Consider the following 72,089-nt stretch of genomic DNA (forward strand, 5'->3'; position numbering starts at 1 on the left):
AACGAATTACGTATTTAACTAAATGTGAGGATCCAACTACTATTACATGACTGATTGACGATCGGGTGTCGTTAGCGATGAATTCAGGAAGAAAGTATACCGGGAAAATCGTGGGACGATAACTTATCTTTAGACGCACACAAGATGGTGTTTCCTACACAATGCTCAAAACCGAGTTACACAGAATATGAAACCTTGAGGATCTAGAAAACATATGATTAGGACCCGTGGGAACCCAGGTCCAAACTTGTAAAGGTTGTTACTTAGACACCATATCTGTTAACTCAATCGAACACCATTAACCTGACATATATGCCATTTCAGTTAACAGAAAAGAAAGTACTTGAAATTCTTTTGTTAAAACCTTCACTTTTGCTTCTAGCCGAGTAGATGTTTGCATCTCTACTCCCCTTAAAGTAGTTGCATCGCTTTGATTTTCTTCGCTGAGAGCGAACACTCTTTTTCTTCGAATATTTAGTCGTTTCTCCATTTTGGCAAACACTCATTGTGTCATTACTTGAAAACTCACATATTACGCAAGCACCTTTTGCTACGCGTGCGGTTTCATTTCAAGCGCTTCATTGAAGCTTGAATATTATGTTGCTAAATCTAACTACTGGTCTGTGATTCGAATGGCCTACATTATTGTAACGGTTGACTCTGTGCTATCAAGTCAACACACTTTCTCGAAAACTTCTTTTGTTTCAAGATACATTCATGGTTTATTTTTGTAACCTTGCTGAGATTTCCTTTGTTGATATATACGTTTGTTGGTGAGTTACGTTGAAACTAAGTTCAATTGCTTGAACTTATCCATTTCGCATATTCAGTTTAAGACGTCATATGATGTATTGGGAGCATCATATTCAAACATTTTTGCAAAGATTCCTTCATTACGAGTCGTAGTAGATTCGGTTGGTCTACGACTCCACCAAATCGTTTGATTTGTTTCAATACCTTGCGGTGATATCTTCACAAAATTGAGCTTGCGCTAAGTTGGTTACTCACTTCATACACGGATTTAAATTATTTAGTTGCTCTAAATCCGTCTCGTTTATCACAATTAAAGCAGTCTCAACACGATTGTGTGTTAAGGCAATGGTACATAGGTTCATTTCATAAGCCCAATGTACCTCCTGAAGATACTTTCATTATCAATCGAATACCTTGCGGTACTTAATACTTTTCGCCTTCGATCAAAAAGAGTGGCTCTTTGATATTCTTTGTTCAACTGGAAACTTTACGACATTGTGTAAATCAAATCTTCAGGTTGTCTCGGTACACTTTCATTTGATTTCGGACACGGTGAACTTGTTCAGTCACCATTATTATTTCTCGTCATTTCGACATCTTGTGGTGTCATTGCAAATTTGCAGCTTGTGCTAATCATGGTCGATCGTTTTACACAAAACTACATATGCTTTTGTTTGAACTAAGTCATTTAAACATTCCTGATGCAACTACTAATCAAGACAATGATACACCAGATTCACTTGTATTTCATTCAGTGTATATTCATAATTCGAGAATGTCAACACACAAATCCTTATCATTCACCCATTTCAAAGTTGACAGGTCATCTTCATCTCCAAGTTGTTGATTTTGAGTTCATATAACGGATGCTATGGTTTGTGAAAATTTGCATACTACGACCAATCATTTGAGAATCCTATCGGACAAAACTCCTCTTCTGTGGAACCCCTGTTAACTGGATTACACTAGCCTATGTGTCGATACTTTGACACCAAATGCTAAAAGCACATACCTTTTAATTCGTGATATTATATATATTCTTGGACTCACTTGATGTGAAAAGGGCTTGATTCAATTTGGTGATTATCTACCTCGGTGCTATTCATATGCATACATACACAATGAAACCCTAAGGAGTTAAGGTAGCACAAATTTCGAGGACGAAATTTTCTTAACGGGGGGAGAATGTGACAACCCTCAATTTTGCATGCATCCGTACAATTAATTAACTTTAATTATGAGCTTAATGACTGTGCTTGATTACAACAGACATTTTAAACTGCTTACTAATTTATGTTACATACATACATGTGCATTCTTTACATACAATCACTCCATTTATTTCATACAGACTCTTAGTGACGAACCTGATGCACAAAGCACAGTTAGTACAGTGAGCGAATAACTCAGATACATGCTGAAAATGCCAGCACTTAGACGAATACTATTTTTAGGCCAGTATGGGCCAGGGATAAAACACTACACCAGTATGGAGTGTAGGGAAGTGAGGACTATAAGACTATGTCACTAGGTGATAGTTTGAGTGTCGGAAAGTGCCTAAAACGCAATTTAATTACAGAATTCCGCACTTTTAGTAACAATTCAGCTTTTAACACACTCAAATTATACAGAGTATTGACTAAATGGTCCTGGACACTTTCCTAAGTGTTGGAATTAATTTCGTTACAAAAAGATGTACCAAAGACGCTTTACGGGACAATTAAACGCTTTAACGGAACGATACGAAACCGAACAACCAGACATTACCCGAGACATGAAAATATTGTCACTCATTTTAAATTATTTTTAGTCACAAAAATCACCACACACTATAGAAACATGACATACACCCACTATTCTAGAAATACCCTTAACCTCCTAGTTATTTACCCATTAATTATCAAATGTTACGAATTACCCCCCCCCCTCACCAATTTTTGGCCCACATGGGGGACCCACCATAATCATCACCATATCCCTAGTAAATATTCCTTTTGAAGGTGATTGGGAGGTGCTCTTGCCAAGATATATCAATGATGTTAAATAGGTTGGGCTAGAGATCACCTCTCATCATTTCATCCTCTCTACAAGTCACTCCACCATTTTCCCTTCACTCTCTCTCTCTCCCTCTTGGCTGATTATAGCAGCCACCATCACCATCACTTTCACATCTTCATCTTCTCCACTAACAAGTCCCATACAAAGCTTCAAAGAATCCATGGAGGTTGTAACTTGAAGGAACTTCAAGGAAGCTTTGTTCTAATCTTATCATCATTTTTTTCACCATCATCTTGTCCTAAGATTTCAACCCTAGCATTGTGCTAGTAGTAAGTCCATTCATACTCTTGTCTCACTTCGATTCTTGTTACGATTGTTGAATGTTGATCACACAAAAGCTTAAACAGCTTGCTGAGTTGGATTTCCAGCCAACTTCAACAGGCTGTAGTGGGGTCATTTTAAGTCGAAAAACGGAATTTCTAAAGCCTAAAATGAGTATTTTGGAGTAACTAAACAAATGGCACTGGAATCATAATTTTTCGAGACCGTTTACTATTTTTAAAAGGTTATTTTTGGACAGCAGCTCAAGCTGCATTTTTATTGCAGAAAAAGTATGACATTTTCGGAGTCACAACTTAAAACCTGAATAAAATTAACTCATGAAATTTTTACAGTAGATGGACACCGTTGTCAGGACGACCCTCCAACTGTAATTTCATCAAACGGACTTACGGTTGATTTTTAGTGAATATTTCCGTAAACTGCGATCAGAAGGTAACAAATCTGATTGCAGTTGAGAAAATAATTTTTAATAAAATATGGGTAACGAATTGGACTTTGATATTTTTACACAATAAATTTTGGAACATATATCATATTTTGTAAAAATTTGGTAATTTTTAGAAAAGGTTAACTATTTTATAAAAATCCTCGAAAACAGTCCGGTTTCGAGTTATAAAGCTGAAATGAAGTATGCAACGTTTTGTTTGTCGATATGTCGGTTTGGTGACTGAAAATGAACTATTGGTTTTATATAAAAGAAGATGATATGCTATTAAAGCATGGACACCTCTATTTACAGAGGATACTCTGCCGAAATTTTCCGAAAATCCTAACACTTAGTAAATATTTTCGGGACAAGTGTTACTAGTATATTATAGACTATGTTTTTCAAGCATAAAACTCGCCATAATTTTTAAAACGAAATACGAAATATCGGGGGTTGGTTTTATACAAGAATATGGTTAAATATGTATTCTCTAAAATGGGACTTAAAAATATAATCCAATGTGAACAGACACATGTGAAATATCCCATCCTTGGGAAGGAAATACGATTACACAAGCATGAGAAGTATTATTACTAAAATATTAAAGACACTTTAAAACGTAACTCAAAGGCACTAATCAATACTAGGTCAAGGCACGACCCGTTCGTCTAATAGACATTAGACCATTGTAGGTAGTCGTGTTTGCTGAGGAGATTTGGGTTACGAGTACCGAAGACGCAATACGATGAGTTCATGTCCCCCTTTTCTCTTAACCGTTTTCAGTTTTATACTTCGGGGGTGAAATACATGTTACAATTATTACAGACATTTACAGACTTTTACAGACATTTACAGACTTTTACAGACATTACAGACATTTACAGACATTTTTATACATGGTATGATTAGCTAAGGAATTTACTGTTAAATCACGTGAATGGATAGGATATTATCGTAAGACCATTAATCCTTGTATAAGGACCGAGAGGCATGAGTGATAGATCTATTGGGTGTTGCGAGCCCCACACATGGGCCAGCGTGTGGCTGCATGTGGTGACTATGTCGTTCCGCCGGAAGGACCGGTATGAAATACGCGTTACAGGTTTGAGTGCTTCCTAGACCATGTCACTTATTAATGTATTAGCTACACATTAATTGATCTGTTTTTTTTTCCTTATTGCTACATACCAAGGACATACATTTTTACAGACATATTTCACAATCTATATAGACACACATTAATGATTTATACAGACTCACATACGCATGAACTCGCTCAACTTTTGTTGATGTTTTCCAAACTACATGTATTTCAGGAAATTAAGTATGGATCTGGCGGGCGTTGAAATTTCAAGTCATGATTAAGTATAAAGATGTCATCCATGGTTTTTAGGTTTGGCCAGTGTGTCTTAATCCTGGACGAGACACGTCTTCCAAACTTGGATTACAACTATTATCTTTGACGAGTCCTTAACAAACTTTTACACAATTCATCTGGTTTGTAAAACTTAAATTTTGAAGTCTACATTTTAGACAATGTTGTTATGTTTTAAACTAATTTTATGGATGACAAATCTTTGGTATTATCATATAGATTGTTTGATATGGTTGAATGCAATGATAACAAGTAAGTCACCCCATAATCACGCTTCCGCAAAAGTCAGGGTGTGACACTTTGAGTGGTCTAGTCAAAGGTTTGATTCAGAATCTGGTTGAGAATGACATGTGATGATATAAGCTGAAAAGACTTCTTGGTGGTCTGGAGATCATTTATTGACTCAATTAAAAAGGACCCCAGTATGGTCAAATCACAATAATCACATGCTCGTTCATTGTTTTCCTCCCCTACACATTCTAAGATGCACTACGTGACTATGCAAGGAATTACGTAATTATGGATGCATACATAATTACGAAGTTCAGTGCACGAGAAACCGTGGTAAGACTTATTATGTGTAAGAACCGATAGTGACAACCATAACGAAATGTGAACAATGTAATAGAGGTACGGTGGACGCACCAATAACGCTTTATATACTTGTATATAAGAGACCCTCTCACATTGCAAGCATGATGTTAATTAAAGTTACTAGAAATTCAGGACTCTAACCAGTATCATTTGATCTTTTCAACTTCATGTTTCAAGCTCTCACAAGTTTCCTCCAAATAAATTTCGGGACGAAATTTCCTGAAGTAGGGGAGACTGTGACATCTGTGTCACTTCAGCCATCAAAAAAATACCAAACCAATGAAATATTGTATTTCATACTTGGGATTTGTATAAATATGTGTATCGTTTGTACATATTGATTCTTGTTCGATTTCGGGCTTTAAATCACTTTCGGGAAGGTTATACGCGATCTGATTCGTAAATATAACCAGTTTAATGGAACAAACACTCCGGAATAGTGACATAGGCTTAGCATACCTTAAATAACCCTTACATAACTTAGAAATAAGTTTTGGATGGTTTGGTATGCCGAAATCAAGTTTATTCGCTTACAGGGACTAAATTCGACAAACTGCGAAAGTATGCCAATCTGAACTGTAACGAACATTCCGGAACATGATCATAAGTTAAACACACCTTAAATATCCTTTACATAGCTTAGAAATAGGCTTTGAGGGGTTTGGTGTGCTAAAATAAACTTTATGCTCATTCAGGGACTAAAAGCGTCAAAAAGTGCATAAGTTTGCATTTTCGCGCATAACTTACGTTCTGAATACTTCCGGACATCCAAAAATTTATGTAAGCATTAAAATATTATGTTTTAATGTTTGGCATGAGAAAAATCCATTCGTCGCGCAATTTGGATCGTTTTTCGCGCTTATGCGCATTCCGTCGTAATTAAGCAAACATCGCGATCGTACGACCAAACGAACCGACATCTGAGATATTTTTAAGCATTTTTCAAGTCCCCTACACTTTAACTTCATCTTAGAGCCTTGAAATGAGGTTAACGGGGCTTAAACGTGCCAAAAATGGGCCAAAATGCATGTTTCTGAAGTGCAGGGACTAAAACTGTAATTTCTGAACTTTGACCCTCAGGCGGGGCGCGTAAGGATCCATGTAATCCATACGCGGGGCGCGTCAGCCTCCCAGATCAGCAAAATGTTGCAAACAGCTATTTGCAGCTGTTTAGCACCTCCAAACCACTTCCAAATGGGTTTTAAGCAATATATGGGCTGTTTTGGGACTCCCATGGTTTTATAAAACAAGGGGCCCATGTGTACGGCCAAGATCGAAGCACGTTTATCGAGGAACGATCCTAACGGTCTTGGTTTTCCTATAAATACCCAACCCCAACTTCATTCAAACCCACTTGATTATGAGATTTTCTCTAAGTTGGAGTTATAAACACTTCATGCCTGAGAAATACTCGGAAATCAATCTTGCGGGGACCTTCTGTAAGTATTCTTTCGCGTTTTTCGTTTGTTTTAGCGTTAAAGTCAAACTGTGTTTGACTTTCTGCATTGACCAGTTTATGGTCAATGCGAAGTTCGTTTGAACTTCATAACGTGAGCGTAATCACGATGGTTATAGTCCCTAGTGACTATACCTACTGATTACCACGTTATCTAGGCTCAGTGACGAGTCGTATTTTGTAACCAAACTACTGTAGGGTATTAAAACCGTTTGTTTTAATACCAAACCTGTTTTCTAACTTACTAAACATGTTCTAGCATGTTTAGCTCGTCGCTTTTAGAATTGTGCTTGTTTAGGGTCGTAAAGGTAAGCGATCTATTCAATCGCTTATACTTTCGAACCCGACCCATTTGGTCGATCTTTAGGATCCGACCAAACACTTTAGGTGACCATAGTTGTTTAGGGAATAACCTTCCGAGGTTATGCCTTATGGTCACGTCGTTTAAGTAGTTGTATGATAAGTAATTCTTATGCCTTAGGAAAATTACCAAAAGGCCCTTTTCACGCATAAATTCATTTTAAGCATATGTAACCTAAATTTTGACATCTAAACTCATTAGACAATAATATTAGACATGTTAAGGCATATATTACTTGTCATAGGACTAGTTAGGCGTTCCGAATGCGTTTTACGCAAACGACGCGTTAAAGTAGCGTAAGCTACCTAAACGGGTCGTAATGGGTCGTAAGCACTTAGGTTAAGTTTCATTTTAGTATATAGGCTTTGTTAAACCATATCATATGAGTTCCAATACTCATTTGGTTTACGAAACCTCATACTATCCAATCCCCCGATTTAGGTCCGGTTATTTATGTAGTTATCTATATAGGGTGCCGTTTCATTCCGTGATCGCTCTAGCTTTGCTTGGTTGTTGTTCAAGACTTCTAAGCTCCCTCAAGTGAGTACATAGTCCCCTCTTTTACTGTTTTTCAAACATTTTGGGGTGAAACACATGTGCCTACTTTTTACGTTCGCGCTTTCTTGTTTTCACATCATATGCTTGCTATGTTCTTTAGTACACTTATAGTAGATGATTTCATTACATCGTTTTGCTATGTATGTTAACTTAGCATGCTAGCACATTGATTTACATTACATTGTTTTGCTATATATGTTTACATGGCATATTAGCACATTGTTTTAAATGACTTTTCTGCTTTGTATGTTTACTTAGCATACTTAGTACATTGTTTTCACATAATTTGTTTACATTTGGTATGACATTTGGTTTGTATAAACGGTTCTTTACTACATTCATTAACATTAGCTACGCCGCTCGGTAGTAAGTAATGGTACCATAGGACTTGACAAATCCCGTTCCTGACATCCTAGGTTTGTTTGGGTGTAAGGAATGACTGAATCCGTGAACATTTTACTTTGATAACCTTTACTCTAAGGTTATCCTGCTGTCTCAAGGCTTGAATGTAATGCGTTATCTTACCACATAAATGTTTGTATCAATAAAATAAGTTTTCTACTTGGCAAAACATAACTTTTTGATTTATTCAAAATACTTTGTTTTGTTCCTTTTTACTTATGGTTAAGTATTCTCATTTTGTTACTTACCATACATGTCACACCCCGACCACATAGGACAACAAACCGTGGCGGAAACGTCGGGGAGTGTTGCAACAGAATAATTGTTTCACAACCATGATTTCAAAAATAGTTTCGTTTTATTGATAATATTAAACATTACAATGTCTTAACACATAGAACAAACAAGTTTTATATTGTCTATCATAGTTATTATGTCACTAAGGCCTTGTCCAGATCCTATGTGTCGCATGCATCCTAGTAGTCATTCAAGTATCAACACCTGAAACATATGTAAAAACTTAGTCAGCAAAGAAATGCTGGCGAGTACATAGGTTTTATAGGAGTATCGGATTCATGGCTCGTTTATGTTGCAGTACATCGTTAGACTACAAGAGTCAAAATACAAACCACGTTTTGAAAAGCGTATTGCAACATGAATAACCAACTCAAATCAAATTAGTTATAGTTTATAAAATCTCGAAGCCATGATTCTTAACCCAAAAACATTTGTTTTAGTAAAATAATTCGGAAAGATCTCGTAAAAACTCGTTAATAAAAATCGTATGGTTTATATCGTTTCAAAACCTCGTTGTGTGATATCGTTTCAAATCGTTTTCCTAAGTGAACTAAATAATGACACGCAATGAAATATGATAGATTCACTTATATATAAGAAGTACCAGCGGCGTATCTACCATGATTCTAGCATACTACACTCGTTCCATTATCTAATCACTACCCCCAAACCAATCGTTTATCCAAATCGTTTATCTCGTTTAAATCGTCTCAATTTGTTTAACTCGTCCCAAAATCGTATTCGTTTTAATAGTGAAACTACTTTTGGTCGTCTCGTTAACAACATTCAAACCTTCGTGACTCGTCTAACTCGTTTCTCGTTTCGTATTAACAAACCACCAAAGGGTAAGTTAACAATCATCAGATTCAGTCGTTACCCACGACCCCCACACATAACCATGGGTGTAGTGCAATAACGGGATTTGTCAGATCCTATGGTACCATAACCTAATACTGGTCGGCTTGATCAATGCTAATGAATGTCATTCGTTATGTAATTACAACCAACAAGTCGTGTACACCTTATCGAAATCGTTATTAGTTTAGTAAAATCCTTATAATCGTTTTTGAAACCATCGTTTAAACTTTGAAAACATTTGATACATATGAATCACCCCAAAACATTTAAAACAGTAAAATAGGGGAACTATGTACTCACATGTAGTGCAAAGTATCCTTGATCAAATAGAACTTCAACAAACTCGAGCAAACCAGAGAAATCAAGTAGCCCCTAGTAATCGAACCACTAGACAAACAATAGACGCCTAAATCGGAAGATCGGATAGAATGAGGTCTTGTAAACCAAATGAGTGTTGGAACTCATGTGATATGGTTTAACAAAGCCTACATCCTAAATCGGAACCTAACCTAAGTGCTTTCGACCCTATCGCGACCCATTAAGGTAGCTTACGCTACTTTAACGTGTCGTGCGCGCAAAAGCGCGTTCGAGACGTCTAACTAGTCCTATGACGAGTATTATATGCCCATACATGTTTAATTATGTTACATAATCAGTTACGTGTCAAAAATTTAAGTTACATATGCTTAATTACCAATTATGTATAAAAAGGGTATTTTGGTAATTTACCAAGGGCACATAAACTACTTATCATGCGACTAATCAAACCTAAGTGACCATAAGGTATACCCCGGAAGGTTATTCCCTATGCTACTATGGTCACAACACATGTTTGGTCGAATCCTAATGATCGACCAAACGGGTCGTGTTCGAAAGTCTAAGCGGGTGTTGAGTCCGCTTGACTTACGACTCTACACAAGCACTAAACTAAAAGTGACGAGCTAAACATGTCGAAACATGTTTAACAATGTTAGAAAACAGGTTTGGTATTAAACAAACGGTTTTAATACCCTAGAGTAGTTTGGTTATAAAATACGCGAGAAAACCTATTTTGGCCAAAACTACGACTCGTCACTGAGCCTAGATAACGTGGTAATCAGTAGGTATAGTCACTAGAAACTATAACCATCGTGATTACGCTCACGTTATGAAGTTCAAAAGAACTTCGCGTTGACCATAAACTGGTCAAAGCAGAAAGTCAAACGCAGTTTGACTTTAACGGTAGAAATGAATGAAAAGAATGAAAGAATACTTATTAAAGGTCCCCGCAAGCTATGATTTCTCAAGTATTCTCAGGTATGAAGTGGTTTAGCACTCCAACTTAGAGAAATCTCAAGAAATCAAGTTGGTTTTGCAAGTGAATGGTGAGGGGTATTTATAGGAATTCATGAACCGTTAGGATCGTTTCTCGAAGATTGAGCTTCGATCTGGATCGTACACATGTGGCCCATGGTTTTGGGATACTAGGGGTGGCCCAAAACCAGCTAACGGTATTGAAAAAGTTACAAAATAGACCCCCAAGTTCGACCCCATTGCTGAAAAATGCAGAAAATCAACTTTCTGTCCAGATGAGGTGCTCGCGTAGCGCTACGAGGAGAGCAGTTGGTGCTCGCGCAGCGCTAGCAAGTGCCAGCTTCAGAAAAGTTTCAAAAATTACAGTTTTGGTCCCTTCACATGTTTAAGGCCTTTTTCGATGCGTTTAAACCCCGTTAACCTCATTTCAAGGCTCTAAAATGAAGTTAAAGTATAGGGAACTCAAAAAAAATGCTCAAAAACATCTCGGATGTCGGTTCGTTTGATCGTACGGTTGCGTTGTTCGGTTAATTACGACGGAAGTCGTAACGAACGCAAAAACGATCCAAATTAAGCGACGAAAGGAATTTTATCATGCCAAACACTAAAACATAATATTTTAATGATTACATGAATTTTTGGATGTCCGGATATATTCAGAACGTAAGATATGCGCGAAAATGCAAATTTATGCATTTTTGACGCTTTTAGTCCCTGTTGATCAATAAAGTTTATTTTATCATACCGAACCCCTCAAAGCCTATTTCTAAGCTATGTAAAGGTTATTTAGGGTATGTTTAACTTATGATCAAGTTCCGTAATGTTCGTTACCATACGAATCGGTATAATTTCGCAATTTGACACAAATAGTCCTTGCGATCGAACAAATTTGTTTTCGACACACCAAACCATCCAAAACTTATTTCTGAGTTATGTGGAGGTTATTTAAGGTATGTTAAGCCTATTTTATTATTCCGGAGTGTTTTTTGCATTAAACTGGTTATATTTACGCATTAGTGCGCGTATATCCTTCCAGAAAGCGATTTAGAGCTTGAAATTGGAATCGAATTTAATTGTAAAGTTACCAAACACAAATACACACAAAACACATATAATAACACCAAAGCACATTGTTTTATTAATAATCAACATTGTTTTTCATCGAACAGAGATTACAGAGCACAGTTGTCACAGTCTCCCCTACTTCAGGAAATTTCGTCCCGAAATTTTAACTAGAGGAAGCTTGTGGAAACAAATGTGGATATTTGGTCATCATTTGATCCTTACGTTCCCAAGTAAATTCTGGGCCACGTTTGGACTCCCAACGAACTTTAATCAAATGAATCCGTTTGTCCTTCAACTGCTTGAATGTACGGTCCACTATCTCCACGGGTTTCTCGACAAAGTGCATTATTTCATTGATTTGAATCTCGTCGAGAGGTATGTGAAGATCAGCGTCAGCTAAACACTTTCGCAGATTGGACACGTGAAAAGTCGGATGAATGTTTCCAAGCTCTGGAGGTAGCTCTAGTCGGTAGGCAACCTTCCCAATTCTTTCCACAATCTTAAATGGTCCCACATATCGAGGTGCAAGTTTTCCTTTCTTTCCAAATCTCACGACTCCTTTCCAAGGTGAAACCTTGAGTAGGACACGGTCTCCGACTTGAAATTCTATGGGCTTGCGTCCTAAATCCGCATAACTCTTTTGACGGCTTCTAGCTGTCACCAGATTAGCGCGAATTTTCTTGATTTTGTCTGTTGTTTCCAGAACGAGCTCAGGTCCAGTAAGCTGAGCTTCACCGGTCTCGTTCCAACAGACAGGTGAGCGACATTTTCGACCGTAGAGAGCTTCGATTGGTGCCATTTTGATGCTAGCATGATAACTATTGTTGTAAGATAACTCGATCATTGGCAGATGAGAATCCCAATTACCACCAAAGTCTATCACGCATGCTCTAAGCATATCCTCCAAAGTTTGAATCGTCCTTTCTGATTGACCATCTGTTTGGGGATGATAAGCAGTGCTTAGATTTAGTTTGGTTCCCATAGCAGTTTGCATGGTTTTCCAGAAATGAGATGAAAATCGAGCAGCATCACGATCGGAAATGATATCCAAAGGAACACCATGTCGTGAAATAATCTCATCAACATAAACCTTTGCAAGTTTATCAGCAGATAGGTCCTCGCGAATTGGGAGAAAATGAGCTGACTTCGTTAATCGATCGATAACAACCCAGATAGCATCATGACCTTTAGATGTACGCGGTAACTTAGTGATGAGATGTGACAACTCGAATTTCCAAGATTCTATTTCGCATTTATTGCACGTTCTTGTAGTATTTAGTTGTTTGCTTGCACAATTGATTGTCATGAAATTTTATATGTTTTAATTGTGTGATTGTGCATGATTGTTTGTTAATGGTGAAATTGGTAAATATATGAACATGGTGGTGGAATTGTGAAATTGTTAGGGGATGGTGTACTTGTGTAAAATATAGAAATTGAGGGTGTATGGTGTAGTTAGTGAAAATCAAACTATACTTAACCCTAATCTCTTTTGCTAATCATTCACTAATCATCACAAGAATCAAAAACACGTACCCACATTCCCTAATCCTCTCTACAACCACCTTCTTATCATTCTTGGATTCACAAGCCTTTCACATCAAGTTTGATTGCTAATCCAACTAGAATCGAATCAAGGTAATGGTTTAATCATCGTTGATGTTAATTGCTGATTGATTGTTTGATCATTATCAATTCTTGATTTGTGTAATCTATATAAACCCTAGCTCTCATATAATATTCCTGTAATTTTGATTTGATTTTGGATAGTTGTGATAATGATGTGTTTAGTCGTTCAATTGATAGCTTGGCAATGTAGAATCGTGATATGTAAGAATGTATGATTTTCGAATTGTTTGCTACGGTTCAGATACGTAACTAGGGTTTCTTAATCTTGAAAACATGAAAATGTAACTGTTACGATCTCAATGAACGTAGGAGAAATTGTTTGTCTGAGTTTTGTGTATGATTGTTATGCCTGAGTTTGTAAAAATCAACATAGTCCGAATTTATGATCACTACCCTAGCCCGACTTTTATTAACTTGCATTGTCTGAGTTTTTTTTGGAATGATAAAATGCCCGACCTTAAGCTTGAAGACTGTCCGAGTTTATTAAATGGAATGGTGGCCCGAATTTTATAAGGAACAAAGGGACCGACTTTTAATTAACCTAAGGGAGTCCGAGTTTGCAAGGGGTGTTGGTCCGAGCATTCAAGGACTTGGAGTCCGAGTTTAAACTTGGACACCCTTGTCCGAGTTTAATGTATATCACATGTGGTCCGAGTTTAATGACCACATCCACCCGAGTTTATCTTTGGCCCGAGTTTAAGACCATAAGGCTCATGGTCCGAGTTTAATGTATATCACTTTGGTCCGAGTTTAATCTAATACACCTCTAGTCCGACTTTGTTAGAATAAGCATGGACCGAGTTTAATTGATGAACACATGCCCGAGTTTATTTGATGAACACATGGACCGAGTTTAAGTGATGAGAATATGGACCAAGTTTGTTGAACATTACATGTGGTCCGACCCTTGTATGCAAGGGGGATTGGCCCGACTTTCTTGATATGTTGTTGTTGTCCGATTTCATTTAAGCATCAAAAGGGTCCGAGTTTGTGACCACTTCCCATGTCCGACTTGTAACCCCCTCCTTAGTGTCTGAGTTATGTTCAATGTATGCATGCTTAATTTTGTTCGTCAGCAAACACGTTAAGTAACAGTTCTGTAAACAGTTAACTCTATCATCATACGCATGGAAAATTGTTAAGCATGTAATGTAGTTACACATGTAAATCGGGATAAGTGTAATAGTTCTGCGAAATTATGTTATTATGTTGAGCATGTTGATCCTGTAAACACGACTAATCTGCTAACTGCGTTACTGAGTAACCTTATTTGTATCAATCAAGAACTGTATTGTATGTGATGCATGATATTAACAGTAAAACGCTCTATGCTGTGTATTACCTGCGTATTAATACGAACATGAACTGATTCATTACACGTGCACACAATAGGACTTGACTGATTACTTGTGAGTGCATAACCTAGCATACCGAGCAAACCAAGGTGAGTTCACACCCTTACTAAGGCATGGGATTCCCAGGGCACGGGAATTGGGATTGATGGATTGTGATTGAATAGAACTGTACTTACACTATTACTAGACTACCATACCATCGTCCTCGGTTGTGCAGGACATGTACGTGCAATCTACGTACACATACTATATTACTATCCTCGGTTGTGAAGTATACTTATACTAAATTACTATCCTCGGATGTGAAGGATACTCACGTAAGACCTACGTGAACTTATACTTACTACTATCCTCGGTTGTGAAGGATACTTATACTTACTACTATCCTCGGTTGTGAAGGATACCTATACTTATTACTATCCTCGGATGTGAAGGATACTTATGCTTATTACTATCCTCGGTTGTGAAGGATACTTATGGTTACGAGTAGTCTAGTGGTTATACAACGTGGGAAACCCCCACCTATAGAACGTATTAACGGCCCAGTAGAGCCACCTATTACAAACGAACGTACTATTACGCATTTACTTTCTGTGAACTCGCTCAACTAGTTGTTGATCCTCTGTTACATGCCTTGCAGGTCGTTAGGTATATGGAGCTTGCACATGGAGGAGCGGGTCGTTGTGGGCTTGGATCGTGATTATCTAATTAAACACTTATGACATTTCGTACTTACTTATGTTGGATTTTGATTATACGCTTCCGCTAAACAATGATAACTTACTTATGTTTTGGAAACACCTTTCATATGGATTTTGGTTTGGATTATATTGCAATTGCTTTTACTTTGTACAATGTTCTATATGATTGGTGGCTTGATCCTGGTCAGTCACGCTCCCAAGCGGTGATACTCCGCATGTGGATTTTGGGGGTGTGACAGATTGGTATCAGAGCCATTGGTTATAGAGAACTTGGTTTTAATATGGGGGAAAACATTTTTATTAAAACCAGACTATAACCAGAACAGTGCTCTTAACGATCCACAACGACGCTTCGCTCCACGTGCAAGACTCGACACCCTAGGAAATAAGGTTTATGTTTATTACCTGCTTGCTAGAATTGCATAGAACTTTGCTCGTAGTATGCTTACATTACTTTGCTCACTACTTGTTATTTGCTCGTAGTATGCTTACATTACTTTGCTCACTACTTGTTATTGCCTGAGAACACCTACGTGCTTACACTTTTCTGTCATCGCCCTACTCGCGAACCACTCTCACTTACATTACTTTTACTATGAAGATCATGTCTGGAAGAATTAGCATGACACAAGCCCAGCTAGAGGCTTTCGTTCAAGCTCAAGTTGCTGCGGCAGTCGCAGCAGCTCAAGCAGGTCAACACGCGCAGCAGCCTGTCTGCACTTTCAAGAACTTCATGGACTGTCGTCCAAATTCTTTCAGTGGCACCGAGGGGGCAGTGGGACTCCTCCATTGGTTTGAAAAGCTAGAGTCAGTATTCGAAATGTGCGAGTGCCCTGATGCTCGCAAGGTCAAGTACGCCACTGGCACTTTGGAAGGAATCGCGTTGACTTGGTGGAACACGCAAGTACAGATCTTAGGGTTGGCAGCTGCTAATGCCACACCCTGGAACGATTTTAAGGAACTTATCAAAAGGGAATATTGCACGCGTGAAGATATTCACAAGTTGGAAGATGAGCTGTATAATTTGAAAATGGTTGGGTCAGAGATCGAAGCGTATACTAAACGGTCGAATGAGCTGGCCGTGCTGTGTCCAACTATGGTAGACCCTCCGTACAAGCGCATTGAGATGTATCTCAAGAGATTGGCGCCAGAGATCCAGAGCCATGTGACATCGGCCAACCTTGACAACATTCAGGCTATTCAGCGCCTCGCTCACCATATTACAGATCAGGCAGTGGATCAGAACAGACTGCCAAAGCGTGTCAAGGCTACTGCTACTGCTGTCACTACTTCTACTACTCCCAGTGACAACAAGAGGAAATGGGAGGGGGATTCCAGCAAGGGATCGGTTACTGTTCAGTCTCAGCAGCGCAAGACAAATGACTACCAGAATTCGACTCAGCAATCATCAGGCAGCCACGGACAGGGGGGATATCGAGGAAACCTCCCGAAGTGTAACACCTGCAACAAACACCACGGTGGCCAGTGTATTAAGGGTCGCTGTCAAAGATGCCTCAAGATGGGTCATGAGGCCAAAGATTGTAGAAGCCCTCGACCTGCGAACCAGAATCAGCAGCAGCCCCAAGCACAGCAGAATCAGCAGCAGGGCAACAAGGGGTGTTTTCATTGTGGTGCAGAGGGTCACTTCAAAAGGCACTGCCCTCAGCTGAACAGGAACCAGAACAACAACAACCACAACAACAACCAGGGCAACGAGAACAACAACAACAACGGGGGAAACAACAACAATGGCAACGAGGCAAGAGGTCGAGTTTTCGTGTTAGGAGGAGGAGACGCAATGAACAATATTTGAACTTATAGCTTATCTTGGGTTTTCATTATTATGTTTACGCTACTCAAACAAAGTTTGGTTTGAACATCAATTGTATTGGGTTTTATGAATTATTTTAACTACTATATTTTATGTTTGATATGATGGATGGTTTGATATTATTGAGCGCACCTGCCGTATTTATGGACCTCATGAACAGAGTGTGCAAACCCTATTTTGACAAGTTCGTCATTGTTTTCATCGACGACATTCTGATCTACTCCAAGAGTCAGGAGGAGCACGAGCAGCACTTACGTCTTATCTTGGAGCTTTTTCGAAAGGAGCAGTTGTACACAAAGTTTTCTAAAAGCGACTTCTGGTTTCGTGAAACCCACTTCTTAGGCCATGTGGTGAACAGGGATGGGATGCATGTTGATCCAACCAAGGTAGATTCGATCAGGAACTGGCCTGCACCGCTTTTCAGTACCTTAAAGATAGACTTTGCAGCGCACCTATTCTCTCACTGCCGGAGGGCACAGATGACTTCGTGGTTTATTGTGACGCTCGATACAGGGTCTTGGTTGCGTATTGATGCAACGGGATAAGGTTGTTGCTTACGCTTCGCGGCAACTCAAGATTCATGAACGGAACTACACCACGATTTAGAGCTGGGAGCTGTTGTTTTCGCGCTTAAGATATGGCGACACTACCTGTACGGTACCAGGTGCACGATTTACACCGATCACAGGAGTCTCGAGCATATCTTCAAGCAGAAGGAATTGAGTATGCGTCAACGGAGATGGGTTGAACTACTGAACGACTACGAATGCGCCATCAAGTATCATCCAGGCAAGGCCAATGTTGTGGCTGACGCCCTTAGTCGAAAGAACACCCTACCTAAGCGCGTGCGAGCGCTACAGCTTACTATTCAGTCCGGTCTTCCTGCACAGATACGAGCTGCTCAGATAGAAGCATTGAAATCCGAGAACGTCATGGCTGAAGCCTTACGCGGTTCAAGGCAACGAATGGAACAAAAGGAAGACGGCGCCTACTATGTAACGAGGCGTATTTGGGTCCCACTGGTCAAACGATCAACGATGACCCAAATATTATCATTACCAGATGAGGTTCGAGGAAGTTTAGTTATAAAATCCATTGCAATACTATCCCACTTCCAAACAGGAATTTCTGGTTGTTCGAGCAAACCAGAGGGACGCTAATGCTCTGCTTTAACCTTTGAGCAGGTAAGACATTTTGAGACATACAAGGCTATATCATTCTTCATACCAGGCCACCAATAAGATGTTCGAAGATCATGATACATCTTATCAGCACCAGGATGTATTGAGTATTTAGACTTATGAGCCTCGTTCATGATAAATTCACGAAGATTGTCGCGATTTGGTACCCAAATGCGATTAAGATAATATTGAAGTCCATCTGATTTCGTCACAAGTTGATCCATAGAGGCACCACGGATTTCGACGAGCAGACTTCCTTCGTTAGCTGACGCAAACTGTGCCTCACGAATACAATTGTGAAGGTCACTTGACACTTGAAAACAACGCATACGATAGGAATGAGTCTTACGACTCAGGGCATCAGCTATGACATTCGCCTTTCCAGGATGGTTGCGAATCTCGCAGTCGTAGTCGTTAAGTAATTCCACCCAACAACGTTGACGCATATTTAGCTCTTTTTGATTGAAGATATGTTGTAGACTTTTGTGATCAGTGTATACAACACATTTCGTACCATAGAGGTACTGACGCCATATTTTTAATGCGAAAACGACTGCACCAAGTTCAAGATCATGAGTAGTGTAATTTTTCTCATGAATCTTTAACTGGCGAGAAAGGGTACGCAATGACCTTGCCTCGTTACATAAGGACGCAACCAAGACCACAATTTGATGCATCGCAATAGACGACGAAGTCATCATTTCCGTCAGGTAGGGTTAAGATAGGAGCATTGCAAAGCCTGTCTTTGAGGGTTTGAAAAGCTTCTTCCTGCTCGTGGCCCCAAACGAAAGGTTTTTCCTTTTGGGTCAACATTGTGACAACTTGAATTTCCAAGATTTCCATTTCGCATTTATTGCACGTTCTTGTATTGTTTAGTTGATTAATTGCACAATTAAATGCTATGGAATTATATACGTTTTCATGCAATGAATCGTATTGTGTGATTGTGCATGGTTTTTTGTTAATTTTGAAAGACTTGGTAAATATATGAACTTGGTGGTGAAACTAGGAAATGGTTATGAGATGGTGTACATGTGTAAAATATGATACTTAGGGAGGTAGAGGGTAATTAGTGAAATCCTAGAGATACTTAACCCTAATCCCTTTTCACTAATCATTGGCACACAAAACAAAACACGTACTTGCAATTCTCTAATCCCCTAGCAATCATCATCACCACCATCATTGGCACAAGGCATTCATCACTTTCGATTCCTCTTTTTCTCTAGAATCATTCAAGGTAATTGTTTATCGATTATTGTAATACTTGTAAACCTAATTGATTGTTTGATCATTATCAATTCTTGATTGTGTGTTCATGAAAACCCTAGCTCTCATATGATACTTCTGTGATTTTGATTTGATTCTGAATTATTGATGATGATGATTAGTTGTACGGTTGATAGATTGTTCTTATGATGATTGTTATTGTTAAGTATTGGTGGATTGATATGATCTTGCACTGTGAAAAATCGTGAACTAGGGTTTAGGATGGTCTTTGAAACGTAACTGTGATGTTGAAACGTAACTGTTAAAATCGTATTACTTGTAGACAGAGTTTTAGTGAATGTGCATCGTCTGAGTTTTAAAAGAAGTAAAATGGTCCGATGTTTATGTATAAAAGGATCTTATCCGACTTTCATTTAAATAAAAGGATCCGAGTATTCATCACTTATATGTCCGAATTTTTGAAAAGAAAGGAATCAAGTCCGAGCTTTATTGGAAGCTCAAAGATGTCCGACTTTTGGATGGTAGGTAAAGGGTCCGATCTTTATGATGACCATGTGTCCGAGTTTTATGAGCACCTTATGGTCCGAGTTTGTGACCCACTTGTTGTTCGACCTTCACTAACACCTAAGGTCCGAGTTTATTGCCCATCCTCCCCTAGTCCGACTTTTGTGCATAATAGGGATGTCCGAGTTTTATTATACATGAGCTATCCGAGTTTTATTAGGGACATGAATGTGGTCCGAGTTTGATTAATGAAATGGGGTCCGAGTTTCATGTTTAAACCCCATGTTCTGTCCGACCTTTATGACCCCTACCCCCCCCCCCATGTCCGTCCGACCTTTATGAATGTAATCTTGTCCGAGTTTTGGTGGGGAGCCCATGGTCCGACTTCTTGTGGTTATACTTGAGGTCCGACCTTTTAGAATGAAACAAGGTGTCCGACATTTATGTGTGTTACATCTCGTCCGAATTATTACATGATTACCTATGCCGAGTTTCTTGCTTGATGCATAGCTTGAACATTATACTTAATGAATGATCTGACGTCGTAGATGAACTGTCTAAGTTTTAAGTTGATTACATGACCCAGAATGTTTGTAATGATAGATACTCTAAATTCTGTTTATGCTTGAAAAGACTGTGTGATTGTGGTGTAAGTTCAGAAATCTGTATGAGAAACAACACACCACTATACCCTACCAGTATGTGATCATAAGATACTGCATGTTACTGAATGATACTGCTTGTTACAGTATGATACGATATCGTATGTGATTGTTTGATCAACGAAGAGTTTCAAACCCTAATTGAATTTATATACTTACGTCAAGCATGTGCAATGTATCCTAGGTCGTGTGTAACGGACTTAGACAAATGTTAAACCCTAGAGCAGTAGCATACCGAGCAAACCAAGGTGAGTTCACACCCTTACTAAGGCATGGGATTCCCAAGGGCTTGGGAATGGGATTAAAGGAATGAGATTGACTAGATTCGTACATACACTGTTACTAGACTACCATACCATCGTCCTCGATTGTGCAGGACACATACGTAAAACCTACGTATACTTATGCTACTCGCTATCCTCGGTTTTGAAGGATACTCACGTAAAACCTACGTGAACTTATACTCACTACTGCCTCGGTTGTGTCAGGCACTTACGTAAAACCTACGTAAACCCCCGCGTACCCCTATCCTCGGTTGTGAAGGATTACTTACGTAAAACCTACGTAAACTTGTACGTGTTACTGTTCTCGGGATATGTAGAACACCTATGGTTACGAATAGTCTAGTGGATATACAACATGGGAAGCCCCCACTAATAGAACGTATTATCGGCCCAGTAGAGCCACATGTTACAAACGAACTTACTATTACGCATTTACTTTCTGTGAACTCGCTCAACTAGTTGTTGATCCTCTATTACATGCCTTGCAGGTCGTTCGATACATGGAGCTTGCACAGGGAGGAGCTGGTCGTTGTGGGCTTGGATTGTGATTACCTTATTAAACACTTTTGACATTACATACTTAATTATGTTGGGTTTGATTATACGCTTCTGCTAAACAATGATACCTTACTTACGTTTTGGAACACCTTTCATATAAATTTGGTTTGGTTTAATTGCAATTACTTTTACTATATGTATTGTTCTATACGATTGGTGGCTTGATCCTGGTCAGTCACGCTCCCAAGCGGTGATACTCCGCAGGTGGATTTTGGGGGTGTGACAGATTGGTATCAGAGCCATTGGTTATAGAGAACTTGGTTTTAATATGGGAAAACGTTTTTATTAAAACCAGACTATAACCAGAACAGTGCTCTCAATGATCCACAACGACGCTTCGCTCCACGTGCAAGACTCAACATCCTAGGTAATAAGGTTTATGTTTATTGCCTACATGCTAGAATTGCATAGAACTTTGCTCGTAGTATGCTTAGATTACATTACTCACTACTTGTTACTGCTTGAACACACTTGTGTGCTTACACTCTTCTGTCATCGCACTACTCGCGAACCATTCTCACTTATTTTTACCTTTACTATGAAGATCATGTCCAGACGTGTGAACATGACTTAAGCCCAGTTGGCGGCTCTCATTCAAGAACAAGTTGCTGCGGCACTTGCAGCTGCAAACGCAGGAGGTATACCCTGCAGTCGTAACTCATTCTAGGATCTTTAGATCCTACGTTCCTAATCAACTCTTATGTTTAACCTCATTCTGTTCTTACACATTAGGACAACACGTTCAGCAACCTGTGTGTACCTTCAAGAACTTCATGGATTGTCGTCCTAACACGTTCAGTGGCACGGAGGGAGCGGTTGGACTCCTCCACTGGTTTGAAAAGCTCGAGTCTGTGTTCGAGATGTGTGAATGCCCTGAGGCTCGCAGGGTCAAGTATGCCACTGGTACTTTAGAGGGGATTGCTCTAACTTGGTGGAACGCACAAGTGCAGATCTTAGGGTTGGCAGCTGCTAACGCCACCCCTTGGAATGACTTCAAGGAATTGATTAAACGTGAATACTGCACTCGGGAAGACATCCACAAGCTGGAGGATGAGTTTTATCATTTGAAAATGACTGGGTCAGAAATCGAGGCTTATACCAAGAGGTCGAACGAGTTGGCTGTGCTATGTCCAACTATGGTGGACCCTCCATACAAGCGCATCGAGTTGTACCTCAAGGGTTTGGTGCCAGAAATCCAGAGCCACGTAACATCGGCCAATCTTGACAACATTCAGGCTATTCAGCGCCTTGCTCACCGCATCACAGATCAGGCAGTGGATCAGAACAGACTGCCAAAACGTATCAGCGCTACTGCTACCGCTACTGCTTCTACTACACTTGCTACTCCAAGTGACAATAAGAGAAAATGGGATGGGGATTCTAGCAAGGGATCAGCTTCAGTTCAGTCTCAAGTTCAGCAGCGAAAGACTAACAGTTACTAGAGTCCCAGTCAGCATTCTTCAGGCAGTCACAGGCAGGGGGGATATCGAGGGAACCTCCCAAAGTGTAACACCTGCAACAGACACCACAGTGGCCAGTGTAACAAGGGTCGCTGTCAAAGATGCCTCAAGATGGGTCATGAGGCCAGAGACTGTAGAAGCCCTCGGCCTGCGAATTAGAATCAGCAGCAGCCACCAGCACAGTAGAATCAACAGCAGGGCAACAAAGGGTGTTTTCATTGCGGTGCAGAGGGTCACTTCAAAAGGCACTGCCCCCAGTTGAACAGGAACCAGAACAACAACAACCATAACAACAATCACGGTAATGGCAACAACAACAACAACGGCAATGAAGCAAGGGGTCGTGCATTTGTGTTGGGGCAGGGTGATGCCATAAATGATCCCAACGTCGTTATGGGTAAGTTTCTCCTCGACGATATTTATGTTACTGTTTTGTTTGATTCGGGTGCGGACACGAGTTATATGTCTTTGAAAATGAGTAAATTGATAAAACGTACACCAACACCCCTAAACACCAAACATGTCGTAGAACTAGCAAATGGTAAGAGTGTAGAAGCCACGCATATAGTCAAGGGTTGTAACTTCGTTTTAGCGGGTCAGACCTTCTCGATTGATCTTACTCCTATAGTTCTGGGTAGTTTCGACATCTTCATTGGCATGGATTGGTTATCCAAGCAGCAAGAAGAGATCTTATGTAAGGAGAAGATCATTCGTATTCCTCGTTCGGGTAAGGAACCTCTCGAAGTTCAAGGCAACAAGAGTGGTGCAGTGGTTGGCATCATCTCTTTCCTGAAGGCTCAGAAATGTTTACGAAAGGGTCATTCGGCTATCTTGGCACTAGTTACTGATGCAACTTCGAAAGAGAAAAGAATAGAGGATATTCCAGTTGTACGCGAATTTCCTCAGGTGTTTCCTGAAGATTTACCTGGTCTACCGCCTCATCGTCAAGTCGAGTTTCAAGTCGAGCTAGCTCCAGGAGCGGCACCTATAGCCCGCGCGCCGTATCGTTTAGCTCCAACTGAATTGGAAGAACTGTCTAAGCAACTACAAGAGCTCTTGGTTAAAGGTTTCATTCGTCCAAGCTCTTCGCCTTGGGGAGCTCCAGTATTATTCGTGAAAAAGAAGGATGGCACTTTCAGAATGTGCATTGATTATCGCGAACTGAACAAGGTTACAGTGAAGAACCGCTATCCTCTTCCACGCATTGACGATTTATTCGACCAGTTGCAAGGGTCGAGTTACTACTCCAAGATTGATTTGAGGTCAGGGTATCATCAGCTGAGAGTTCGCGAGGAGGACGTCTCCAAAACAGCATTCAGAACTCGCTACGGTCACTACGAGTTTCTTGTTATGCCATTCGGGCTTACGAACGCGCCTGCAATATTCATGGATCTAATGAACAGGGTGTGCAAACCCTATCTTGACAAGTTCGTCATTGTCTTCATCGACGATATTCTGATCTACTCCAAGAGTCAGGAGGAACACGAGCAGCACTTACGCCTTATCTTGGAACTTCTTCGAAAGGAACAACTGTACGCAAAGTTTTCAAAATGCGACTTCTGGCTTCGTGAAGTCCATTTCTTAGGCCATGTGGTGAACAGGGATGGGATTCATGTCGATCCATCCAAGGTAGATTCGATCAGGAACTGGCCTGCACCGCGTACACCAACAGAAATACGCCAATTCTTGGGTTTGGCGGGGTATTACAGACGATTTATTAAAGACTTCTCCAAGATCGCACAGCCGCTTACTATGTTGACACAGAAAGGTGTTACCTATCGTTGGGGTAATACACAAGAAACGACTTTCCAGTACTTAAAGGATAGGCTTTGTAGCGCGCCTATCCTCTCACTGCCAGAAGGCACAGACGATTTTGTGGTCTATTGTGACGCATCGATACAGGGGCTCGGTTGTGTATTGATGCAGCGTGATAAAGTTATTGCCTACGCCTCTCGTCAACTCAAGGTTCATGAACGGAACTACACGACGCACGATTTAGAGCTGGGAGCTGTTGTTTTCGTGCTTAAGATATGGCGACACTACCTGTACGGTACCAAGTGCACTATTTACACTGATCACAGGAGTCTCGAGCATATTTTCAAGCAGAAGGAATTGAACATGCGTTAACGACGATGGGTCGAACTGCTTAATGATTACGAATGCGCCATCAAGTACCATCCAGGCAAGGCCAATGTTGTGGCTGACGCTCTCAGCCGGAAAGATACTCTACCTAGGCGTGTACGAGCCTTGCAGCTCACTATCCAGTCCAGTCTTCCTGCACAGATACGAGATGCTCAGGTGGAAGCATTAAAACCAGAAAACGTAAAGGCTGAAGCTTTACGCGGCTCAAGGCAACGATTGGAACAAAAGGAAGACGGTGCCTATTATGTAACGGGGCTTATTTGGGTCCCACTATACGGCGGTTTACGAGAACTTGTGATGGACGAAGCTCATAAGTCTCGCTACTCGATACATCCAGGTTCGGATAAAATGTATCACGACATCAGAACTACATATTGGTGGCCTAGCATGAAGGCCCACATAGCGACTTACGTTGGCAGGTGTTTGACATGTGCAAAAGTCAAAGTGGAGTATCAAAAACCAGCGGGCCTACTTCAGCAACCCAAGATACCGCAATGGAAATGGGAAGAAATTTCCATGGATTTTGTTACAGTCCTACCTAGATCCCAGTGTGGGAATGATACCATATGGGTGATCGTGGATCGACTCACCAAGTCTGCACACTTCCTGGCTATTAAGGAAACGGATAAGTTCTCCACTCTCGCAGACGTTTATCTTAAAGAAGTTGTTTCGAGGCACGGGGTGCCCACCTCCATCATTTCGGATCGGGATGCACGATTCACTTCAGAACTATGGCAAGCGATGCACAAAGCTTTTGGCTCTCGTCTAGACATGAGTACAGCCTATCATCCTTAGACGGATGGGCAGTCTGAGCGAACGATCCAAACTCTTGAAGACATGCTTCGGGCATGTGTTATCGATTTCGGCAACGGCTGGGAAAAGCATCTTCCTTTGGTGGAGTTTTCATACAATAACAGCTATCACACCAGCATACAAGCCGCCCCATTCGAGGCATTGTACGGACGTAAATGTCGGTCACCTCTCTGTTGGGCAGAGGTGGGGGATAGTCAGATCACGGGTCCGGAGATTGTAGTGGACGCCACGGAAAAGTTTGCACAGATACGACAGCGCATGGCGGCAGCACGCGACCGTCAGAAAGCATACGCGGATAAGCGTAGGAAACCGTTGGAATTTCAGGTCGGGGACCGGGTTTTACTTAAAGTCTCACCTTGGAAGGGTGTGGTTCGTTTTGGCAAACGGGGCAAATTCAATCCGCGGTATGTCGGACCGTTCGAGATCATTGAAAGAATAAGCAAAGTGGCCTACAAGCTAAACCTACCAGCTGAACTCGGTGCAGTTCACAATGTATTTCACGTGTCGAATCTGAAGAAGTGCCTGTCAGATGAGACCCTCATAGTTCCTTTTAAGGAACTCACTATCGACGAGCGGTTGCAGTTCGTCGAAGAACCAGTTGAAATCACGGACCGGGATGTTAAGGTCCTCAAAAGCAAGAGAATCCCTCTTGTTCGAGTTCGTTGGAACTCCCGACGTGGCCCAGAGTACACTTGGGAACGCGAAGACCAAATGAAAGAAAAGTACCCCCAGTTATTCGGAACCAATGCATCCACTACTGAGACTGAAGCTACTACTGCGGAATTTCGGGACAAAATTCCAAATCAACGGGGGGATGATGTTACACCCCAGGAAAACCAGTAAACGACATAACTTACCAAGCTTCCTCAGTAACCGCATGCTAAATTTCGGGACGAAATTTCTTTCAAGTTGGGGATAATGTGACAACTTGAATTTCCAAGATTTCCATTTCGCATTTATTGCACGTTATTGTATTGTTTAGTTGATTAATTACACAATTAATTGCTATGGAATTATATACGTTTTGATGCAATGAATTGTATTGTGTGATTGGGCATGGTTGTTTGTTAATTGTGAAAGACTTGGTAAATATATGAACTTGGTGGTGAAACTAGGAAATGGTTATGAGATGGTGTACATGTGTAAAATATGATACTTAGGGAGGTAGAGGGTAATTAGTGAAATCCTAGAGATACTTAACCCTAATCCCTTTTCACTAATCATTGGCACACAAAACAAAACACGTACTTACAATTCTCTAATCCCCTAGCAATCATCATCACCACCATCATTGGCACAAGGCATTCATCACTTTCGATTCCTCTTTTTCTCTAGAATCATTCAAGGTAATTGTTTATCGATTATTGTAATACTTGTAAACCTAATTGATTGTTTGATCATTATCAATTCTTGATTGTGTGTTCATGAAAACCCTAGCTCTCATATGATACTTCTGTGATTTTGATTTGATTCTGAATTATTGATGATGATGATTAGTTGTACGGTTGATAGATTGTTCTTATGATGATTGTTATTGTTAAGTATTGGTGGATTGATATGATCTTGCACTGTGAAAAATCATGAACTAGGGTTTAGGATGGTCTTTGAAACGTAACTGTGATGTTGAAACGTAACTGTTAAAATCGTATTACTTGTAGACAGAGTTTTAGTGAATGTGCATCGTCTGAGTTTTAAAAGAAGTAAAATGGTCCGATGTTTATGTATAAAAGGATCTTGTCCGACTTTCATTTAAATAAAAGGATCCGAGTATTCATCACTTATATGTCCGAATTTTTGAAAAGAAAGGAATCAAGTCCGAGCTTTATTGGAAGCTCAAAGATGTCTGACTTTTGGATGGTAGGTAAAGGGTCCGATCTTTATGATGACCATGTGTCCGAGTTTTATGAGCACCTTATGGTCCGAGTTTGTGACCCACTTGTTGTCCGACCTTCACTAACACCTAAGGTCCGAGTTTATTGCCCATCCTCCCCTAGTCCGACTTTTGTGCATAACAGGGATGTCCGAGTTTTATTATACATGAGCTATACGAGTTTTATTAGGGACATGAATGTGGTCCGAGTTTGATTAATGAAATGGGGTCCGAGTTTCATGTTTAAACCCCATGTTCTGTCCGACCTTTATGACCCCTACCCTGTAGGTCCCCCTGATGTTATGGATCTTCACAGAATCGTCTTTCCAATCAAGAGTGCGGAATCCTCTTGATCAGAATAAGCAGAAAACGTGTAGAGAACAGAAACAACAATTCCAATCAAACCGGGTTTTATTGATTATCTACCAAGACTGATTACAATCAATCAAACCCTAACCACAAACCCTAATTTCATCCAAGTACTAGCTCTCACGAAATTCTGTCTCTCTCAAACTGTTTTGGCTGATTAACCTGAACCCTAATGTCTAACCTTGTTTATATAACACAAGGTTCACAACTGGGCTAGGTTAAACATCATGGGCTGCGAATTGGACAGGCCCAATTCGCCCCCCATCACCCAATCCTTTGGTTTAGTTAGCCCAAACATTATAACTAACTATTACAAAGCTAAACCCGCTAACTGTTTATCGTTTAACTAATTACAAGATATCCAAAGACCAAATCTAAGCTGTTGTCACAAACATGCACCAACAAACTCCCCCTAGAGAAGTAGCATACCGAGCAAACCAAGGTGAGTTCACACCCTTACTAAGGCATGGGATTCCCAAGGGCTTGGGAATGGGATTAAAGAAATGAGATTGACTAGATTCGTACATACACTGTTACTAGACTACCATACCATCGTCCTCGGTTGTGCAGGACACATACGTAAAACCTACGTATACTTATGCTACTCGCTTTCCTCGGTTGTGAAGGATACTCACGTAAAACCTACGTGAACTTATACTCACTACTGCCTCGGTTGTGTCAGGCACTTATGTAAAACCTACGTAAACCCCCGCGTACCCCTATCCTCGGTTGTGAAGGATTACTTACGTAAAACCTACGTAAACTTGTACGTGTTACTGTTCTCGGGATATGTAGAACACCTATGGTTACGAATAGTCTAGTGGATATACAACATGGGAAGCCCCACTAATAGAACGTATTATCGGCCCAGTAGAGCCACGTGTTACAAACGAACTTACTATTACGCATTTACTTTCTGTGAACTCGCTCAACTAGTTGTTGATCCTCTGTTACATGCCTTGATCCTGGTCAGTCACGCTCCCAAGCGGTGATACTCCGCAGGTGGATTTTGGGGGTGTGACAAACATAGTGAGAGGAACAGCTATCTTAGAAAAATTCGAGATGAATCGACGGTAGTAACCCGCCATTCCTAGGAATGAACGAATTTCTGATGGGTTTTTAGGTGCAATCCAACTTTTGACAGCTTCAATTTTAGCAGGGTCGACATGAATTCCTTTTTCGCTAACGACATGCCCAAGGAATTGGACTTCCTTGATCCAGAATTCACACTTTGAGAACTTTGGGTATAAACGTTCACTTCGCAAAAGTTCGAGTATGAGACGTAAATGACGCTCGTGATCGACTTGAGATTTAGAATAAATTAGAATGTTATCAATGAAGACAACCACGAATCGATCTAGATAAGGTTTGCAAACACGATTCATCAAATCCATGAACACGGCAGGCGCGTTCGTCAGACCAAAAGGCATGACTACGAACTCGTACTGTCCATAGCGTGTTCGAAATGCGGTTTTTGGGATATCCTCTTCGAGGACACGAAGTTGATGATAGCCAGATCGAAGATCGATCTTGGAGAAATAACTCGCACCTTGGAGTTGATCAAAGAGGTCGTCAATGCGAGGTAATGGATATCGATTTTTGATAGTAAGCTTATTGAGCTCTCGATAATCGATACACATTCGAAACGAACCATCTTTCTTTTTAACGAATAGAACAGGAGCACCCCAAGGAGAGGTACTGGGTCGAACGAAACCCTTGTCAAGAAGCTCCTAGAGTTGGCTGGAAAGCTCTTGCATCTCAGAGGTTGCAAGGCGATAGGGAGCTCGTGCAACAGGAGTTGCACCAGGCACAAGGTCGATACGAAAGTCAACTGATCGAGGAGGAGGAAGACCAGGTAAATCCTCAGGGAAAACTTCTGGGAAATCACACACCACTGGAACATCGCTTACGCATTTTCCCTTGCCCTTTTCTTCCACTACGTGGGCTAAAAAGGCAAAGTACTTTTTACGTAAGTATCTGTTCGCTTGGGTGCATGACATTAGCTTTAGACCCTTGGAAGGTCGATCCCCATAAACATGTAGGGTATCGCCTGATGGAAGAGGCAAACGAACGTATTTTTCGAAACAGGCGATTTCAGCATGGTTCTTTCTAAGCCAATCCATGCCTACTATGATATCGAAACTACCCAACTCCATGGGTATGAGGTCAATTGAAAAGGCATGATTATTCAAAGTGAGAGTACAATTACGAAGAACAGAATCGACACGAATAGGTAGTTTTGAGCGTGCGCATTTTAACAATGGTTCAAATTCTACAGATACAAAACATTTATCTGCACCAGTATCAAATAAAATAGAAGCATACAAATTATTAACGAGGAACGTACCGTTCACGACCTCATTATCGTTGCGCGCTTGCTGAGCGTTGATAACAAATGCAAGGCCTTGTGGTGCCTTCTGCTGTAAGTCTTGCCTCAATTGAGGACACTGAGGTCGTAGGTGAGTTGGATCCCAACATTTGAAACATGCCCTGACCACATTTGCTGGTTTTGGATTTTGGGCTATCACAGGGTTGTTGCGACAGTATGCTGTCGTATGCCCATAACGATTGCAGGAAGTACAGTGTCTACATGGGCTCGTAGTTGGGTGATGAAAGTGGCAAGTGGTGCACTTAGGGTTTGTTCCTGTGTATTACTTCTTTTCTGGGTTTGCTGGGTTAGGTTTTGGATTTTCAACTGGTGTAACTGCGTTACAAACTGAGGATTGGTGAGCACGCTTCTTTCCCCTGTTGTTGTGGGTGATTTGGTGAGCGGGTTTTGAGGAGGATGTAGGTTTAGATGCTGCTGCGACTTGTTTATCACGAACTCGATTATTATTCAAACTTGTCGCGAGGCGGTACACATCCTCAATGTTATCCAACCTAGCCGCCTCGATGGTATCACGCATCGTAGGAGGCAACCCATTAATATATTTCCGAATGGTGCGTTCTGTGGTCAACACCAAATGAGGCACGATAAAACACAACTGCTTGAACCGGGTAGTGTATGCAAGGTTTTCATCCCCAACCTGTTTGAGGGTCCAGAACTCTTCTTCCAACTTCTGCTGCTCATGAGGAGGGCAGAATTCCTCCATCATAAGCTGTCTGAGTTCTTCCCAAGACAACGTGTAAGCTAGCTCATTGGATCGAATATTTCTCTCGTTAGTCCACCGGTCTAGTGCCCTGGCTTGGAAAACACCAGTGGCACTTCGAACCTTGAGTTCCTCTGGGCATTCACTATTTATGAATGTGACTTCCATGCTGTCAAACCATTCCAACATGGCAGTCACACCATCCTTCCCAGTGAAAGTTTTGGGGTTACAGGCAGTGTAGTGTTTGTAGTTGAACGAGACTGGTTTAGGCTGTACTACGTGAGAATCACCACAATGATTTGGAGTGCCAGAGGCTTGAATCTCAAACAGTATCTTTGGCATGATTCTAGCAATCTGATTTGCCATGAACGTCATCATTTTCTTTTGGGAATTAGCCTTGGATTTTCTGGGAGAGTGACAGAACTGGCGAGATGACGACATCTAGAAATTCAAAACAAGAAATGGATGAGACTTTAATCATAATGTTTTTATTTAGGAAAATTGATTTCATGTATGCATCACATAGCACATTGTTTTTCACATGAATTGCCAAATAGTTTCACATAGAATAACATAGTATTGCACATAGAATAACATGGTGTTACACATAGAATATCATGTATAATGAAAGCAAGATAAATTTAGTTTGTTCATGATGGAGTAATTATTAATTGTTTTAGATTGCGATAATAACGTGATTCGTGTTCCCAAACTTGAAATGAAGATAACGCTCAAATGTAAATCACATAATAATTGAGATGACATAAAAAGAGATTTATCATAAAAATATGGATTGTCACGGAACGTAACATAAGACTATTCCAAAGTGAGTCGAAATCCTTTTCGAATTAAGGAGACGTGCTTTGGCCTAATAGACAAACACTCTCATCGAGGAGCGACTAACGATGTTTGTCCTTCCAGTTACTACACGTCCTTAATCGATTGGGAAAATCGAAACTTTGGCGAGATCGAAAATCAAGGAATGGGACAAGTTAACAAGATGCGAGTTTCACCTCTAACTTGATAACATCGTACCCTGATGTGGTTGGTACTCATCCAAAGATGAGGGTCCACTAGAATATGAAATGGAAACTCCCATCAAGGTTTGGATATCACTCCTAACTTGAGGGTATATTTCATGCAAAATCAAATTTAAGCTGAATGAAAATCATCACCAAATATGGGAATCACCCCTGTTTTGATGAATCATTTCGATTGTATTACATGAGTGTCTTCACAGCTTCCATGTGTGTATTGTGTTAGCCTTAGGAAAGGCTTGTATATTAGAAGTCCAAAAGAATAGAGGGAAGCAAGGAAGAGAGAAGGGAATATTGTCTTAAACAACAAATAAATGAGAAAGCTCCTAAACTATATACTAGGCAAAGCAAGGCATTCCTAATTCCCTATAGTTATGGCTCTGATACCAATCTGTCACACCCCAACCGATGGCGGAAACATCGGGATGAGACGTACAAATTGTCCAAAGACATTATAACACTAAATGTGACAATATTATTAAATTCCATTTATTAAAATTCCAAAGTTTCATACAAAATGTCATAGAAAGGAAATAACAATCATCAAACATAGTTTATTACATAGGTGGGTTTCTAAGCCATCCTATTTATTTCTTCCAATCTTGATTCCTCATCCTGCTCTATGCATTTAAAATAAAGTCAACAAAACATGTTGGCGAGTACACAAGTTTAAATATAGTATAATATGTTTGAAATAGTTTAACATGATCAAATCCACGTGACTATATGATTTCATATTAACAGTTATACTCGTAACGATGAAATCTATGTGTTCAAACCAAAGTTTAACGCAATTAACATGGCCTAACCCTAGAAGGGTGGTAACATGAGTAACATAGAATAATCCTAACAATACCCATAATATTATGGGAGGGGCGTTTCTCAACCTACAGCGCTGCCATTGTTAGGGGAGGCTTGCAAAGTTAATGAACACATAATCATAAATGTTTAACATTAGCATAACATGATTAACATGAGTCAAATAGTTCACATGAAATGTGGATTGACAGTGCAAAAATGTTTAACATAGTGTTTTTGATATAGGAAATGCATACAACACCCAAAATGTGATAAAACAGAAAATGGGTCATGTATACTCACCTTAGGTTGCGTTGCGTTTTTCTTGGAATAATTAAGAATCAGGGGGATTTCCCAAGAGAATGTGCACAAGAGAATTACCCTACTAATTTTGAGGATTTGATAAATATGGGGAATTTAGAGATTATTAAATAACAAAGCATTTATAAAAATAAAATTAACATTTCTAAAAATAACAATCATATGTCTCTTATTTTTATATTTAGTAAAATATGTGACAATTTATTTATAAATAAGTGAATAATAATAAATACTGATTTTTTTATATGCCATTAAAATAATATTTCTAAAATTCTAGATTATATAGATTATTAATTTCTAATATATTTAAAATAAAAATTCTGATATATATATATATATATATATATATATATATATATATATATATATATATATATAATAATTCTGATTATTATTATTATTATATAATAATTCTGATTACAAAAATAAATTCTGATTTAAATAATAAATCTGATCATATAAATAATATTTCTGTTTTAAATAAAGTAAAAATAATAATTCTGGTTTTTTTAAAATATAGATTCTGATTTTAGATAAAATAATACTTCTGATTTTATAATATAAATTCTGATTAAAACAATAATTCTGATTTTAAAATAAGAAATCTGAACAGTAGGAATATTAATTCAGATTTTTAAATAACAAATAATAATTCTGAAGATTTATAAATAAATTCTGATTTTATAAGAATTTTGATTTAAATGAATAATAATTCTGATTACAAATTCTGATTAAAATAAAATGATAAATATGTTAATAATAATATTTCAGACTTAAAATATATTAACAAATCTGTTTAATAATAATAACAATAATTATAGAAATAAATCTGTTTTAATAATAATAATTATTCTAAGTAAATAATATATTTGTTGAATATTAATTATATCAGCTTTTACATATAGATAAATAAATAAATACAAATACTAATAAGTAATAATAATAATAATATTAATAATAATAATAATAATAATTATATCTGATTTATAAAAATAATAATAATAAACATAATAATTATAAAACTGAAACTGTAAATAAACGAGAAAAAAAAGAATTCGGAAACGAAAATCCGTACCGGGCGGGGTCACCGGACCAGTTGCAGTGGCGGCATATATTGGTGATCGACGGTGGTGAACTCCGGCGAAGGTGGTGGTCGGAGGTGGTCCGGCGAGTTGACGTGAAGAAGAAGAGATCGGGTTCGCGGTTTTGTTTCGGGATTCGAGTGAAGGGAACTATGATGAACATGGGGTCGGTTTATATAGAAGTTTGCAGGAGGTCGGTTACAGAGATGAAGGGTCGGGTTCCGATCGTTGAATCAACCGGAGAAGACGAACCGTTTTGGCGGTTTCATTATTTAAATTCGAGGCCATTAATTAGCGGTTAAAAGGAATTAAGTTCCTAGATCGTTTGGATGTGGCATTCCCGGCCGAGTGGTTAGTGCGTGTGTTTGTGACCGAGACGACCCGAGTTCGAACCTAAGGGCGGCCGGTTCTCACCCAGGAGACCCCTCCCTTTTTGCTGCATTTTTAACTAACTGGGTTAGTCATTAACTGAGTTTTCTAACTCAGTTAGTGTCCCCCATTGATAAAAACTGACATGGTTAGCTGATTTAACCAGATTTAGCTAACTGGGTTAGTTTAACTAACCAAAACTAACCAAAAATCATTTTCTTTTATAATTCTTTTGTTTTATAACTTTATTTATTTAATTTAAATTATTAGTTTACTTATTTAAAATATTAATAAAATAATATAAAAATTATTTTAACCCAAATTTTGATATTTTTACCGAATTAACGTATAAATTCCCAATTTTTGTACGGCTTAGGGTAATCTCTTGGCAATGATGAATTTGAGAGCTGAGATTAAGATGTATTTTCACTGTTTTTACGTGTTAAACATAGTTTCAACATGTTATCAATTGTTTTGACAATACATATTCACACACAAATATGAATAAAATCATGCACTTTCATTATGATTTCAAGTCTCGAGTACAATTTGGGAATAGAATCAAATACCACAAAGGTACAACTTACAAAAATAGAAAGTACAAGTAGACTTGCCAAAAATGGAAAGGTTGAAAATACGAGATGTCACAGAATTTCCTTGTAATAGTAAAACATGGAATTTTGAACTACGGACAGAAGAACGTTTCTTATGAAGACTTATCATATGAAACTTGGTGTGTGATTGAGATCAGAATTGGGGAGTGTGAGAAAAAATCACATTGGTCGAGGTCCAAGACTTCTCCCGTATCATTATTCTTGTCAATATAGGTCTTAACACATGATGAAGCTTCATGTGGCTCCTGTGCACTGAATTCCATAATTATGTAGGCCTCCATAATTACGTAATTCCTTGCACAGTCCGCACAGTCCATTTCATAATGCGTAGGAAAAATTACTTGAATAAACATGAAGCGATTCGACTAGACCACCAAAGGATCCTTACGAGTAGTTTGTCTTTGGGTTGACATCATAAGGTTGCATCAAGCATTCACACAACGCATAAATTTTGCAGAAATAAAAACAACAAATCTTTATTTATGTAACAACCAAATTGTCTTGAAGTGTCAAAAGATAACAACCAAGGAAATACAAAACATTAATTGTTCACTGCTGCATCATTGTTCATGTTTGCCTCATTGATGTTGAACACTCGTCCACGCGCTGGGGGTATGTTAACAAGTCTTGGGGAATTGTTCCTGTAGTGGGTAAGGTCACCAAAGTTATAACATGACCCCGGAGGGAACCGTGCTTGAACAGCAGGAGGGTTTGCAGCAGCTTGATTTGCATAACGACAAACATTGATCAAATGTCCCAACCGCCCACAGTGGGTACATTTGTGACACTGCTCTTGCTCTAGATGATGACGGTTGCACTTGTTGCACAAAGGTGCGGTACCAACATAGTTTTGTCTTTTACGAGGTTGTGTTGGCTGGTTTGGTGCAACCTGTTTGTCTTGAGCAGTTACAGCGTAGCTTTGAGAGGCTTTGCACTTCTTCTTCTTGGACACCTCAGCATTTTCTTCCTTTGGTTCCACATGAGCAGTCTTGTCAGATGGTCTTAAGTCTCCCTTCCGAAACAGCTTGCGCTTCCTGATATGGGATTCAGTCAGAGTGGCAGCCAATTCAATGGCTTGTCTGACAGTAGTAGGGTTGCTGCCAGTAACGATATCCTGAACTACGTCAGGAAGACCATCAATGTATTTTTCAATCGCCTTATCCAGAGGCGTAACCATAGCAGGGCATAACAAGCTCAATTCCTCATAGCGGTCAGTATAGGCTCGATGTTCCCCTCTATCTTGCTTTAAATCATCAAATTCCCTTTCTAGGGCCCTAAGCTCATGACGAGGACAAAATTCCTTCATCATAAGAGCCCTAAGCTTGGCCCAAGTCTGTGCTAATGCAACCTCAGCACCGCGGTCTCGCATAACCCCATTCCACCACGTAAGAGCCCTCTTCTGAAGCACACTCGAAGAAAACTCGACCTTGCGATTTTCAGGCACTGAACGTGACGGAAAGTATTCTCAATGCTCTCGAACCATTGAAGAAGCCCAGTTGCTCCCTCAGAACCACTAAACTTGAGCGGTTTAGCCGAGTTAAAATTCTTGAAATTGCATGGAGCATTGTTGTTGTTGATGGCTTGAATCATTTGAGCATAAAGATTTGGGAAGGCAGCAGCCATTTGCTGTGCGATGATTTCCACCAGTTCGGCATTCGCCACCTGATTGTCGCCTCGAGGAGGCATTCTAAAAGAGGAAACATGAGAGGAAACGAGTGAGAGAATTAGATGAAAAGAATGAGATGAAACAAATCTGATGAAAGCGAGGATAGTTGATGTGCGTGAAGTGTGTTATAATTTTGATGAGTATTTAAGCCCTTTTTACACTTTTAGCCAAGTTTTAAATTTATAAAACACGATATTTACTAACACTAAACACACATATGGGCAAGTGCACCCATCGTGGACGTAGTATAGTGTTGGTAAGATACCGAGGTCGTCCAAGGACACAAGAGCTTTTAGTACCGGTTTATCCTCAACGTCTAACCAAATCAAAAAGTGAGAAAAATGTTTTAAACTAAGAAAAATAAAAACTAACTAAATGCAGAAAAATAAAAATAAAATAAAAACAAATAGACAAGATGAATCACTAGGATCCGACACGTGTATTAGTATAACCTTTGATTATTTTCGCACTTTTGCACTTGTTTAAGAGATTATCTTAGTTATTGTAGTAGGCCCCTCTTTTGAAGGCGACGTTACCGTCAACCCAGTAGTTTGAGTCAGCAAGGATACAATCCTAAAGGGTTGGATTATTGAAAGATAATGAATTAAGTTATTAATGCAAATTGTGGTAGGCCCCGCTTTTGGCGGTGACGTTACCCTCGGCTAAGTAGTCTGAGTCAGCAGGGATACAGTCCTAAATAGCCGGGTTATAGTATTAATAGTAGTTAACTTATGAGGGAGTCAAAGAGTTTGGATCCCCGCCATCCAATACCTATGGGCATTGAAGGAGATCCTACTAAATTTGACCCAGGTCCCAAGCAGGACCTCTAAACGCTGAACAAGGGCAAGACCCTTACCACACCGTTCCCTTAACCCCCGACTAGGTAGCCAACATACCTCCATATAGACCGTGGAGATATGAATGGTGAAAATCTTTTATTTTATATAGACAGTAAAACAATGCCAAGACACCACGGACAAACGATAAGGAAAGATCACCTTCAACATAAGTAACTAGTTATTAAAGTCATTAATACAAAACCAAATAAAAAGTGCAAAAGATTAAAAATAAAAAGTATTATACTAAACACTTGTCTTCACCAAGTGATGTAAGAGACTTAGGCAAACATGGCCTTGATTGTCAAGAACTCTTACTATCAATCTTGGATCCCGAGACGACTCACACACTCTACGATGGACAATGGATGATGGTGGTGGATGATGGTGTTATGGTGGTGGTAGGTGGTGGATGAAGTGTGAGAGAGGTGGTGTGCCAAGGGATGAGAGAGAATGAAACCAAGCTCCTCTATTTATAGGCTGAACAGAAGGCTGGACACGGCCCCGTGCCCGTCTGACATTCTCTCTCTTCATTAATTCTAATTCGCAATTACAATTAATGCGCCTGCTGTACTTTCACCACGCCCCCGTGCCCGCTGGACACGGCCCCGTGGTGGGCAATGGAAGCTTTTACTGGTTTGTCTTTTCTGCTGCTTCCTGGGCACGCCCCCGTGTTCGCTGGACACGGGGCGTGTTCAGACTCTGTTTCTTCTCCTTTGCCTTGGGAGGTGCCGTTGAGGGTCCGGGCAGTCTACTTTTGTTCCTTTTCTTGTATTTATGGTAGAATTAGTTGTCTTTTTGCTTCTTTTGTGATTTTGAGCTCATTTCATCTTGAAAATACAAAAGGAAGACAAAGACACTCTTTTTCCAACATTAGTACTTAAAAAGGGTTAGTTTTATGCCTTAATTGATGTGATTTATATGTTGCATTTTACACACATCAAATACCCCCACACTTGAACTTTTGCTTGTCCTCAAGCAAAACTCTTTAAATGTGGCTTACACCCCCAAATGGAATAGGTAGAAGAGAAGTTTTTTAGCTTGTCCTAGAGTGTCGGGAATCCAAGGTCTTTGTAAGTTTTATTTTTATTTATTTACAATCCTATTCGTTATGATTTATTTTGAACGTTTCATAAGATAAATTACTTATTTGGGCATAGCATGCCTTATTAAAATTCCATTTATATACAAGTTCACATACCTCACGGGAGATCACTCAACACTCGGCCGAAGGTGTATATTTTAGTGAATCACTCGAGAGCGGCACGGAACTTACGCCTTCCATATGCTTGCCAAGCAATCAATCCTCCTCCTTTTTAACTTTTTACCTTTGTAAATATCAAGAGGACTTTTGGGTGAAGGGTTAGGCTTGGGTTAAAGGTGGGTGGTTGGGTTAGTGGTTAGTAAAAAGGGCGAAAATCGTAACAAGTGTCGGTTTTCGTAAAGTACCTTGTTTTTAGTGACTTTTTATTTTGAAGTATTTTTCCAAACAAGCTTTTATATAGCTTTTGTTTGTTTTTGACTTCATCACTATTGTTTTTTTTTTTTTTTTGATCGTCACATAAAAAGGTGAGGTTGCGAAAAACCGAGCTTGTTACTAAAATAAAAGGTGAAGAAAAATAAAAAGGTTTTTGGTGGGTAAAAAGGGTTTTGGGGTAATGAAATGAAAGGGTTTAGGCTCAAAAGGGGCTATCTAGGGGGATTTTTGGGTAGGTGATAAAAAAATGGAAAATAATGGTTTTGAAGGAAAAATTGGTTAGTCCTAATGCCTCCATCATTTACTTACTTGGGTTTAAGTTGGTAAGGACTGGGAATGTATCGTCGTGGCAAGTTCTAGATTTGTAAGAACCAAGCGGCTATTCACACAAGAAACGAAAAATGAGCATTTAATCTAAAGATGTGTATTTGTATGCTCAATAAAGGCTCAAAACTCACTTTTGTGGGAATGGGTTTTTATGTGATCAAGTATATATTATCAAATTTTTAACTAGACTTGTTATGCCGTTTCATAATTTTCTTATGTTGGTTCTTTTTTTTTTATCATGACGCTATCGGTTGTAAACTTGTAAAAATATAACCTTTTTAGAACTTGTTATTCCCAACTTAAACTAAGACAAGTAAAATAAAAAAATGAAAAAGTTTTTGAAAAAATTTGGGGTGTTTAGCGGTTCCAATAGAGTTTTGTGTAAGGCTTGTGTTTAGGATTTGCAAAATTTCAAGGTTTTAGCATCCCCCCACACTTAAATTACACATTGTCCTCAATGTGTCTAAAAATACTGTTTTTGGTTGATTAGAATGTGTAAAAGTGGTTTAAAAAGCAAAGATTTATGTTACTGGCATCCTGGACACGACCTCGTGTTGACCGGGCACGGCCCCGTGGTCAAGTGCCAGTAACAAAAATTAGAGAATTGAAACAGAAGCCTGGACACGGGGGTGTGTCCGCTGAACACGGCCCGTGTCCAGTTACCTGAATTGGGTGATTTTCTGCAGGTGGCTCAGCACGGGGCCGTGTTGGTTGGGCACGACCCGTGTTGAGCCTTCTGTGATGGAGATTTTTGTCGGGTTGCTCTGTTCTTCGTGCATGGTTCCATTTTTCTCGTTCCCTTTTTCATCCATTACCACCATGAGTGTGTTTTATTTGTTAAAACAACCATCAATCTTAAAAACCATCATAGCATTGCAAATTATAGAGAGACATTACATAAAGATAAAGATAAAAGTACATAAATATTAAACCATGGAGTTCTAGCCCTATGTTTTATTTTATTTTAGCAAAATTTCCAAGAAGCTACTAATCTTGGTTAGATAAGGCTTTTTAGAACTCCTTCTTCCGGGTATGGTTCTCCTCATATGTCGGCGAGCCACTCCTCTACCTCCCTTGGAAGGAGAAAAGAGGGCTCATTTGCATTAGTTTGAGGAGTTTCAACTTCCGCTGGAACTTCTTGTGGGTTTTCCATGGGAGGTTCTGCGGGAGAGTCTCCCCACCCGGTAGGGTTGTTAACCCCGAGTGCCAAGTTCCAGTCTTGTTGTGGAAGGACTGGTTCCATAGGAGGTGCTACCAAAATGTTTAACCTTTGGTGCAAAAGGTTAATCTCTTGGAAGCTGCTTTCAAGTCCCATTGTAAGATCGTTAATACGGTCAATGAGGACCTCCTCTACTGATGTCATTTCGTCGAGAGCTTCCCTCAGTGCTATCACGTAGGGCACAAGTGTAGCTTCAACGGAGGGCCTCCTTCCCCTTCGGCTGTTTGAGGAATGAACGGATGATGTTTCGTTGTTTTCACTCGCCATTCTACGAAAAATAAACCAAAAGCAGTTTATATGACGAAACAGTTTCTGGACACGGCCCCGTGCTCATTGAGCACGGCCCCGTGTTCATCTTTCTGCAGAATTTGGAGCAAGGAATCTTGGGTTTTTAAGTTATTTCCTGGGTTTATGTAAACTTTTTGACAGTAAATAACTTTAAACAATGTTACACAACATGTTTTTACCAAGATTCCATGATCAAAACTCATTGTTTCCTACCACAAAAGTTGAAAAAAATCAAACTTTTCATGGTAGCTTTTGAAGAAAGATGAAGAAGGAGGAAATGCCTAGAAGAGGAAAGGACAAGATGGGTTGTTGGAAACTTCTTTTAGACTTACCTAGGATTGTTTGAGAGAAGATTCCTTCAAATCTCTGTCCCAAGTTGGTCCAAGTGTGCAGGATTTTTGGCTGCATTTATAGAAAACGACAGCCTGCTGGACACGGCCCCGTGTCGGCTGGACACGGCCCCGTGTGCAGATGAAATTCTGACACAGTTTGTCCGTATTCTGACGTTCTGATCAGAAAGGAATCTTTTGGTGGACACGGGGGCGTGTTGGCCGGACACGGCCCCGTGTCGGAAAGCTGTTTTATGAAGTTTTGTCTCTACTAAGGAGTTAATTTATATCGGGTGGCTCTTGACTTGTTGGAACAACCCCAAAGTGCCTAAGATACCTTAATTGTCCTATACTAAGGCGAGAACGCAAGAGGTTGTCGGTGAGGGTAATTCCTATTTTCATTCTAGGTGGACAAGTCCAACCCTTTCCCGGGCTCTCGTTAAAGAAGGTGTATGCCGAATCGCTCAGGTCTATGTATGCACCGAACGAAGTCGATGGGGAGTCCTTCACGGCACAATCGGCACAGGGACGACTATCGTCCACGTCTTTTCTAGGTAAGAAGGTATTTTCGGGAGCAACGAGGTTGTCGGAATGCGGTTCCAACATTTCCTCATGGTCATTATCTTGGGATGGATTAAAAAAATCCTTCCTAAGTTCTTTTGACCAATTGAGAAGTAGTTCTTCTAGTTGAAATAACTCGTCAAGGAGCATTTCTCCTAGAATATCTGGCTGGGCGCATTCGAGGGAGAAATAGTGCTTATTTTTACTTTCGCCCCTCTTAAGGTTACAAGAAATCGGTGGGTCTATATAGTGGGGCCTATAGTTGAGAAAATAACATTTTAATTCCTCATGTTCGCCTCCACATAATCGACACCACAAACCATAAGAGTGCCGAAAGTAAAAAGAATTACTATCACTCATGTTTGTGTCAGAAATTACCAACCGCCGGGATCTAACGGTTCTGTTTTCAGTAACTGAATCTTGGGCACGGGGGCGTGTTGAGTGGACACGGCCCCGTGTTCAGCTTACTGTCTGACTTAAAACAGGATTGCCAATTCCAATGATTGAACACGGGGCGTGTTCAGCAGGCACGGCCCCGTGTTGAGCTCTGCAGAAGCTGAAAAACTAAGAAAAATTCCTAAAAAATTAAAGAAAAATAAAAATATGATTAGGCCGTTGATTCCTAACTTCCTTAAAATCCTTGTGTCCCCGGCAACGGCGCCAAAAACTTGATGTGCGTGAAGTGTGTTATAATTTTGATGAGTATTTAAGCCCTTTTTACACTTTTAGCCAAGTTTTAAATTTATAAAACACGATATTTACTAACACTAAACACACATATGGGCAAGTGCACCCATCGTGGACGTAGTATAGTGTTGGTAAGTTACCGAGGTCGTCCAAGGACACAAGAGCTTTTAGTACCGGTTTATCCTCAACGTCTAACCAAATCAAAAAGTGAGAAAAATGTTTTAAACTAAGAAAAATAAAAACTAACTAAATGCTGAAAAATAAAAATAAAATAAAAACAGATAGACAAGATGAATCACTTGGATCCGACACGTGTATTAGTATAACCTTTGATTATTTTCGCACTTTTGCACTTGTTTAAGAGATTATCTTAGTTATTGTAGTAGGCCCCCTCTTTTGAAGGCGACGTTTCCCTCAACCCAGTAGTTTGAGTCAGCAAGGATACAATCCTAAAGGGTCGGATTATTGAAAGATAATGAATTAAGTTATTAATGCAAATTGTGGTAGGCCCCACTTTTGGCGGTGACGTTACCCTCGGCTAAGTAGTCTGAGTCAGCAGGGATACAGTCCTAAATAGCCGGGTTATAGTATTAATAGTAGTTAACTTATGAGGGGGTCAAAGAGTTTGGATCCCCGCCATCCAATACCTATGGGCATTGAAGGAGATCCTACTAAATTTGACCCAGGTCCCAAGCAGGACCTCTAAACGCTGAACAAGGGCAAGACCCTTACCAAACCGTTCCCTTAACCCCCGACCAGGTAGCCAACATACCTCCCTATAGACCGTGGAGATATGAATGGTGAAAATCTTTTATTTTATATAGACAGTAAAATAATGCCAAGACACCACGGACAAACGATAAGGAAAGATCACCTTCAACATAAGTAACTAGTTATTAAAGTCATTAATACAAAACCAAATAAAAAGTGCAAAAGATTAAAAATAAAAAGTATTATACTAAACACTTGTCTTCACCAAGTGATGTAAGAGACTTAGGCAAACATGGCCTTGATTCTCAAGAACTCTTACTATCAATCTTGGATCCCGAGACGACTCACACACTCTACGATGGACAATGGATGATGGTGGTGGATGATGGTGTTATGGTGGTGGTGGGTGGTGGATGAAGTGTGAGAGAGGTGGTGTGCCAAGGGATGAGAGAGAATGAAACCAAGCTCCTCTATTTATAGGCTGAACAGAAGGCTGGACACGGCCCCGTGTCCGCTGGACACGGCCCCATGCCCGTCTGACATTCTCTCTCTTCATTAATTGTAATTCGCAATTACAATTAATGCGCCTGCTGTACTTTCACCACGCCCCCGTGCCCGCTGGACACGGCCCCGTGGTGGGCAATGGAAGCTTCTACTGGTTTGTCTTTTCTGCTGCTTCCTGGGCACGCCCCGTGTTCGCTGGACACGGGGCGTGTTCAGACTCTGTTTCTTCTCCTTTGCCTTGGAAGGTGTCGTTGAGGGTCCGGGCAGTCTACTTTTGTTCCTTTTCTTGTATTTATGGTAGAATTAGTTGTCTTTTTGCTTCTTTTGTGATTTTGAACTCATTTCATCCTGAAAGTACAAAAGGAAGACAAAAACACTCTTTTTCCAACATTAGTACTTAAAAAGGGTTAGTTTTATGCCTTAATTGATGTGATTTATATGTTGCATTTTACACACATCAATAGTGGTCATTTGTTTGTTACTACAAAACAACAAACAACCCCGATGATTAATAAAAGTAAACATGTAAAAAATAATGTATCACGAAGACATGCTCGCCTATAAGTGGACTCTCACCCCAAGAGTTCCCAGGTAAGAGTGACTGGTCCGATTATGTGGATTTGTACGAACACTCTAGCCTTAGACAGAAAACTCAGGGTACAGGCACCCAGTCAACCTGCTGCATGACGACCTACACCTACTAACTTTTATTAGACGGACGGTCGTGCCTTGGCTTAAGGTTTAACGTTTTTGGGAAATACTTAGTCAACTATTTCATATTTACACTTCGTAATTATGTATTAATTATATTCCTTCCCAAGGATGGGGGTTTTATTACATGTGCGTTTTTATGACTTCAGAAATACATTATTAAGTCCCACTTAATAAAATATATTTTAATTCATTTGTCTAAAATATTCTATCTCCAAAATATACATATTTTTCCCAAAAATATTATATTTTATTCCATACAATTTTCCCAAAATAATGCCTTATCAAAATACGCACATACGAGCATTTTCTGAAAATACATAAGTTACAATTTTAAGGTTCGTGTGGTAATAATAATACCGGTGTAACTTAAATATTTATTTGTGAAGACGTTGGTATTATTTTGGAAGTCATAACTTCATGATATTGCCAGTAATATTATTTTTATTCTAAAAATAATATTGATGTAGTTCACAAAATAATCATAAAATTCTCATCAGTGTTATTATGAAAAATATATATTCTAAAAATATATATTGTAACAAAATCATGGCGAAATTGATTTGGAAGAGCAAGTTAAAAATATATTTATAGACACTTGTCACAAAAATATTTCCAAGTGTTATATTTCTGGAAAAATTTCGCCAGAGTTTCCTCTGTAACTGGAGGTGGCCACACTTATGAGCGTATCATTTTCTTTTAAAAACTCAATCATCAATATACCATATTCAAACATTAAACTAGTCAAAAATATGCATAGAATGCAAACACATGAACTTGTAAGTTGTGTAAAAGTATGTAGTAATTTTCCAATATTTTTAGTAGATCTTTCTATTTTCAAAAATAAAATCGGTTTCTTGGAAATCTTATTTTTAAAGAAAATGCAAGTTTACAACTTCTAGTCCAAGGATTACGAAAATATTTCTTTGTTAAATCTTTTGTTACATAAGTTTTTACACACTTGCTTTTTCACTAAAAAGCTTGTAGTTTATGTAAGATCCGGGTTTAGAACATGATTTGCATCTTACACTTGGTCCTTCGAAAATACCACTTATAGATCTTAAGATCTACTAGTTTAGAACTCCATTTTACAAGAGAAACTATTTTTACACAAGTTCATGTTTATGTATGAAAGGGTTCGTCATCTTGTAACTTTCCTACTTAACATAATGCTAGTTCATGTTCCATGAACATGATCTAGTGTGGTTAGATGACGATCAGTTCCACTACTAGCAATCAACAACATGAAATAGCCATAACTAAACAAGATGCATGAGTTTTACACAATTATTTGCTTTTTAACCATCAAGTATATCATTCTTACAAGACTTTTAGCTTTGATCTTTAGTGTTCTCGATTTTTACCCGTTAAATCTCTTATTAACCACCTTAGACAAGATCAAGAGGGTGTTTAGAATCACTTACAACTAGCTCAAGGCTAGGGAAGAATCAAAGCGAAAACTAGGTGGATAAAAGCTATATAGAGAGGTCCTTGTGATTCCGTAAATACCGAGCTCCTCGTATGAACTCTAGCACTCTTGTATATATGTGGTTTAGCAAGATTGAAACTTGAAAGTGGTGGTGGGTGTGTGGAAGCTCTCGGCCAAGAATAAGATGAGAGGGAGAGATGAGATTTTTGTTAAGTGTTGGAGTGAATGATATGGTTATCCCTCATGCCTTCTTATAAACCATATTTCACTAAGATCCATTAGATAATGTGTAATCTAGATATGGAACATGGATAAATAAAATAATCATAAAATTAATGGAGTGTGTCCCACATGGGACCGATTCGGTTGAAGGGGGGGGGGGTATTTGGTTTGATTTCAATGATATGGTTATGTGATAGTTAGTTTAGTTAGGTGATTAATTTAATTATTAGTGTGTAGTGTTTTGTAACGGGTGTTAGGGTGTTCGGGGACCCTAACTAGCTTAGAAAAGGAAAAACAATGTCATTGTCAATATTTTTATGTTCCGTGTAAAGTCTGGTTGTTCGGTTGGATACTGATCCATTAAAGTGCTTAATAAGCATTTAAAGTGTCTTTAATACTATTTTTAGTGACACAATGAATTCCTGATACTTTGGACAGTATCTAGTATTATTTTCCCATGTTTTTGCACTTTAGTAGTTAGCTTAAATGCTAAATTTTGTATTAAAGTGCCGGATTTTGTAATTAAAGCATGTTTTAGGCACATCTGGTCACTATAACTATCACCTAGTGCCACAATTCTACAATCCTCACCTCCCTACACTCCCTACCAGTGTAGTGATCTATTCCCAACTCATGCTGGCCTCAGAGACAGTGTCTGTCTAATGCTGGCTGTATCAGCATGTTTAATGGGTTATCTGTTCATTGTGCTACTGTGCTTTTGGGCATCAAGTTTGTCACTATAGTTCTGTGTAAATAATAGAGTGACAGTAATAAAGTATAATGCAAAGATAAGTATGTGTCAGAAATCACGTAGCAGTTTAACCACAATTGTATGTAAGCACAGTAATTAAGCGTTAATTAAATATTAATTAATTCGTACGGATACCTAATTTGGTGAGGGTTGTCACATTCTCCCCCCGTTAGAAAAATTTCATCCCGAAATTTTAGGTTCTGCTTCTAGTTGCAGGGGTCTTAGGAAATAGGTGGGGGTACTTTTCTTTCATTCGGTCCTCACGCTCCCATGTGAATTTTGGACCGTGTCTTGCATTCCAACGAACCTTGACGAGTTTGACATTGCTCTGGCGGGTTTTGTTCACCTTCCAATCTGTAACCTTAACAGGTTCTTCCACAAAATGGAGCGTGTCGTCAATATGAAACTCGTATGTGGGAATGACAACAGTATCTTGCGTTGGACTCTTTTTCAGATTTGATACATGAAATGTATCGTGGACACCATTTAGCTCGGCAGGTAGGTCCAACTTGTAAGCTACTAAATCAATTCGTTCAAGAATCTGGATTGGACCAATATAACGCGGATTCAACTTTCCACGCTTCCCAAAGTGTGCCACACCCTTCCAGGGTGATACCTTCAACAAAACCATATCACCTACCTCAAACTCTAGAGGTTTCCTTCTTCGGTCCGCATAACATTTCTGACGTCGCGAGCCGCCTTGATGCGATCTCGGATCTGTGTAAATAAACCGGACCTAAGTCGGAGGATCAGATAGGATGTGGTCTTGTAAACCAAATGAGTTATTGGAACTCATATGACATGGTTTAATAATGCCTACATACTAAATTGAAACCTAAACTAAGTGCTTTCGACCCGTTACGACCCATTAAGGTAGCTTACGCTACTTTAACGCGTCGTGCACGCAAACGCGCGTTCGAGACATCTAACTAGTCCTATGACAAGTATTATATGCCTAAACATGTTTAAAAAAGTTGCATAATCAGTTTAGGTGACAAAAGTTAGGTTACATATGCTTAGAGTCCAATTATCCATGAAAAGGGCATTTTGGTAATTTACCTAAGGCATATAATCTACCTATCATAAAACTACTTAAACTCGGTGACCATAAGGTATAACCTCAGAGAGTTATTCCCTATGCAACTATGGTCACTAAACATGCTTGGTCGGATCCTAAAGATCGACCAAACGGGTCGAGTTCGAAAGTCTAAGCGTTGGTTTAGACCGCTTGACTTACGACTCTAAACAAGCACTAAACTAAAAGTGATGAGCTAAGCATGTTAAAACATGCTTAACTAAGTTATAAAACAGGTTTTGATATCAAAACAAAGTGTTTTGATACCTAAGTAGTTTGGTTGCAAAATACGCCTAAATTCGCATTTTGACCGAAACTACGACTCGTCACTACGCCTAGTCAACGTGGTAATCAGTAGGTATAGTCACTAAGGACTATAACCATCGTGATTACGCTCATGTTGCGAAGTTCAAACGAACTTCTCGTTGACCAACTCGTGGCCAAAGTTGAAAGTCAAACAAAGTTTGACTTTCGAGCTAGGAAAACAATAAAAGAATGAAAGAGGACTTACAAAGGGTCCAAATAGATTTGGTTCCAAGTTTTCTCAGGTAGGAAGTGAAATATCACAACCACTTAGAGAAATCTCAGACCAAATGCAAGGAGAATGGAACGAAAGCATGGCCTATATATAGTTTTCGTAAAACTGTTAAGATCATTTCTTGGAGAAAAGGGAATGATCTAGGCCATACACTTGTTATAGACTGATTGGAGAACTTGGAGAACACACAAACCAGCCCAAAGCATGAAAAACTAGAGATCAAAACCATCAAAATCGAGCTGAATGACCAAATTCAATGTTTCTGTCTAATAGGCTCACGCGCCCCGCGTAAGAATAAGGCTTGGGTTTACGCGGGCCGTGTCACACCCCGACCACGTGGAACAACAAAACGTGGCGGAAACGTCGGGGAGTGTTGTAACAGAATCATTGTTTCATAACACATGGAAATTGAAATATTGTTTTATTGATCAAATGAACTCATTGTTCTAATACAATCAAATAAGTACAACTATGATCTTCCAAGTTTTAAAGTTGCTAAGGCACGAGTCCATCCTAAATGTAGCATGTATCAACAATCATCTCAAGACAGCACCTGAAACATGTGTAAAAATAGGTACGTTAGCATAAAAATGCTTGTGAGATACATAGGTTTTGTGAATATAGGATTCATGACTTGAGTTTAAAGAAAACGTTTAATAACAGTCAATCATGAACCTTGTAATTTGCTTTGTCTTGTAAATCATTTGAAAAACGATAAGATCAGATGATATGTATAATTAAATGTAAGGTTAAATGGATAACCTAGTAAAAATGAGTTTGTATAAGATAAGTTGTTGTAAAACAATGTCTTATGAAAATTATGTTATTTGTATAAATTGTTATATGACTTAAATTGAAATGATTCAAATAACGCTACGATATGTAATACCATACAAACACTTATATATAGGAAGTACCAGCGGCGTATCCACCATGCTTGTATCATATTACACACGCCTCGTTACTTAAGTCACTTATGCAAACCAAACCACCAATATAGAATGTTCATGTTTAAACCAATAGTTCAAGGTTATTGTATAACTCAAGTTAAATGTAAATCATGTAATGTATAAACAAAAGTTATGTATGGTAAGTGAAATGAGATTTCTTATACCACAATGTAAAAATGTACAAAACAAAGAGTTTGAATAAATCAAAAGTTATGCTTCGTAAAATAATGTAAGGTTAAACGAATAACCTTATAGTAACATATTAACAGTATACTTTGGATTTGTAAATAACATATTAAAAATATGTTTTTGGTTTGTTGATAAAATATATATGTTGGTTCTGTACAATTACCACACATGAGAGTATATCAAACTATACTTTTTAGGAGCATATCAAAATATACTTTAAAGGTGCGATTTAAGAATTCATTCAGACCTAGTGCATCAAACTACACCTTTGAGATTATAAGGATACCACAAAGGAAATCCTTATTTGGATGGGGAAACAAATTGGTTTCAGACATTCCATGACAACAGGAATGGGGTGTCTAGTCCTATAGCGCTATATCATACTACCAATCGGTCTGGTGAACAAAATAAGTACTATTCCAACAATTACTTTTGTAATCTTTGAGAAATCAGTGTTTAAACCATAGATAGTCATTTAGTTTGTCAAGAGATAAATACTAACAGGTATAATCAATTATACTTTGAAATCATGAAAATAATAGATAGGTACACATGCTTCACCCCAAAACAGTTGAAAACAGTAAAAGAGGGGACTATGTACTCACCTGAGATTGCTTAGTAGTCCTTGAGTAACATCCAAACAATGCTAGAGATCACGGATATCTAACGGCACCTAGTAGGTAGCTATATTAATACACCGGACCAAAATCGGAAGGATCAGATAGTATGCGGGTTCGTAAACCAAACGAGTATGGAGACTCGTGAAATATGGTTTAACAAAGCCTACATACTAAAATGAAACCTAACCTAAGTGCTTGCGACCCATTACGACCCGTTTAGGTAGCTTATGCTACCTTAACGCGTCGTTCGCGTAGAACGCGTTTGGAACGCCTAACATCGTGGCCATAAGGTATAACCTCGGAAGATTATAGCTATGGTCACCTAATGTGTTTGGTCGGATCCTACTGATCGACCAAATGGGTCGGTTTCGAAAGTATAAGCGATGGTTTAGATCGCTTACCTTACGACCCTATATAAGCACTATACTAAAAGTGACGAGCTAAGCATGTTAGAACATGCTTAACTAATTTTAGAAAACAGGTTTGGCATCAAAACAAACGGCGTTGATGCTCACGAGTAGTTTGGTTACAAAATACACAAGAATGCGCATTTTGGCCGAAACTACGACTCGTCACTTAGCCTAGATAACGTGGTAATCAGTAGGTATAGTCAATACGGACTATAACTATCGTGATCACGCTCACGTTATGAAGTTCCAACGAACTTCGTGTTGACCATAGGCTCGTCAACGCAGAAAGTCAAACAAAACGTTGACTTTCGGACTCGAAAAGCGAATAAAAGAACGAATGAATACTTACGAAGGGTCCCCGAAAGCTAATCTTGACCCAGGAGCTCAGGTATGAAGCAAAGGCCTCAACTTAGAGCTTTAGATCAGATTTTGTGCGTTTTTAGCCAGGGGGGGGGTATTTATAGGAAAAGCAAGACAGTTAGGATTGTTTTCTTGAATATCGTGTCACGATCCATGCCGTACACTTGTCGCAAAGTTGTGGTGCCTTATTTTGCCCCCACCATAGGAATTCGACAAGTGTCGTGGCCCTTTGGATGATCGAAAGGCCAATGCAAGTGGATCTAAACATTGAATCTAGTCTGTTTGTCTGATGTGGCCCGTGTCAGGATTCACACAAGGCTCAGGCGGGCCACCTGGCCTTGTCTGATCCGCACAAACTTTCAGCAATTACAGTTTTAGTCCCTGTTGCGTATTTAAGCCATTTCCGACACTTCTAAGGCCCGTAAAGCCAACTTTAAGGTCCTAAAATGATGCCAAAACATTGTGGACATGAAACATGCTCAAAAATATGCCGGATGTTGGTTCGTTTGGCCGTACGATCGCGATGTTCGGTTAATTACGACGGAATGCGCATAAGCGCGAAAAATGATCCAAATGACGCGACGAATGGATTTTTCTCATACCAAACACTAAGGCATAATATTATGATGCTTACATAAATTTTTGGATGTCCGGATGTATTCAGAACGTAAGTTATGCGCGAAAGTGCAAACTTGTGCACTTTTTGACGCTTTTAGTCCCTGAATGACCCAAAAGTTTATTTTAGCACACCAAACCCCTCAAAGCCTATTTCTAAGCTATGTGAAGGATATTTATGGTATGTTTAGGTCATGGTCATGTTCCGAAATGTCTGTTATAGTTCAATTCGGCATACTTTCGCAGTTTGTCGAATTTAGTCCCTGTAAGCGATTTAACTTGATTTTGTCATACCAAAGCCTTCAAAACTTACTTCTAAGTTATGTAAAGGTTATTTCAGGTATGTTAAGCCTATGTCACTATTCCGAAGTGTTCGTTGGATTAAACTGGTTATTTTTTGTGACATCTGTGTCTGTGATATCATTTTACAAACTCTGAACAATACAATATTAATAAAACAGTGTGTTTTGATCCCAATATTTGTCATTTATGTTTGGTTTTGTGCCTATGTTGATTTTTGATCGATTTTAAACTCTATATCGCTTTCTGGAAAGTTATACGTGAACTGATGCGTAAACGCAGTCGGTTTAACGCGACAAACACTCCGGAACATCATCATAAACTTAACATACCTTAAATAACCTTTACATAACTTAGAAATAAGTTTTAAAGGCTTTGGTATGGCAAAAACAAGTTTATTCGCTCTCAGGGACTAATTGCGTCAACTTGCGAAAGTCTGCCGTTTCGTAAGGAAACTTACAGTCCGGAACTTGATCATAAGTTAAACATACCATAAATAACCTAAACATAGCTTAGAAATAAGCTTTGATAGGTTCGGTGTGCGAAAACATGCTTACATGATCTTTCAGGGACTAAAAGTGTCAAAAACGGCGTAAGTTTGCATTTTCGCGCATATCTTACGTTCTGGACACATCTGGACATCCAAAATTTTTGTACACACTAAAATATTTTTATTTTAGTGATCGCCATGCAAAAATTCCATTCGTCTCTTAATTTGGTTCGTTTTCGCATCCGTTTGAGTTTCGTCGTAAATAACCGAACAACGCGATCGTACGACCAAACGAGCCGACATCCGTGATGTTTTCGAGCATATTTCTTGTCCCCTATGCTTTAACTTCATTTTAGAGCCTTGAAATGAGGTTAACGGGGTTTAAACGCATCGAAAAAGGCTTTAAACACGTGCAGGGACCATTTCTGTCAATTTTGAAACTTTGCTGAACCTGATACATGCTAGCGTAGCGCGAGCCCTATGGCCTATGCCCTAGCGCTACGCGAGTGCCTCATCTGGGCAGAATGTTCATTTTCAGCAACAGTTTGCAAATTTAGGGGCTGTTTTGGTAAATTCTTGGTGTGTTGAGCAAGTTTAAGTGTTCTCCAAGGCTTTGTACCTGCTTGTGACAATTGTAGGGCCTTGATCATTGCTTGGAGGTTACACAAACACTTGTCATGATCTTGTTCTTCATGCCTTACTATAAATAGCCATCAAATTTCATTCAATCTTTGCTCATTCCTCTCATTTCTCCTCTCTAATCTGCTTTGGAGCTCTCTTCTAAGCTTATTGGGACTTTGTCTTCTTTGTTGAAAAGATAGCAAGGACCCTAAGTGAGCTTCTTTCATTCTTTTAGTTGCTTTTTCCTTATGTAGTGCAGAAAGTCAAACAGTGTTTGACTTTCGGTTTTGACCACTAATTGGTCAAGTCAAAGTTCAATTGAACTTTGACACGTGATTGTAATCACGATAGATATAATCCTTCGTGATTATAACCGTTGATTACCACGTTAGCTAGTTGTAGTGTCGAGTCAAAGTTTCGGTCAAAATGCGTTTTAGCACGCATTTTGCAACGGAACTACTTTAGGGTATCAAAACACTTTGTTTTGATACCAAATCAGTAGGTTAGACATGTTTTGACATGTCTAACTCGACACTATTAGTTTGTGCTTGTTTAGGGTCGTAAGGTAAGCGGTCTAAACAACCGCTTATACTTTCGAACCAGACCCGTTTGGTCGATCTTTAGCATCTGACCAAGCTTAGTTAGTGATCATAGATGCATAGGTAATAACCACTGAGGTTATACCTTATGATCACATAGGAATGGTTAGTCATATGCTAGTTAGCTTGTATGCCCATAGGAAATGACCAAAATGCCCTTTTGAAGCTAAAACCAGTATTTTGACTATGTGAACATATTTTTAACATATAATCTGATTTAGTAACATGTTTAGGGATAATTGGGCATGTAAGACTTGGCATAGCACATAGTTAACCATCCGAACATAGTTTTACGCTAACGACGCCTTATAATAGCTTATGTTACCATAATGTGTCGAAACGGGTCAAAAGCACTTAGGTAGGCCTTTCCAATCAGAATGTTGGGACTATTAAATCATACCATATGAGTTCAATTACTCATTTGATTTATAGAACCACGTTCTTTCCTATCTCCCGATTTAGGAGCCGATTATTAACATAGTTACATATACTAGGTGCCGGTTGATTTCCGTGATACTTGGAGCTAAAATTGGTCTTATTCTCAAGACTAATTAGCAATCCCAAGTGAGTACATAGTTCCCCTCTTTTACCGTTTTCAAATATTTTGGGGTGATACACATGTACATACATGTTACTTTTGTGCATTTCATGCTTTTATGACATAAACATGCTAGTTTTCCCCTAGTACACTTATAGTACATGCTTTCAATTGTGTTTTACTATGTATGTCAAGCATGCTAGCACATTGATTTGTTACACATTTGTTACATATGTTTACTTAGCATATGGAACACATTGTTTTACATGACATTTTTGCTATGTATGTTTACTTAACATGCTAGCACATTGTTTTACATGAACATTTTCTACTAGGCATGTTTACTTAGCATACCTAGTACATGGTTTTCACATGCTACATTGGTTATGACATTTGGTATGTTTAATCGGGACAATAATACATTCATTAACATTGGCTACGCCGCTCGGTAGTATGTAATGGTACCATAGGAATTGACAACTCCCGTTTCCGACTTCCTAGGTTTGTTTGGAAGTTGGGAATGACAGAATCCGATATACATAACTTTAGATGAACCTTTAATTTGTTTAAAGGTTTGTCGCCACAGTCGCAAGGCTTGAATGTATGCGATTAACATTACTGCATAAATGTTTGTAATCATAAAGCATTGATTTTCTGCAAAACATAACATTTGATTTAAACTTAGGTTTATTCAAAAACATTGTTTTGTACATTTTCTATGGGGTTGAGTAACTTCTAGTTATTCACCATACATAACACTTGTTTTCACATTTAGCATCATTACATAGTTAAGTAGATGATTTCCTACTTGCTATGCATTTCATTGGTTATACATGATACATATTACACATGACATTATATATGGTTTGTACATGAACATTTTAACATTGAACATTACCTTTTGGTTGGTTATTGATAAGTGACTTATGTAACGGGGCTATGTGTTATATGATAAAAGCATGGTGGATACGCCGCTGGTACTTCCTATATATAAGTGCTTTTATTGTATAATACATTGTTGCGTTATCTAAACCACTTGGACAAGGCATGAATCATTTTTACAAGGACATAACATCGTTTTACACATTACACATTTTATACAAAACTCATTTAAAAACTTGGTTATTTATTTAACCTTGCATTATCATTTCATCATCATTTGATTTTCATTGAATTTCACATGGTTTTACAAAGGAAAACATTTTATAAGATTCATGACTACATTTTGTTAAATATTTTTCAAACCATAAGTCATGAATCTGCATTAAACAAAACCTATATATCTCACAGGCATTTTTATGCTGACGTACCTATATTTTTACATGTGTTTCAGGTGCTAATGCATAAGGATGTTTGTGCTACACTTAGGCGGACTCGGGCCTTAGTGACTTAAAAGACGATTATTATGTAGTTTTAGTTTGAACTTAAAGACAATGTAAAACTTTAATCTTAATAATACATAACTTTATTTGCCATGGTTGTTGAAACAATAATTCTGTCGCATCACTCCCCGACGTTTCCGCCGCGGTTTGTTGTTTTACGCGGTCGGGGTGTGACAGAAGAGTTGGTATCAGAGCCAATGGTTATAGGGAATTAGGTTATTAGTAATGCTTTGACCTAGACTATATAACACAAGTTCACTTGTGTTTAGATTTTAAAACAATACCCGTCACCTATCCTTAGGTGATTACCAAAACATGAACACAAATTTCAAATCCTCTTTGAAATCAATCATCTATCCTTAGATGATTTCTTTTGGCCGTGTGCCTTGCAAATTTTCAAAATCTCGTCAAAGTTTTGGGTCTAAATAATGTGAACACGTGCAAACTGGAAGAGTGAATACCTGTACCCTGAGTTTTCTGTCTAAGGCTAGAGTCTTCGTACAAATCCGCAGTATCGGACCAGTCACTCTTACCTGGGAACTCTTGGGGTGAGTGTTCACTTATAGGCGAGCATGTCTTCAGTGATACATTATTATGACTCATTTACTTTGATTTGTCACCGTGTGTCGTTTGTTTGCTTTGTGGTAACAAACAAATGACCACCTTCCTTGCTTTTGTCGATTTCGTTGTTATCCCATTTTTCATCATCATCTCACTCGTTTTCTCTCATGTTTCCTCTTTTAGAATGCCTCCTCGACGTAACGTTCAGCAACCTGATGCCGAACTGGCAACTATTATAGCACAGCAGATGGCTGCTATGCTACCTGGTCTCATAACTCAAATAAACCAAGCCACCAATAACAATGTTAATGCACCTGCTCCGTGCAACTTTAAACAGTTTAACTCGGCTAAACCACTCAAGTTTTGTGGTACTGAAGGAGCAACAGGGCTTCTCCAGTGGTTTGAGAGTCTTGAGAGCACATTTCGCCATGTTCAGTGTCCGAACAATCGTAAAGTCGAGTTTGCCTCGAGTGTATTTCAAAAGAGGGCCCTTACCTGGTGGAATGGGGTAATGAGAGATAGAGGTGCTGATGTAGCTTTGAGTCAGACTTGGGAGGAACTCAGGGCTATCATGATGAGAGAATTCTGTCCTCGACATGAGCAGAGGGCACTAGAAGATGAGTTCAATAATCTGAAGCAAGTCAGTGGTGAGCACCGGGCTTACACTGACAGATATGAGGAATTGAGCTTGCTCTGTCCTACGATGGTCACGCCTTTGGATAAGGCAATTGAGAAGTACATAGACGGTTTGCCAGATCTTGTTCAGGATATTGTAACTGGCAGTCACCCTACTACCGTCCGTCAGGCCATTGAGCTAGCTGCTACCCTCACTGAATCCCAAATCAAAAAGGGTAAACTCCACAGGAAGGGTGACAAGAAGCAGAAAAAGTCTGATAGCGCCACTGAGAATAAGGGCAAGAAGGCTGCTGAGTCTTCAAAGAAATCGAGGAAGCGCAAGGCTTCCAAGAATTTCGCTGTTACTGCTCAGACCAATCAGGCAGCACAGAATCAGGCTGCACAACCTGCTGCCAAGAGGCAGTATGCTGGTAATGCACCTCTGTGCAACAGATGTAATAGCCACCACCAACCACAAGTGCAATGTCGTATCTGCACAAACTGTGGTAAATCTGGTCATCTTGTGAACACCTGTCGATTTGCTCCAAACCAGAATCAGCCTGCTCAAAACCAAGCTGTGCAAAACCCTGCCCAGAATCTTGCACGACCTCACTTTCCGCCTGGTTCATGTTTCAACTGTGGGGATCTGACCCACTACAGGAACAACTGCCCAAGATTGGCAAACGCAAATCAGGCACCGACTCGTGGCCGAGTTTTTAATATGAATGCAAATGAGGCGCGTGCAGATAACGAAGTGGTGAACGGTACGTTCCTTGTTAACAACCATCCTGCTACTGTTCTATTTGATTCGGGTGCCGATAAGAGTTTTGTGTCCTTAGCATTTGAGCCTTTGCTTGAGATAACTAGAACAAAACTAGGAAAGCCCTTGACAGTAGAAGTAGCTAGTGGTGAACCTGTTGTCCTCAACTCCGTTCTTCGAAATTGCCAGTTAAATCTCAATAACCATCTTTTCCCTATTGACCTCACACCGATGCAACTCGGGAGCTTCGATATTATAGTAGGAATGGATTGGTTATCCAAGTACCATGCCGAGGTGGTCTGTTTTGAGAAGTTGGTCCGTATACCACTTTCGACTGGGGATATCTTAGAAGTTCATGGGGAGAAACCCGTTAAACTCATGTCTTGTACCCAAGCCCACAAATACCTACGAAAGAAGTATGTTGCTTTCTTAGCACATGTCGTAGAGGATAAAGGCAAGGGTAAGACTATCCAAGATATCCCTGTTGTTCGGGATTATCCAGAAGTGTTTCCTGAAGAATTACCTGGTTTACCCCCTGTGCGCCAAGTTGAGTTTCGTATTGATCTTGTGCCTGGCGCAAATCCCATTGCTAAATCACCTTATCGTCTTGCACCGTCTGAGATGCAAGAGTTGTCTAAGCAGCTTCAGGAGCTTTCTGACAAAGGATTCATCCGTCCAAGCTTTTCCCCTTGGGGCGCTCCTGTCCTATTCGTGAAAAAGAAAGATGGATCTTTTAGGATGTGTATTGATTATCGTGAGCTGAACAAGCTTACCATCAAGAATCGATATCCCCTACCTCGCATTGATGATCTCTTTGATCAGCTACAGGGTGCTACTTGCTTTTCGAAGATTGATCTTCGTTCTGGGTATCATCAACTTCGAGTTCTCGAAGAAGATATTCCCAAGACAGCTTTTCGTACCCGTTATGGTCATTATGAGTTCACTGTTATGCCCTTTGGTTTAACAAATGCTCCTGCTGTCTTCATGGACTTGATAAATAGGGTTTGTAAGCCTTATTTGGACAAGTTCATCATCGTTTTCATTGATGATATTTTAATCTATTCTAAGACTCGAGCTGATCATGAACAGCATCTTCGTCTTACAATGGAGCTCCTAAAGAAAGAGCAACTTTTCGCCAAATTCTCCAAGTGCGAATTCTGGCTTAAGGAAGTTCAATTTTTGGGACACATTGTTAACGAACAAGGTATTCATGTAGATCCCGCCAAAATCAGTGCGATTAAGGATTGGGATACTCCTACTACCCCTACCGAGGTTCGTTCATTTCTTGGTCTAGCAGGTTATTACCGACGTTTTATTGAAAACTTCTCCAAGATTGCGGTTCCTCTCACTGCTTTAACTCAGAAAAGCAAACCTTTTGAGTGGGGACCTAAACAGGAAGAAGCTTTCCAGACCTTGAAACAGAAACTCTGCGATGCACCTATTCTATCTTTGCCCGAGGGTAACGACGATTTTGTCGTGTACTGTGATGCATCCAATTTAGGCCTTGGCTGCGTTCTTATGCAAAGAAACAAAGTTATAGCCTATGCATCAAGACAACTGAAAGTGCATGAGAAAAACTACACCACTCATGATCTTGAGTTGGGTGCAGTAGTCTTTGCTCTCAAAATCTGGAGACACTACCTTTATGGTACAAAGTGTGTAGTGTTTACTGACCACAAGAGTCTCCAGCACATCTTCAATCAGAAAGAACTTAACATGAGGCAACGACGTTGGGTTGAACTCCTAAACGACTACGATTGTGAAATTCGCTACCATCCTGGTAAGGCGAATGTCGTGGCTGACGCATTAAGTCGTAAGGAACGTGTCAAGCTTCACTGTGTTCAGGTTCGATCTGACATTCAATCCCGCATAATTCAGGCTCAACATACTTGTGTTACACAAGGCTTGATGGGTAAAGAATTACCGTGTCATACTAAGCCTGAGCTTGAATTAAAAGACTTTGGGATTTTCTATTTCATGGGCCGTTTATGGGTCCCAAGTATAGACAACCTTCGCACCTTGCTTATGGATGAAGCTCATAAGTCTCGTTATTCTATTCATCCTGGTGCAGACAAAATGTATAAGGATCTTCGAACCCAGTACTGGTGGCCGGGTATGAAGAAAGACATTGCCTTATATGTTTCAAAATGCCTAACTTGTCTTAAGGTTAAGGCAGAACATCAACATCCCTCTGGATTATTGGAGCAACCAGAGATTCCGGTTTGGAAATGGGAAAACATTTCTATGGATCTCATTACCAAGCTGCCGCGCACTAAGAAAGGTCATGACGCCATTTGGGTTATTGTTGATCGTCTAACAAAGTCAGCACATTTCTTGCCAATCCGTGAGGATTTTCCTGCTAACAAGCTTGCGAAGTTATATGTTGATGAGGTTGTATCTCGTCATGGTGTTCCTTTGAACATTATATCTGACAGAGATGCTCGATTCTCGTCTCGCTTTTGGAGAACCATGCAATCTGCCATGGGTACCCAACTTAATTTGAGCACAGCATACCATCCGCAGACAGATGGTCAATCTGAGAGAACAATCCAGACACTGGAGGATATGCTTAGAGCGTGTGTGATTGACTTTGGTGGTAGTTGGGATTCGCATCTTCCGTTGATCGAATTCTCCTACAACAACAGTTATCACTCTAGCATCAATATGGCTCCTTTCGAAGCTTTATACGGTCGAAAATGTCGTTCACCGGTCTGCTGGAATGAGATAGGTGAAGCTCAGCTTACTAGACCTGAACTCATTCTAGAGACTACAGATAAGGTCAAGAAGATTCGTGAAAACCTTCAGACAGCTAGAAACCGTCAGAAGTGTTACGCGGATCGACGACGCAAGCCCTTGGAATTCCAAGTTGGTGATCACGTCCTACTCAAGGTATCCCCTTGGAAAGGTGTGGTTAGATTTGGGAAGAAAGGAAAACTTTCACCTCGCTATGTTGGACCATTCAAGATCGTTGAAAGAGTCGGAAAAGTAGCCTACAGGCTTGAGCTACCTCCTGAACTTGGAAATGTTCATCCAACATTCCACGTGTCCAATCTCAGAAAGTGTTTAGCTGATGAGAACCTCCACATACCACTTGATGAAATTCGTGTTGATAACACGATGCACTTTGTTGAGAAACCTGTGGAGATAGTGGACCGTTCATTTAAGCAGTTAAAGGGCAAGCGGATTAAATTGGTCAAAGTTCGCTGGGATTCTAAACGTGGCCCAGAGTTTACTTTGGAACGTGAAGATCAGATGAAAGTGAAATATCCGCATCTATTCTCACAAGTTTCCTCTAAACAAATTTCGGGACGAAATTTCCTGAAGTAGGGGAGACTGTGACATCTGTGTCTGTGATATCATTTTACAAACTCTGAACAATACAATATTAATAAAACAGTGTGTTTTGATCCCAATATTTGTCATTTATGTTTGGTTTTGTGCCTATGTTGATTTTTGATCGATTTTAAACTCTATATCGCTTTCTAGAAAGTTATACGTGAACTGATGCGTAAACGCAGTCGGTTTAACGCGACAAACACTCTGGAACATCATCATAAACTTAAAATACCTTAAATAACCTTTACATAACTTAGAAATAAGTTTTAAAGGCTTTGGTATGGCAAAAACAAGTTTATTCGCTCTCAGGGACTAATTGCGTCAACTTGCGAAAGTCTGCCGTTTCGTAAGGAAACTTACAGTCCGGAACTTGATCATAAGTTAAACATACCATAAATAACCTAAACATAGCTTAGAAATAAGCTTTGATAGGTTCGGTGTGCGAAAACATGCTTACATGATCTTTCAGGGACTAAAAGTGTCAAAAACGGCGTAAGTTTGCATTTTCGCGCATATCTTACGTTCTGGAGACATCTGGACATCCAAAATTTTTGTACACACTAAAATATTTTTATTTTAGTGATCGCCATGCAAAAATTCCATTTGTCGCTTAATTTGGTTCGTTTTCGCATCCGTTTGAGTTTCGTCGTAAATAACCGAACAACGCGATCGTACGACCAAACGAGCCGACATCCGTGATGTTTTCGAGCATATTTCAGGTCCCCTATGCTTTAACTTCATTTTAGAGCCTTGAAATGAGGTTAACGGGGTTTAAACGCATCGAAAAAGGCTTTAAACACGTGCAGGGACCATTTCTGTCAATTTTGAAACTTTGCTGAACCTGATACATGCTAGCGTAGCGCGAGCCCTATGGCCTATGCCCTAGCGCTACGCGAGTGCCTCATCTGGGCAGAATGTTCATTTTCAGCAACAGTTTGCAAATTCAGGGGCTGTTTTGGTAAATTCTTGGTGTGTTGAGCAAGTTTAAGTGTTCTCCAAGGCTTTGTACCTGCTTGTGACAATTGTAGGGCCTTGATCATTTCTTGACGGTTACACAAACACTTGTCATGATCTTGTTCTTCATGCCTTACTATAAATAGCCATCAAATTTCATTCAATCTTTGCTCATTCCTCTCATTTCTCCTCTCTAATCTGCTTTGGAGCTCTCTTCTAAGCTTATTGGGACTTTGTCTTCTTTGTTGAAAAGATAGCAAGGACCCTAAGTGAGCTTCTTTCATTCTTTTAGTTGCTTTTTCCTTATGTAGTGCAGAAAGTCAAACAGTGTTTGACTTTCGGTTTTGACCACTAATTGGTCAAGTCAAAGTTCAATTGAACTTTGACACGTGATTGTAATCACGATAGTTATAATCCTTCGTGATTATAACCGTTGATTACCACGTTAGCTAGTTGTAGTGTCGAGTCAAAGTTTCGGTCAAAATGCGTTTTAGCACACATTTTGCAACGGAACTACTTTAGGGTATCAAAACACTTTGTTTTGATACCAAATCAGTAGGTTAGACATGTTTTGACATGTCTAACTCGACACTATTAGTTTGTGCTTGTTTAGGGTCGTAAGGTAAGCGGTCTAAACAACCGCTTATACTTCCGAACCAGACCCGTTTGGTCGATCTTTAGCATCCGACCAAGCTTAGTTAGTGATCATAGATGCATAGGTAATAACCACTGAGGTTATACCTTATGATCACATAGGAATGGTTAGTCATATGCTAGTTAGCTTGTATGCCCATAGGAAATGACCAAAATGCCCTTTTGAAGCTAAAACCAGTATTTTGACTATGTGAACATATTTTTAACATATAATCTGATTTAGTAACATGTTTAGGGATAATTGGGCATGTAAGACTTGGCATAGCACATAGTTAACCATCCGAACATAGTTTTACGCTAACGACGCCTTATAGTAGCTTATGTTACCATAATGTGTCGAAACGGGTCAAAAGCACTTAGGTAGGCCTTTCCAATCAGAATGTTGGGACTATTAAATCATACCATATGAGTTCAATTACTCATTTGATTTATAGAACCACGTTCTTTCCTATCTCCCGATTTAGGAGCCGATTATTAACATAGTTACATATACTAGGTGCCGGTTGATTTCCGTGATACTTGGAGCTAAAATTGGTCTTATTCTCAAGACTAATTAGCAATCCCAAGTGAGTACATAGTTCCCCTCTTTTACCGTTTTCAAATATTTTGGGGTGATACACATGTACATACATGTTACTTTTGTGCATTTCATGCTTTTATGACATAAACATGCTAGTTTTCCCCTAGTACACTTATAGTACATGCTTTCAATTGTGTTTTGCTATGTATGTCAAGCATGCTAGCACATTGATTTGTTACACATTTGTTACATATGTTTACTTAGCATATGGAACACATTGTTTTACATGACATTTTTGCTATGTATGTTTACTTAACATGCTAGCACATTGTTTTACATGAACATTTTCTACTAGGCATGTTTACTTAGCATACCTAGTACATGGTTTTCACATGCTACATTGGTTATGACATTTGGTATGTTTAATCGGGACAATAATACATTCATTAACATTAGCTACGCCGCTCGGTAGTATGTAATGGTACCATAGGAATTGACAACTCCCGTTTCCGACTTCCTAGGTTTGTTTGGAAGTTGGGAATGACAGAATCCGATATACATAACTTTAGATGAACCTTTAATTTGTTTAAAGGTTTGTCGCCACAGTCGCAAGGCTTGAATGTATGTGATTAACATTACTGCATAAATGTTTGTAATCATAAAGCATTGATTTTCTGCAAAACATAACATTTGATTTAAACTTAGGTTTATTCAAAAACATTGTTTTGTACATTTTCTATGGGGTTGAGTAACTTCTAGTTATTCACCATACATAACACTTGTTTTCACATTTAGCATCATTACATAGTTAAGTAGATGATTTCCTACTTGTTGTGCATTTCATTGGTTATACATGATACATATTACACATGACATTATATATGGTTTGTACATGAACATTTTAACATTGAACATTACCTTTTGGTTGGTTATTGATAAGTGACTTATGTAACGGGGCTATGTGTTATATGATAAAAGCATGGTGGATACGCCGCTGGTACTTCCTATATATAAGTGCTTTTATTGTATAATACATTGTTGCGTTATCTAAACCACTTGGACAAGGCATGAATCATTTTTACAAGGACATAACATCGTTTTACACATTACACATTTTATACAAAACTCATTTAAAAACTTGGTTATTTATTTAACCTTGCATTATCATTTCATCATCATTTGATTTTCATTGAATTTCACATGGTTTTACAAAGGAAAACATTTTATAAGATTCATGACTACATTTTGTTAAATATTTTTCAAACCATAAGTCATGAATCTGCATTAAACAAAACCTATGTATCTCACAGGCATTTTTATGCTGACGTACCTATATTTTTACATGTGTTTCAGGTGCTAATGCATAAGGATGTTTGTGCTACACTTAGGCGGACTCGGGCCTTAGTGACTTAAAAGACGATTATTATGTAGTTTTAGTTTGAACTTAAAGACAATGTAAAACTTTAATCTTAATAATACATAACTTTATTTGCCATGGTTGTTGAAACAATAATTCTGTCGCATCACCCCCCGACGTTTCCGCCGCGGTTTGTTGTTTTACGCGGTCGGGGTGTGACATTTTTACGCATCAGAGCGCGTATAACCCTCTAGAAAGCGATTTAAAGCTTAAATCGAACAAGAGTTGATATGTGCAAATGATACACATATTTTTACAAATCCCAAGTATGAAATAAAATATTTCATTTGTTTGGCATTTGTTTGATGGTTGAAGTGAGACAGGTGTCACAGGCCGCCTGGCCAACTTTGGCAGATTGACAATTTGAGTCCATGCAGCTTATAAACTTGCATTTTGGGCCATTTTTGACACATTTAAGCCCCGTTAACCTCATTTCAAGGCTCTAAAATGAATTTAAAGTATTGGGAACTCAAAACATGCTCAAAAATATCTAGGATGTCGGTTCGTTTGGTCGTACGGTTGCGTTGTTCGGTTAATTACGACGGAAGTCGTAACGAACGCAGAAACGATCCAAATTGAGTGACGGATGGAATTTTATCATGCCAATCACTAAAATATAATATTTTAATGATTACATAAATTTTTGGATGTCCGGATATATCCATAACGTAAGATATGCGCGAAAATGCAAACTTGTGCACTTTTTGACGCTTTTAGTCCCTGAATGACCAATAAGTTTATTTTTGCACACCAAACACCTCAAAGCCTATTTATATGCTATGTAAAGGATATTTAGGGCATGTATAACTTATGATAAAGTTCCGGAATGTTCGTAACAGTACGAATCGGCATACTTTCGTAGTTTGTTGAAATTAGTCCCTGTAAGCGAATAAACTTGATTTCGACACACCAAACCTTCCAAAACTTATTTCTAAGTTATGTAAAGGTTATTTAAGGTATGTTAAGCCTATGTCACTATTCTGGAGTGTTTGTCGTGTTAAATTGATTACGTTTACGCATCAGTTCGCGTATAACTTTATAGAAAGCGATTTAGAGCTCGAAATCGAACAAGAATTGATATGTGCAAATGATACACATATTTATACAAATCCCAAGTATGAAATACGATATTTCATTGATTTGGTGTTTGTTCGATGGCCGTGGAGGCACAGATGTCACAGTCTCCCCTACTTCAGGAAATTTCATCCCGAAATTTTAACTAGAGGGAACTTTGTGAGAACAATTGCGGATGTTTTGCCTTCATTTGGTCCTCACGTTCCCAAGTAAATTCTGGGCCACGCTTAGATTCCCAGCGAATCCTGACCAAACGAATCCGTTTGTTCTTCTATTGTACGTTCCACTATCTCCACAGGTTTCTCGATAAAGTGTATCGTTTCATCGATTCGGATTTCGTCGAGAAGAATGTAAAGATCAGCGTCAGCTAAACACTTTCGCATTTTGGACATGTGAAAAGTCGGATGAATATTTCCAAGCTTTGGAGGCAGCTCTAGTCGATAGGCAACCTTTCCAACTCTTTCAATAACTTAAATGGTCTAACATATCGGGGTGCAAGTTTATCAGCAGATAGATCTTCGCCAGTCGAAATAAAATGAGCTGTCTTTGTTAATCGATCGATAACAACCCATATAACATCGTGACCTTTAGATGTACGCGGTAATTTAGTGATGTTTACTTAACATGCTAGCACATTGTTTTACATGAACATTTTCTACTAGGCATGTTTACTTAGCATACCTAGTACATGGTTTTCACATGCTACATTGGTTATGACATTTGGTATGTTTAATCGGGACAATAATACATTCATTAACATTAGCTACGCCGCTCGGTAGTATGTAATGGTACCATAGGAATTGACAACTCCCGTTTCCGACTTCCTAGGTTTGTTTGGAAGTTGGGAATGACAGAATCCGATATACATAACTTTAGATGAACCTTTAATTTGTTTAAAGGTTTGTCGCCACAGTCGCAAGGCTTGAATGTATGTGATTAACATTACTGCATAAATGTTTGTAATCATAAAGCATTGATTTTCTGCAAAACATAACATTTGATTTAAACTTAGGTTTATTCAAAAACATTGTTTTGTACATTTTCTATGGGGTTGAGTAACTTCTAGTTATTCACCATACATAACACTTGTTTTCACATTTAGCATCATTACATAGTTAAGTAGATGATTTCCTACTTGTTGTGCATTTCATTGGTTATACATGATACATATTACACATGACATTATATATGGTTTGTACATGAACATTTTAACATTGAACATTACCTTTTGGTTGGTTATTGATAAGTGACTTATGTAACGGGGCTATGTGTTATATGATAAAAGCATGGTGGATACGCCGCTGGTACTTCCTATATATAAGTGCTTTTATTGTATAATACATTGTTGCGTTATCTAAACCACTTGGACAAGGCATGAATCATTTTTACAAGGACATAACATCGTTTTACACATTACACATTTTATACAAAACTCATTTAAAAACTTGGTTATTTATTTAACCTTGCATTATCATTTCATCATCATTTGATTTTCATTGAATTTCACATGGTTTTACAAAGGAAAACATTTTATAAGATTCATGACTACATTTTGTTAAATATTTTTCAAACCATAAGTCATGAATCTGCATTAAACAAAACCTATGTATCTCACAGGCATTTTTATGCTGACGTACCTATATTTTTACATGTGTTTCAGGTGCTAATGCATAAGGATGTTTGTGCTACACTTAGGCGGACTCGGGCCTTAGTGACTTAAAAGACGATTATTATGTAGTTTTAGTTTGAACTTAAAGACAATGTAAAACTTTAATCTTAATAATACATAACTTTATTTGCCATGGTTGTTGAAACAATAATTCTGTCGCATCACCCCCCGACGTTTCCGCCGCGGTTTGTTGTTTTACGCGGTCGGGGTGTGACATTTTTACGCATCAGAGCGCGTATAACCCTCTAGAAAGCGATTTAAAGCTTAAATCGAACAAGAGTTGATATGTGCAAATGATACACATATTTTTACAAATCCCAAGTATGAAATAAAATATTTCATTTGTTTGGCATTTGTTTGATGGTTGAAGTGAGACAGGTGTCACAGGCCGCCTGGCCAACTTTGGCAGATTGACAATTTGAGTCCATGCAGCTTATAAACTTGCATTTTGGGCCATTTTTGACACATTTAAGCCCCGTTAACCTCATTTCAAGGCTCTAAAATGAATTTAAAGTATTGGGAACTCAAAACATGCTCAAAAATATCTAGGATGTCGGTTCGTTTGGTCGTACGGTTGCGTTGTTCGGTTAATTACGACGGAAGTCGTAACGAACGCAGAAACGATCCAAATTGAGTGACGGATGGAATTTTATCATGCCAATCACTAAAATATAATATTTTAATGATTACATAAATTTTTGGATGTCCGGATATATCCATAACGTAAGATATGCGCGAAAATGCAAACTTGTGCACTTTTTGACGCTTTTAGTCCCTGAATGACCAATAAGTTTATTTTTGCACACCAAACACCTCAAAGCCTATTTATATGCTATGTAAAGGATATTTAGGGCATGTATAACTTATGATAAAGTTCCGGAATGTTCGTAACAGTACGAATCGGCATACTTTCGTAGTTTGTTGAAATTAGTCCCTGTAAGCGAATAAACTTGATTTCGACACACCAAACCTTCCAAAACTTATTTCTAAGTTATGTAAAGGTTATTTAAGGTATGTTAAGCCTATGTCACTATTCTGGAGTGTTTGTCGTGTTAAATTGATTACGTTTACGCATCAGTTCGCGTATAACTTTATAGAAAGCGATTTAGAGCTCGAAATCGAACAAGAATTGATATGTGCAAATGATACACATATTTATACAAATCCCAAGTATGAAATACGATATTTCATTGATTTGGTGTTTGTTCGATGGCCGTGGAGGCACAGATGTCACAGTCTCCCCTACTTCAGGAAATTTCATCCCGAAATTTTAACTAGAGGGAACTTTGTGAGAACAATTGCGGATGTTTTGCCTTCATTTGGTCCTCACGTTCCCAAGTAAATTCTGGGCCACGCTTAGATTCCCAGCGAATCCTGACCAAACGAATCCGTTTGTTCTTCTATTGTGCGTTCCACTATCTCCACAGGTTTCTCGATAAAGTGTATCGTTTCATCGATTCGGATTTCGTCGAGAAGAATGTAAAGATCAGCGTCAGCTAAACACTTTCGCATTTTGGACATGTGAAAAGTCGGATGAATATTTCCAAGCTTTGGAGGCAGCTCTAGTCGATAGGCAACCTTTCCAACTCTTTCAATAACTTAAATGGTCTAACATATCGGGGTGCAAGTTTATCAGCAGATAGATCTTCGCCAGTCGAAATAAAATGAGCTGTCTTTGTTAATCGATCGATAACAACCCATATAACATCGTGACCTTTAGATGTACGCGGTAATTTAGTGATGTTTACTTAACATGCTAGCACATTGTTTTACATGAACATTTTCTACTAGGCATGTTTACTTAGCATACCTAGTACATGGTTTTCACATGCTACATTGGTTATGACATTTGGTATGTTTAATCGGGACAATAATACATTCATTAACATTAGCTACGCCGCTCGGTAGTATGTAATGGTACCATAGGAATTGACAACTCCCGTTTCCGACTTCCTAGGTTTGTTTGGAAGTTGGGAATGACAGAATCCGATATACATAACTTTAGATGAACCTTTAATTTGTTTAAAGGTTTGTCGCCACAGTCGCAAGGCTTGAATGTATGTGATTAACATTACTGCATAAATGTTTGTAATCATAAAGCATTGATTTTCTGCAAAACATAACATTTGATTTAAACTTAGGTTTATTCAAAAACATTGTTTTGTACATTTTCTATGGGGTTGAGTAACTTCTAGTTATTCACCATACATAACACTTGTTTTCACATTTAGCATCATTACATAGTTAAGTAGATGATTTCCTACTTGTTGTGCATTTCATTGGTTATACATGATACATATTACACATGACATTATATATGGTTTGTACATGAACATTTTAACATTGAACATTACCTTTTGGTTGGTTATTGATAAGTGACTTATGTAACGGGGCTATGTGTTATATGATAAAAGCATGGTGGATACGCCGCTGGTACTTCCTATATATAAGTGCTTTTATTGTATAATACATTGTTGCGTTATCTAAACCACTTGGACAAGGCATGAATCATTTTTACAAGGACATAACATCGTTTTACACATTACACATTTTATACAAAACTCATTTAAAAACTTGGTTATTTATTTAACCTTGCATTATCATTTCATCATCATTTGATTTTCATTGAATTTCACATGGTTTTACAAAGGAAAACATTTTATAAGATTCATGACTACATTTTGTTAAATATTTTTCAAACCATAAGTCATGAATCTGCATTAAACAAAACCTATGTATCTCACAGGCATTTTTATGCTGACGTACCTATATTTTTACATGTGTTTCAGGTGCTAATGCATAAGGATGTTTGTGCTACACTTAGGCGGACTCGGGCCTTAGTGACTTAAAAGACGATTATTATGTAGTTTTAGTTTGAACTTAAAGACAATGTAAAACTTTAATCTTAATAATACATAACTTTATTTGCCATGGTTGTTGAAACAATAATTCTGTCGCATCACCCCCCGACGTTTCCGCCGCGGTTTGTTGTTTTACGCGGTCGGGGTGTGACATTTTTACGCATCAGAGCGCGTATAACCCTCTAGAAAGCGATTTAAAGCTTAAATCGAACAAGAGTTGATATGTGCAAATGATACACATATTTTTACAAATCCCAAGTATGAAATAAAATATTTCATTTGTTTGGCATTTGTTTGATGGTTGAAGTGAGACAGGTGTCACAGGCCGCCTGGCCAACTTTGGCAGATTGACAATTTGAGTCCATGCAGCTTATAAACTTGCATTTTGGGCCATTTTTGACACATTTAAGCCCCGTTAACCTCATTTCAAGGCTCTAAAATGAATTTAAAGTATTGGGAACTCAAAACATGCTCAAAAATATCTAGGATGTCGGTTCGTTTGGTCGTACGGTTGCGTTGTTCGGTTAATTACGACGGAAGTCGTAACGAACGCAGAAACGATCCAAATTGAGTGACGGATGGAATTTTATCATGCCAATCACTAAAATATAATATTTTAATGATTACATAAATTTTTGGATGTCCGGATATATCCAGAACGTAAGATATGCGCGAAAATGCAAACTTGTGCACTTTTTGACGCTTTTAGTCCCTGAATGACCAATAAGTTTATTTTTGCACACCAAACACCTCAAAGCCTATTTATATGCTATGTAAAGGATATTTAGGGCATGTATAACTTATGATAAAGTTCCGGAATGTTCGTAACAGTACGAATCGGCATACTTTCGTAGTTTGTTGAAATTAGTCCCTGTAAGCGAATAAACTTGATTTCGACACACCAAACCTTCCAAAACTTATTTCTAAGTTATGTAAAGGTTATTTAAGGTATGTTAAGCCTATGTCACTATTCTGGAGTGTTTGTCGTGTTAAATTGATTACGTTTACGCATCAGTTCGCGTATAACTTTATAGAAAGCGATTTAGAGCTCGAAATCGAACAAGAATTGATATGTGCAAATGATACACATATTTATACAAATCCCAAGTATGAAATACGATATTTCATTGATTTGGTGTTTGTTCGATGGCCGTGGAGGCACAGATATCACAGTCTCCCCTACTTCAGGAAATTTCATCCCGAAATTTTAACTAGAGGGAACTTTGTGAGAACAATTGCGGATGTTTTGCCTTCATTTGGTCCTCACATTCCCAAGTAAATTCTGGGCCACGCTTAGATTCCCAGCGAATCCTGACCAAACGAATCCGTTTGTTCTTCTATTGTACGTTCCACTATCTCCACAGGTTTCTCGATAAAGTGTATCGTTTCATCGATTCGGATTTCGTCGAGAAGAATGTAAAGATCAGCGTCAGCTAAACACTTTCGCATTTTGGACATGTGAAAAGTCGGATGAATATTTCCAAGCTTTGGAGGCAGCTCTAGTCGATAGGCAACCTTTCCAACTCTTTCAATAACTTAAATGGTCTAACATATCGGGGTGCAAGTTTATCAGCAGATAGATCTT

The sequence above is a fragment of the Helianthus annuus genome, chromosome 8 (assembly GCF_002127325.2).
Source record: "Helianthus annuus cultivar XRQ/B chromosome 8, HanXRQr2.0-SUNRISE, whole genome shotgun sequence".
In the NCBI taxonomy this organism is placed as follows: Eukaryota; Viridiplantae; Streptophyta; class Magnoliopsida; order Asterales; family Asteraceae; genus Helianthus; species Helianthus annuus.